This window comes from Panthera tigris, chromosome F2, assembly GCF_018350195.1.
Source record: "Panthera tigris isolate Pti1 chromosome F2, P.tigris_Pti1_mat1.1, whole genome shotgun sequence".
NCBI lineage: Eukaryota > Metazoa > Chordata > Mammalia > Carnivora > Felidae > Panthera > Panthera tigris.
Genome location: NC_056676.1, coordinates 11,626,949 through 11,699,037, shown reverse-complemented (window position 1 = coordinate 11,699,037; position 72,089 = coordinate 11,626,949). Strand labels below are relative to the sequence as shown.

Genomic DNA, 72,089 nt, shown 5'->3' with positions numbered 1-72,089 from the left:
CTTGGTGTGGAGAGTTAACGACATTTGCTAATTATGTACTAGGTTCCAGGTGACTGTAATAAACACTTTCATACATTATTGTATCTGATCTGGTTACGTGTTATTTTTCTCTTGCTAATGCTGGGGATAATATTTCTTTAACCCCTGTTCACTTACAGAAGGAATTATTTTGCTGCTTCTCACAAAGGTATTAATTCTCTCATGGGTGCTTATCAGTCTATTACAAAAATGATCTTAATGTGTGTTGGTTAGGCGTTTGTTGTCATCTCGGTTGGGCAGATTGCCTTCCATCTGAATTGGCTATTGCCCCAGCACCCTGTTAGTAAAGGGCTGAGGCTCAGCATTTCAGCTTCTAGGTCCTTTGCATTCTCTAAAGTTGCTCTCATTTGTTGCTATGGGTTCCTTGCTCTGCAAAACCGATCCTAGAACTCTCGAGAAGTCACCATCTGGGGTGCGGTGGCACTTGCTATGAGCCGTACGACTCATCAGCTGCTCCATGGGTCTCTCTTGCTCTTTTGGTTCCCAGGAGGATATTTCCAGAGGCAGAGAAAAAAAAAAAACAAAAACAAAACGATGGTTCATTTACCTAATGTACTTCGTCCTAGTGGATGTGGATGAGAACAGCAATTGAAAGTTTTCTGAGTTTATTTTTTTTCTTCTGTTTGCTGGCTTTTAGCAACAATAGTCATGCAGACAGCTCTATATTAATATCCTGCTTCTCTCAGGTATCAGAGTGAGTGGCTATTGGTTTTACAGTGCTGACTTTGCTGTTCTTGCTTATAAATATTATACTATTTCTGAACTTGTGAGCTAATGGAGAGAATACCAAAGAATAAATAAAATCACAAAACTTGCAATTAAAAAAGAGAAGTTCCCTTAATCTCAGGGTAAATAAAACACTTAGTGCATATTAGTTCCTAACATTTCTTTAAAAATTTTTTTTTCATGTTTGTTTATTTTTGAGAGAGAGAGAGTGTGTGCAGGGGAGGGGCAGAAAGAGAGGGAGACACAGAACCCGATGCAGGCTCTAGGCTCTGAGCTGTCAGCACAGCCCAATATGGGACTTGAACTCACAAACCATGAGATCATGACGTGAGCTGAAGTCAGAGGCTTAACCGACTGAGCCACCCAGGTGCTCCTAGTTGCTAACATTTCTAAGGAAAAGGTATGTGATAGGATTTGTGGCCTGTCAAATGCATTGAAAACATTGACTCTACTTTCATAACAGGTACATTATGATGTTGTTTGTAATACCAAGCCAGCTCCTAGAGACTTACATTACAGTTTCTCAAATATTGTTATAAAAAATATTGGCTTGAAGGGCTCCTGGGTGGCTCCATTGGTTAAGCGTCTCACTCCGGTTCAAGTCATGGTCTCATGGTCATGGTTTGGGAGTTCGAGCCCTGTGTCGGGCTCTGTGCTGACAGCTCAGAGCCCGGAGACTGCTTCGGATTCTGTGTCTCCCTCTCTCTCTGTCTCTCCCCTGCTCACACTCCGTCTTCTGTTTCTCAAAAATAAATAAACATTAAAAAAATATTGGCTTGAGTATTGTTGGCCAGTGTATATGGATCTACTGTGCATTATAAACAATGTTAAAGACGAGATGTTTGGCATTCTTATCTGCTAGCATTGTTAGTAGGTTTTTTTCTAGAAATTTCTTCTCAATATGGAAGAGAAGAATAGCTTTGCAATAAATTAAAAATAAAGGTGAAAATAAGTAAGGCTAGTTTCATCTTCTGATGCAGAGATTTCCAGTATTTCTATGTGGATAAAGCACAAGTATTTCTATGTGAGGACTGGCAACCTACGCTTTCAAATAGTATCCTTTTTTCCCCCCATTCCCAAGTGTCTGAAATTGGGACTAGTCAATAAATACTAAATATTTTTTAACTGAAAATTAGGTCACCTATGTTTCTCAAAGATCTGGCTTTAGGTGATTCCACGTAGGAGTTTGTTTGCTTCTTGAATTTATTGCTATCAGTTTAGAAGAGAACTTTTTCTTAACAGTAGAATTCGATTTTATAACCATGTAATTTGGTTTACCTAAAGCTATTTTTTTTTTGGTATGGCTTTATTGCGTGTATTTACGTACTGTATTTCTATTCCTGTCCTCATTTATTCCTGATGTTTGTGCATTTAGCTTACTAGGAAATAATCCTATGCCTGTCCCCTGCATTTTTCTATGTGTACAATTTAGAAAGCAATTCACAAGATTTCACTTACACTATCTATATCAGACACAATTTTACTTTCTACAGATATAATTTTCAGAATGAATTCTTTATGTTCAATTGCCAAGAAAATAGTTTCTCTTGGCATAGCTATGATTTCATATATATGTATGTATGTATGAATGTGTGTATATGTATATATATTACATTCTTGCACCTGTGTTTAATTTAAAAAGCTTGCCAGAGAAATGACAATTTTAAGTAATCTTTACTTTGCTCTAATTAAAGATTGGGAGATTTGTCTAATATATGAGACCCTACAATTTGATACTATGGATTTGGTTTACTACAACCAATTCTCAGATGATTCTTATGTTGAAGTAAATGTATTATGATGATATCCTAAGAGGTTGCCAGAGATTTCAAGTGTATTTACAGAGATGTCTGAGATCTCTATTTGGCTGTCATTATGTTCCCTGCTGTTAGGCTGTGATGAGTTGGACCTTCAAACCATTTCTAGGTGGACCCAGTAAAGTGGTACATTTGTAAAAACCACTGTGAAGACTATGCCTTCTAGAAAACAGTTATAGAATTCTTGCAAATTTCCTTCTCCAGGGAAACCGTGAAACATTGCTGTTGTCTGATGACATAAGAGGGGTAGTCAAAATGCCTTCCATAAATTTGCCTGGGTAGAAAAGTCTGGATTCATCTTTTTCATTGCATTAGAGCCTGACCACAGTCAATTAAAACACCTAGACCTGCTCTGAAGCATGTTCTGTGTTAGGGATTTGAGGAGAGGGGAAAGAATGTGACATAGTCATCTAGGCGAAGAGAGATTACTAGAGAATGGGAGGCTAGTAACATGGGAAGGATAGAGAAGGATAGAGTATTTTGTGCAAAGACGTAAAATACTCAGGTGTTTGTGCTCTGTTGACAAGAGCAGTTACACATTGAGATAAATGGCTTTATTTTCAATATTCTTCAGCTTCTACATTCATCTCTTTGACTGGAGTCATGTATGTAAGATGATCTCACATATCCCCCCAAAGCCATAAAGTCAATGAATTCATGCAGTGAACACCAGGGAAATAATTGTAGGCCAAAGAGCATGGGAGAGCAAGGTGACAGCAGACAGTAGGGCTGTTTTGTCAGATGGACTTAGGTATTTTTTTTCTTTTTTTTTTTTTGGATTAGATCACGTGGCTGGACAGCAATCTGCTACTATAGGGGCTAGACCTGGACAAGACTAATTCCATGGGTAGAAAATGATTGTATTATCTTTTGAGCAGCCCAGTGTGTGGGAAGTGAGTTAGTACTCTCAAGTCCCTTGAAACTTTGCTCGACTTACTTTTTCAAACACCTTATTCAGATTGGTATTTCATGTGGTCCCCTCTTACTACTTTTGCCTAATCACCACTTGATTGCCATGAAAAACGTGTTTTGGTTATCCAGGGAATATCTTTTTCCTGTAAATTGATATTTTTAGACTACTAAACAATCTTTAAAACATTTTTCTTCTTCTTCTTGTTTCTTTCTTTCTTTCTTTCTTTTTTTTTTTTAGAATAAAAAAGTCCTTGAACATACTTCCAAACATCAATCTTTTCATTGTTTCATTACGGCAGTGACTTTCAATTCTACTTCCTCCAGGGAAAAGGTTGGCTCCTTAGTTCCTGTAATGTTTTTCTGGCTCTTGGGGTCTGCACTATTTCAATTCCAATTTCAGTTTCCATTTTAATAACCTTATGGTCATGACAAAGTATGTGAGTTTTGCCAAAGTCAATCCAGTGACTCTCTGTCTAACCGTTGGCTTTCTCAATGCTATAGAGCTTTATTTTCTCAAGTTCCTATTTGCAATTGCCTTCTGATTCAGATCTGGTGATAAGCTGCCGCACAGAGCAAAACTGCTTTATTTATTGTTTTTTTCTCCTCTCCCAAAACTGACAGGATTTTTTGGTTCAAATTTTTTTCTGTGTGACAAGTGCTACCATTTCAATGATGAAATAACTAGCTTTCTTAGACTTTTCTTGAGGGTGTTTTTGTCACTCAAAAAATGAAATGTCTTCTCATTTTCGTGTACACTTTTCATTAAGTTGGTCATTTTATATTTCTAAGCCTCTCATGTTTCATTTGGTGATCATGGCATTTATATTTAACCTGCCATGTATTTTCCACATGCGAAGCAATAAGAATATCTGTACTTATGAATAAGGGACTTTTGTTTCAGTTCAATTAACATTTTAAAAGAGAAGGAGTTAGTGCATATTTTTTAATGCTGGAGGCTAGGTGACATTTCAATGGTTTAGAGGGTCAGTACCCTAATAGAAATTAAGTGGTCGTTATTGTTGTTATCATTAGCTTCAACATTTGATTTGAAATATTAATCTTGCTAAGCAGGGTAAAACACTGTTTATCAATCAATTGCGGTGAATTGCCTGCCCCTTTCCTTCATTCCTTTTGGTGTTAGTTAAAGGATTATTTCTCAATCCATTCCATCAAAACATGGTACACAAAGGGAACAGAATTAAAGGCATGGATATCTAGGAATAAACTTGTAGCTTATTGATAAAGATTTTTTTAAATCATGCTTCCTTCACCAAAGTGTGCAATGAAGTCTACTTCTGTATTCCACCTATATCCCCAAATACTCCTGGTTTTCATTATTTTCTTCCTTTTCTAGGCTCTGATGGATTACATTTTCCTACAAAGCATCTTAAATTAGAGGATTACATTGTGTGGTGGCATTCAAAGAGGTTAAGTAACTTGTCTGAGCCCACAGAGTTCCTATGTGGCAAGTGTTTTTCCAAACCTAGGTCTGGATCACCCCAAAGTATTTGTTCATCAAAACAATACTGTTTTGATGCTGAGAACCAAGACCATCTATATTAACATGATTGTACTATTTGATTGTATTCACTAACTTAACTATTATTCACCATTTCCGTTAACATGACTTTACTAGTTTAAGAAACTCTTGCCCAGGGAGATAAAAAAATAATTTTATCGCTCACACCAGGAACTTTGTGAAAAGCTCCGTTTAAATGAACATCACATTGTCAAACTATTGAATAGACAGCATTAAATAACTGCTTACTGCCCGAGACTTCCCTACTTTGCATCAATGTCCTCTTCTTACTTTGTCCACCAATCCTAAACTATGATAGCATGACTTTACCTAATCTCTTTCAAGCCCCCACACTGCAAGATCTGTCTTAAACTAGATTCCCAAACCTCATAAATATCCTGACTTTGCCTGTCCCTTCAAGATGCTACTACAACTTTATCAAGGTAGTGTTCTGCCATACTATGGTAGACAATCATCTTCATTTACCTTATCTTCAGGTTGGTTTCTTGATATTTTCAGGGGTCCAGGATGTGGTTAGGATTACATTTCTTTGATTTGATATTTCTTTCATTTCTTGGTTTCTATGATACAAGTGCTAACTGGATTCCTTGTGTTTAATTCTGAAAGAGACAATGAACCATCCCCCTGTTTCCATCCCTACGTGTTCTTATTGGTGTGTGATCCAAGTAACATTGCTTATCTTCATTGTTCTTCTCTGGAGATAATGGTGTAAATTACAGGGTTGTTGTGAGAATTAAAATAAGATAGTATCTTTGAAAACGTGCTGCAGAGTGCTATGTAAAGATAGAATTATTTTGTCATTCGTATTACTTATTCTACATAGTAGTGCTAATCATTCAATGTCAAGCAGATTTCTGGAGGGCCAGATGAGGGAGGCTTTGTGAGGATGATTCTTAGGTTTCTGTACCATGGGACAGGAGGTTGTGGACCATTTTCTGAGCTAAGAGAAACAGGTCAAAAGCAGAGAGGGAGCTGGAGGCTAGGAGAGGGACACATACGAGAAGACAATGCATGGATCCCTTTCTGTGTAATTAACCACTTCTTAGTACCTAATGGAAAATTTTCTTTAGGCAGGACTCTTTCATTCACTTTTCTTTCCTCCTGGCTGTCCCCATCTATCCTAATCTTAAATTGATGACTGCTAAAATATTAGCTTCATCCCAGATCTTGAATTGGATTTGAATTCTATACATCCAACTGGAAATTTCCATATGATTTTCCCACAATTGTCTCAACCTCAACCTGTCAAATTATTATCTCCCTTATCTTGGCTAACAGAAGCAGGATTCCTGAGGTTAAACAAAGGATCCTAGCCTTTTCTGCTTCTTCCTCCATTCATCCATTCATTCATCAAATATTTACTGAGTACTTTATGTGTCTGGCCATTCCCTTAGGCTCTGGAGATATAATCATTAAGTCAAACAGATATAATCTCTGATCTCTTGGAGCTAAGTCACTTTCTCCCCCCATTTCTTATACTTCCCTTCCCTGACTTTTTAAGGCAGTATTTCCCAAATTGTGTGCCTTAGAACAGAGGAATAGTCTTGGGCTACCAATAAGTGTTAAATGAAACAAAACAAACATGAAACAAAACAAACTTTCTGAGATCATTTGAGGTGAGAAAAATAGGATTAATAAAACTTAAACATTTTTTTTATTGCTGGATTTGTCCAAGCATTTATTTTATTTTTTAATCATTATTGAGGAATAATTGATAAGTATAATTGTATATATTTAAAATGTATAATGTGATGATTTGATATACTATTTGATATTGTGGGCTATTACCAAGGTCATATAATTAACACATCCACCGATCACATAATTAACTTTTTTTTTTTTTTTTTTTTTTGGTGAGAATGCTAAGATCTATTCTCAGCAACTTTCTAGAATACAATGCCATTAAGATAGTTACCAGGCCATACATCAGATCCTCAGAACTTGTTTCCTCTTATAACTAAAAACATGTATCCTGTAATCTACATCACCCATTTCTGCCTCCCCCCCAGCCTCTGACAACCATCATTCTATTCTCTGTTTCTATGAAATGTTCATATACATGTATACATTTTCTTTATCCATTCATCTGCCAAAGGACGTTTAGGTTGTTTCTATATCTTGGTTATAGTGAATAGTGCTGCAATGAACATGGATGGGAGTGCAGGTATCTCTTCAAGATACTGATTCCAATTTCTTTGGATATGTACCCATGAGTGAGACTGCTGGATCATATGATAGTTCAATTTTTAATGTTTTGAGTAATTGCCATACTGATTTCCATAATGGCCATATGGATTTATATTCCCACTGTGTAGAAGAGTTCTTTCCCCCATATCTTCACCAGCATTTGTTATCTCTTATGTTTTTGATAATAGGCATCTTGACAAGTGTGAGATGATATCTCATTGTGGTTTTGATTTGCATATTCTTTTTTTTTAAGTTTATTTATTCATTTAAAGAGAGAGAGAAAGAGAGAGAGAGAGTAGGGGAGGGGCAGATAGAGAGGCGGAAAGAGAGAATCCCAAGCAGGCTCCACACTGTTAGCGAAGAGCCCGATGCAGGACTTGAACTCGTGAGTTGTGACATCATGACATAAGCAGAAACTAAGAGTCGGACGCCTAACTGAGTCACCCAGGTACCCCTTGATTTGCATATTCTTAATGATGTCTGATGTTGAGCACTTTTTCATGTAGCTGTTAGCCATTTTTATGTCTTATTTGGAAAAAAAAATGTCTATTCAAGGTTTTTGCCCCTTTTAAAATTGGGTTATTTGCTTTTTTTGCTATTGATTTGCATGAGTTCTTTATATATTTTGAATATTAACCCCGCATTTGATATATAGTTTGCAAATATTTTCTCACATTCTACAGGTGGCTATCTCAATTTATTGACTATTTCCTTTGCTGTGCAGAAGCTCTTTATTTTGAGATAGCGTCACTTGTTTACTTTAGCATTTATTGCCTGTGCTTTGATGTCTTATCCAAGAAATCATGACCAACGCAAATGTCAAGGATCTATTTCCCTATGTTTTACTCTAGGGTTTTTACCCATGAGCCTTATGCATCTTGTAAGTGATATATTATACAGCACTGGCAAACTTACTTGACCATAAAGCCCTTTGTGTACAGACCTTCCAGCTGGCATAGTGTGCTTTACAAAAATCTTTAAGCCACTCTGCTTTAAAAACTGATTTCATTCATTCATTTGTTTAATATTATTGTGAGCCTACTATGTGTTTTGTTTATTCTTCTGTTAGGGATTGTGGAGAATAAAAAGATGAATAAATCATTGCCTCTGACCTGAAGAGATTCGTAGTGTCTTTTGTTTTATTTTATTTTTCCTTTTCTTTCTGGCCCACTGGAATATTATATTCCCTAAAGCATTTGAGCTATTTTCTAATATTTGATGGTGAATTTAACCCCAAATAGTAATTCAAATTTCAATGACCCTTTCCTCTATGGTTTAGATTTTCTTTCTGAATTCTTCTTCTCCTTGTGCCCTTTACCTTGTTTTTATCTCACTGAATATCTCCTCACGGGTTCTTTTTGACTGAAAGCCCATAGTTTCAGACTTTCTAGCAAATGTGTTATGTCCACAGGTTAATGAACGACGAATCATGAATACTAGTGAATAGTGATGGGTTCACCAATGACTGTGTCTGTCCCCTTCTAATAGAGGGATTTCTGTGCTTGAGATGGAAATGGAATGCATTCTTTGGGTATTGGTTAACGGATGGAATTTTCCTTGCTTTGTTTTATAACCATTATTTGGAAAGTTACTATATTCTGAAGAGTAGTCATTTGTAGCACAGCGAGTGCAATTTTTCAGTTGCTGTGTTACACCATCTTGTATAAATCTGTAGCTATTGTTGGACTTTGATTTTTCTCACAGGTACTGGGATAAGGTGAATCATGCTATTGACTAGAATCAACTCTAGCTTTATCAGAAGCTGAACATGTTCATAGGCTTTTTTTTTTTAATCTGAAAAAATGTTCTCAAAGCTTCTGTTTGAAATAGTGATTTTCTTCCAAGTGAATCTGAAATTTCTTAATGTTATTGTGAAGCACAGAGAGGTAGCTGTGTTTGTGTGTGTGTGTAAGTATATGTGAATGTAGTTTACGTTTCGATTCATTTCTGGTGAAAAATTAATGCAATTTTGCATGTCTTTTCAATTTTTCTGGATCAGATATTGTCCACATGAGTATTAAAGGAAGATGAGGCTAAGGCAGGGGCCAATCTTTACACGTTTTTGATGTTCCAAAGATGAAATGACTATTAAAGTCTCCACTGATGACTCTCGGTTCACAGTAGATACACCAGAGAAATGAGTGCATGACTCCAAGGTGCTGGTGGTCTCTTGCCCTGGGAGGTGTCAGGAGACCTGCTGGGTCTGTTTTTGTGTATACAGGGAAGCACACAGTGTAAATGAGTATACATGTATAAACATCCCAGTGAAATAATGACACAAAAAGATTGTTTTGGTAAGAAGCTTAGACTCAGGTATACCTTATTCTAGTTAACCTGTGCCGAGGCTTGGCAAAAATGGACTTAAAGGGCTCAAGTAAAATGGACATATTTGAATACCAGCTGTTGAAAATCTTTGCAGTAACTCAGTTTATTAGTGGCAATGGGCTGTGTCTTAGGCTCTGATAAAACCTTTTGAGTACTTTAATGGAAATGTAACTTAGTGGACTGTAGGAAATGTAGAAGGAGAGTTTAATGAGAGAGAGTGCATGGTACATGATGGGGCTTGGAAAGGTAGGTCTTTATGGGCAGCGTCAATGGTCACGTCACCCAGCAAGCTTCCCTCCTGCTCTCCCACTTCCTGAGGGCTGTGGTAGCAGCACCACTCCTTCCTCTAGGAAACGCTCCCAGTTGCGGAGTCTGAATGGTGTGGTCATTTCTACTATGGACTCAATCTGGCCACAGATGATTGAGGCCCAGGTGTGGGCTTCCAAACCAGCCCCATCAGAACCCTTCCCTGGAGGTTTCGCAGACACAAACAGGGGAAGAGATAAGCCCCTAGCTGGTGGCAAAGCTGGGAGATATTAGGTCCAGAAGCAGCTGGTGGCTTTATTTTTACAACATGGAAGAGGCTGCTGGGAGAGAACAGCGCGTCCCACAGATCCTGTGTAGAGAGAAGCTCGGACAGGAGACAGAGAGCCTCGGAGGGTATCACTTCTCTTTCCAGGTGCGCCTCAGGCCTGCCTATACTTTAGTCTCTTTATTGCTACGTGTCTGCTAACAAATTCCTCTCTTGCTCAAGCTAGTTTGACTGGGTTTTTGCCACTTTCAAGCGAAAGAGTCTTGCCCCATAGGGTCTGAAAAATACATGCCAGGGAGACGTATTCAGGGACTAGAAGAGTCAGTTCTCTTAAAGAAAATAAGCTTGCTTTACTACAAAAAAAATTGCTCCCCCTGTGTGAGCGGAGTGCTGCTCTGTGAAGTATTAGATGCACAGTAAGAGTGTGATTAAAAACCTGATTAGTGTCTGCATGAACCTGTTGTGTGGGAGCTAGAAAACAATATTACATTTAAAAACCTGCCACATGTGTAAGATTAATATTTTTTTCACGTTGGCTCTCTCTCCCCCCATCCTGCCGCACGAAACTGTTCAGTTGGTGTGAAACACGAACAAGGGTTACGTGCCTACAACCACAAGGCATCTAATGCAACCGGATGTCACTCAAGCAAGGATGTGCTTCAAACCATGGTGGAGTTCGTGCTATACAACACAGATGAGAGGCAAAGCACTTTCTTTCCCACGGGAGCAATCCTAGACTGTATACAGATATTTGCTAATCATTTAGAGAAGGGCATATTTATAATTTTAAAAATATACTTAATTGATGAGGTTATAACCCAAACTATTTTCAGCCACTTGCCGATAAGCATAGGATCTCTGCACAGGAGCCTTACTTGTCCATCTTAGCACGTGATGTGTGCTCGGGGCCTGCGTCCTCCTTAGGACATGGACGCTGCCGGTTGTTCATTTCCAACGTCTGTCTTCACCTCCCCCATCTTGACTTTGGGCTGTACTTTCCAGCGAGCTGTGGAGAGAGGAAACAGTCCTAGACCACACGTCTGGAGATAACAAGGGGCTTTACCATTTATGTGTTCTGGAAACTTAGGTAGATTAATCTCTGAGCCTTTTTTATTCATTGGTATGAAGAAATAATACCAACCCCATAGAGCTGTTAAGCAGCAAAATTTATTAATCAGTTGATTAATTCAAAAATATTTATTGAGTGGCTATTACTGCAAAGCGCCCTTTTGGGAGAAGCATTGAACAAAACAACCCAAAATCTCCAGCTGCCTAAAGTTTGTTGTCTAATGATAGAGATAGACCATAATAGGTAAAATGTATGCTATGTAGGAAAATGACAAGTGCTAAGTAAGAAAAGAAAGTGGAGAAAAGAATTAGGAAGTTCTACAACTTTGGAATGTGGCCAGGAAAGACCTCCCTGAGGTTATATTTGGGAAAAGACCGGAAGGAAGGAAGGAAGGAAGGAAGGAAGGAAGGAAGGAAGGAAGAAAGGGAGGGAGGGGGAGGGAGGAAGGGAGGAATGATGGGAGGGAGGGCCAAGCCAGGCACATATCTGGAGTAAGAGCTTTCCAAGTAGAGGGAACCCTGTGTGCCGGGATTCTAGAAAGGAAGCATGCAAAGTGTGTTGAACAAGTAGAAAGGACACAGTTGTAGCTGGAGGGGAGTGAAGTGCAGAACAAATCCTGGAGGCCCTTCTAGGTCCCCAAAAGGACTTTGGCCTTCACTTTGAATGAGATGGAAGACAGTTGGAGGTTTATGCAACAATTTCCTTGAAAGTGCCTGGACCAGTTCTAGTATGTAGCAGGTATTCAAAAAATGCTTGCTGATCGAACCAAGGATTTGTTTTCATCTCATCCACCACCTTCCACTTTCCACAGAGCAGGAAGGGTTGAGGCCATGGTCACATTGTGTTACCATCTTTACATGGTGTAAACAATGTCTCTGAGCTTCTCAGAAATGTCTGTGGCAGCTTGCCCCTCTTTCATCACTGTCTTCATTTCTTTAAAAGGCTAGAAGGGTGGTCAAAACTGGCTTAGAATCTGCAATGCAGTAGATTGATATTTTTACCAATAACCTGTTAGTATTGGTGTATTTCCTGGGAGCAAATCTGATAGTCATCATATTTCTTCTCTGTCAATATGGATAGGAGCTCATTACATTTATTTACCTAGCAGTTTTATAACCATTAGGGAAGTTAATTATGTAGTGTTCAAGAGAGCATAAAAATAGAAAAAACAAAGGGAGTTGATCAGAGAGGAAGAGTCACACCTGCTGGGTTTCCCATATGACCTTGATCCTTAGATCCAATTGTAATGGGAGGGAAGTTGGCCCATGATGTTGAAAGTGAGGTTCCCACTCCCAGCGCGTTTACAGATGTTCCTAGCCATACTCATCTCTGAGAAAATCAGAAAGCTAAGGTCAGAGATGTGTACAAATGAGTTCTTGCTATTGAAAATAATGATTTAAAAAAAACCCTTGATACAGTAAGCAAACAAAAAACCAGCTCTGGAGCACAATGTGGCTTTCTTGTTTTTCCTTTTGTTTGTTTGAGGAAGGCACTTAACCAACACTTGCTAGTTCTGAGTCTAGCTGGTTGAGGACTGTTCAAATTCTTAAACAGGAGCCAGATTTAGCTACGTGTCCATCGGCACCATATTTCTCTATCATTCTCTCTCTCTCTGGACACTTACTTTTCTCTTCCTCACCTGCCAAACAATAAGACTTATTGACTTTTTGGTCATAACTGTGTTGCAAGAATTTTCAGGGTGTAGAGTATATTTAAAATGAAGAATCTACAATCCATTTGAAGAGGATGGATTTCACAGTTATAAACAATCTTTTTATGATATGACTTTTGGTCATGGTGCCCATTACATTCATCAGATGTGTTTTCAACAAATGGGAGTAAACATCCCTGAAATCATAGACGATTTGCTGTTTCCAAAATAGACACATTTATTAGTAATGTCTATGAAACATCATATAAAGTGGCTAATGCATCTATGATTTTCACATTTTCAAGGTAGCTGTGAGAATGAGATTTGTTGAAATAGATTGATAAAGAAGAAAATTGAAGTCAATAAGATTAAGGAGCAGGGAAGATATGAGATTTATATTTTTCTAGACCAGATAATTATGATCTGACTCCGTTTAAATTGGACTCTATGAGAACTAGTCCTATAAGAGTTGCCTAGGCAAGACTAATTTGTGTTCCATGAATTTTAGATATTTTTCAATTTCCTTACTTTTTTCAAAGCCTGACTAATTGGAAGGAAATATAATTCAGCATATTGTATGAACATTTATTTTGATGAGCTGAAGTTGGCAGGAATGTATTTATCTATTGGAATATATTACAAGGTTTGTCAGTACCCCTCCTAGCCTCTGGTAAAAGCACTCACCCTCTTGTTAGGAAAATGTCTTCCCTCCCCCAACCCCCCTGCCTTTGCCATGAGATGTAGTGGATGCCGCCATTTTCTTTTTTTTTAACAAAATCTTTTCTTCTGGCGATGGGGACTGGGTGAAGTGTAGGTAGTTGTTGCAAACTGGCACAGTCTTGGTACCTAATCCCAGACTGCAGACACTGGTTTAGGAATAGGCACATATGACCCAAAGTAACCCAAATCAGAGTCTCCTCCCATTTTTGTTTTAAATTTGAGTTAACAAAAAGTAGCAGTCCCTGTTGGAAGCCAGGAGTTGTAGGAGGCCATGTATTCTGTATGGAAGGTAGGACTGCAGAGGAGATAACGAATTGCAGGGGAGAAGAAAAGCAGAGTGAGAATCTTGACCTTGTTCTTGGTTTCAGCTGTCCTTGAGTCCGATTCAATACACATGGTTTCAGGTAGCTGGAGCTGGCATTATCTTTTTGGCTGAGATTAAGAATGACCAAGACCTACGATCTAGATCTTTGAGATAATGAGACGATGCTCATTTAGTGTTTTCATACTCATTTTTCCTCATTTTTCATGCTGATTTAGAGATCTTGAAAAAGTCAAAAGTAAGATTATCTTCTCAGGTCAACTTCCATACTTAAATTGTTCCATACTTAAATTGCTGACTTGTGTATATTAATGATAATTTAAAGTTAATATGATGTGTATGTAAGTAGGCATTTTAGACAGAAGCTGAAATTACAAATGAACAGGCTGTATGGAAGGCAGCTTAAAATATGACCTTTACATTTTTTATTGTGCATTTTTGGACTGCTTATTCTCATTCTATATAGTTTTATCTTTATACAGAGAATTCCTGCTATGATAACCAAGAAGGATTTAGACTTGTATCTGGGCATTTTTATTGTGCTACATATATCTGTTGTGATGTGGAAACATAAAATATATATTACATCAGACACACACACACACACACACACACACACACACACACGCCTGTAATGAAACCCATAATGATGCAATTTGCTATTACTGAAATAAGGTCATCTCCACTTATCACTGGCTCTTTGCACAATATTGTAATGATAAATGCAAGCTCACTGGTAAATTTTTCAAAGTCAGTTTAGGTGATTTTTGTTGCAAAAGTCCATATTGTACTGGCTTTTATGCTGGCCATTTATGAAAACAATTACTATTTGTGGCTTGCCAGGAGTCTGTTAAAGCATACCACGATCATCAGCGTTCATATGTAGATAGACATATTGCTATCTTTGACATCAACAGATGTAGCATTTTCATACCATACAGAAAGTAATGGTGCCTGACATTTCTAGGTTGAAAGCCCTTCTTTGTTTCTTGCACTAATGGAAATAGACTTTGTGGCCGTTTGTTCACTTCAAGATTGTATGTAAATGTTTCTATAAAAATAGGGAGGTTTCTTTTTATTATCTCACAGAAGCTGGGAAATAAAGGTGAAGAGATAGCATTGGCAGACAAACCGAAGAGGATTTTAAAAATAGTTTAAATTCTATGTATCAAAAATAGAAGTGAGATACAAGTAGTACTATTTGTTTTTTCTTTTTTTCTTTTTCTTTTTTGGTAGATGGTAAGTTTGTATGACATTTCCATAAAAAACTAAAAGAATACTTTACAACAGAGAGATTGAAACGGCTGAAATGTACCTCCTCCCTGGTATCATTTCGTACTTCGGTGTTATTCTGTTGTTGAGAACAGAATGAAAACCCCATGACTTTGATTCTGAAGAAGAAAGAGCCCTTATAAGGTCAAACGAAAGAGCATCAGCACCCAGGATTTTCACACAGTCCGCTTGATTCTGCTACAGTTTCGCCAGTTTCTATTGTCTAATGAAGGGCCGAAGTGCTAAACGAAGTGACATAATTCGTTCTACCTGAATTTTTTGGCCCCGGTGAGGAATCACTGGTGACAAAAAGAAAAAACAGCTGAGTGAAGAACAGCTATAGTTGAAGTAGTGGTTGACACACCGTAGTACAATTGTAGCTGGTGTTTCTATCCTGGAAGGGAAAACTGCATTTTTATTCTTAGATCATTCACACGGTACAGTAAGTAGGGCGCCCTAAGGTGCTGGAAGCAAGTGGGTGAAACTTGTCCAAAGGAACATTCACTGCAACTTACCTGATTATAAGCCTGAGTTTGTACTTTTTTTGTTGTTTTTAAGATTTTGATATTCATTGTGAAATTCTTTTAATAACCATACTAATAGTCTACATAAAGGAATGTATGTTTGTGCAGAAAATGTAGAATATATAGAAAGGTAAAAATAAGGAAAAAAATGCTACTCGATATCTCATCATTCAGAAGTAATGACTGTTAAAATGTTGACAGTATTTACATTCAATCATTTTTCTATGCAAAGCTGCATTAAAAAATTAACCTTTTAATAATACAAATGATTTCCTCTTCTGCTTTTTAGATACTGAGTTATATAATAAACATCCTGATTAGCTGTTTTAAGAAAACTTGGTAATCCTAATGGTTACATGATATTGTATCCTGTGACTATATAAAACATCATTTAATTGTGTTGTTTTGGGAAAGTTTACACAGTTGATAACTTTTTGCTGTATATAATGACTCTCCAGGTCATCTTTTTGTAGCAGTTTGGCAATATTTAATAGCATTGGAGCTGTGCATATCGTATATATAGCTTTGTAATGTGATTTTAATCCTCTCCTTGAAAGAAATCCTTGCCTACGTGTTGTAGAAGGAAACCTGTACGTTGCTGCATTGTTTACAGTAGCTAATTGTCCCTTCAATAGGGTGTAGATAATACGTTAAAATTTATCTACACCACGGAATAATGCACAGACTTAGGTACTGAGTATATAGTAACAGCAGTACAGTGCAGCAAGTATGAAATGAACAAGCCAGGCAAGTGAGTCAAGGAGGGTGAACCCCTAAAACTTAAGGTTAGGATCAAGAAGAAAGTGACAAAAAATTCATGGTATGAAAAGGTTTAAGCCTAACTATACTGTATCTTGTTTATGGATAATCTACTGACTGATGCCAGAGATGAAATAACCATGATTTGCCTAAAGCCAGCCCTCTCATTTGTACATGAGGCTCAAGCCCTTTTCCCTACGCAGGGACTCTGCTCCAGTAATTCTCCCCAATCTCCTCTGCATCGTCATGGTTTCCTGCTCTCCAGGACCACTGCCATGGTTTAAAAAAAAAATCTATTTACTCCCCGCCCCCCATCCCTTGGGGCTAACATGTCATTTATCTCTTCCCCCCTTGAAGCAAAATCCACAGAAATCGCCAATTGTCTCCTCCCATTGTCTCCAGTCAGGTTGCCACTCTCCTTATTGTACTGAAACAGCTCTTTTCAAGGCTCTCAGTGACCTCCCTGTCCCTAGATCTAATGTCTGGCTTCATTAGCTTCACATGATCATTTCTTCTCCCTGATGCACTTTCTTCACTTGGCTTCCAAGCCACCCCATTGTCTTGTCTTTCCTCCTACTGTCCTCCTCCTACTGTCTTACCTCCTCGACTCCCAGCCCTCTCGAGGTTGGAGTGCTGCCATCACCAATCCCAGGTTCTCTTTCTTGCTTTGTGTCCCTGGCTTTAAATACCATCTGTAGGCTGATGATGGCACTCAAATGGCTATTTGCATCTCAGTCATCTTTCCTGAACTCAAGACTCGTATGTTTCCCATCCTACCAGACATTTCAGATGGCTGAGGGACATCTCAAACCTAACATGTCCTGATATTCTCCCCAAGGTATATCCTATGACCTATGAATGACCTATGGTCATTTCCATCCCAGTTAATGACAAGTCCATTCTTTCAGTTGTTTATTAACAGCCCATGTTCAATTTTTGTAGAAAATCTCATCGGCTCTATCTTCAAAATACATCCAGTGTCTGACCACACGCATCAACTTTACTGCTACCATCTTGTTCCAACTCATCCCATCTCTCCCTTCGTTGACTTTGTCTGCCTCCCACCCGGTACCTTTGTTTCCACCCTGTCTTTCCACAGTAAGTACAGACACCAGATTTATTCTTTTAAAGTGCAGGCCAAGCATGCCTTGGTGGCTTAGTCACTTAAGCAGCCAACTTCAGCTCAGGTCATGATCTCACTGTTTGTGAATTCAAGCCCTGCATTGGGCTTTGTGCTGACAGCTCAGAGCCTGCTTTGGATTCTGTGTCTCCGTCTCTCTCTGCCCCATAGCCCCTGCTTACACTCTCTCTCTTTATCTCTCTCTCTCAAAAAAAATGAATAAACATTAAAAACAAATAAAAGGTAGGCCAGATCACATCATATCAGCTCAAAATCTTTGAATGGCCTTTTGTTTCTCTAAGAATAGAAGACAAGTGTCTTACAAAGGCTTAAAAGCCTTCCATCCACTGCCTCCTCTTGCATTCGGACTCTGTCTCCCTTGCTTATGTACTTACTACTGGCTCCCTCACTCCCTACACCGCAGCTGCACTGAGCCCCTTGTCTCTTGAACACACAGGTATGGGCTTTTGCTCTGGCTATTCCCTCTGTGTGGAACACTCTTTCCCTTTATAGCTACATAGCTTACCTCCTTCAAGTCTTCACTCAAATGGCATCTTCCCAATTAAGCCCACTCTAAACATACTCTTTTCTCTAACCAGCTCTGCAAACCTCCAGATCCCGTTTCTCCTATAGATTCTGTCCCTTACCTTCGAAAGTACTATAGAATATCTCTGTTAAAGTGTGTTATTTTCTGTCTCCTCCCCTGACCCTGCCCCCCACCTAGAAAGTAAGCTCCATTACAGCAGGGATTGTTGTCTTTTTGTTCACTGATGTATCTCAGACATCTAGAACAAGTCCCAGCAGCAACAGGAGACTCCCAACCAATACTGTTGAATACATTATGTGTTAAGAAAGTGAATATACCTAGAAGCATGACGGTCAGCAACCTTAGAATAGTGGTACCTTTGGGGAGGTAGGAAAAGGAAAACATGGAGAGCTAATATTTTATTTGTTGAAATAAAAAATCAGAAATAAAATAAAGGTCATCAGATAATGTAACAAAATTTAATACCTGTTAAAAAGGTATTTTACTTCTTTTATGCATTTTTAAACACACTTTAAAATTAAAAAGAGAGAGATTATGATGAATATGTTTGTATATAGATCTTTCATTTTCCATTATTTCTTTGGATTAGATTAAAAAAATTTTTTTAAATTTATTTTTGAGAGAGTGCATGAGAGGGGTAGGGGTAGAGGGAGTGGGAGAGAGAGAATCCTAAACAGGCTCCAAGCTGTCAGCACAGAGCCCACTACGGGGCTTGAACCCATGAACCCTGGGATCGTGACTTGAGCCCAAGTCATGTACTTAACCAACTGAGCCATCCAGGTGCCCCTGGGTTAGATTTTTTTAAAGGAACTGCAAGTTTTAAGAATTCAAAGACTTTGAGGTTCACGATATTTACTGATAGTTTGTCATTGACCAATAGTGTGTAAGGGCCCTGTGATACTGTGATTTATGATGAGAAGTTGATATTTGGTCTTTGTCCTGTTTCTGGCACAGAGTTCCCAAAAGCCTTGGAATTTCCTAAGCCAAGAGAACAATAAATTTGTCTTTTTTTGTGTTAATGAGGTAGTTTTGGAAAACCCATTAGGTAGTCTCAGGATCTGGTCTGGTTGCCAGGAGAGCCAATTTGTGATTAAAGGATTGGAATATTCAGTCCCACCGTGAGACCTCCTGTGAGAACAGAGGGGCAGCGGTGGAGGGGATGTTGAATGATGGATCACCAATGGCCAATGATGTGATCAGTCGTGCCTATGTAATGAAGCCTCCATAAAATCCCAAAGAGAATAGTTTTGGAGGATTCTAGGTTGGTGAATGCATGGGGGTGTGGGGAGAGGGGCAAGTCTGGAGAGGGCATGGGAGCACGTGTTCATTCCTACTATTTTGCCCTGTGCATCTCCTACCTCTGGCTGTTCCTGAGTTATGTCCCTTTAAACCAGTAATCTAGTAAGTGAAATGTTTCTCCGACTTTTGTGAGCCACTCTAGCAAATTAATGGAACCCAGGGAGGGGATGGTGGGAAGCTCTGATTTATAGCCATTCAGTCAGAATCACAGGTGACAATTTGAATTTTCGATTGGCATCTGAAAGGGAGGTAGTTTTGTGTGACTGAGCCTTTAACTCACAGGATCAGATGTTATCTTGCGGTACACAGTGTCAGAATTGAGTTGAGTGGTGGGATACCCAACTGGTGTCTGAGAACTGCACACTCCCCAAACCCACATATCAGAATCGGGTGACAGAATGGTTAGGCCTGTTTTACCACAGTCTCACCAAGAATAAGTAGAATGTTCATACTCATTAACCTTTTATGGTGTACTTCCTGTAGATTGGCACCATCACTTGATGAAAGTATCTCTAATCTTTCCAACAACCCTATGAAATCAGCTCTATTGTTATCCCCATTTTTCAGACGAGGGAACCAAGGCATGGATACATCAAATATTTTGCCCAAGTCACTTAGCTTAACAATGAGAGGGCCAGTACTTGAATTCATACCTACGTCCCACCAAATTTTGTGCCCTTAACGAGGGCATCATAAAATTTTTGCTAACTTGAAATGTAAAAAGTTATCTTATGGTTTTAGGAATTTTTTTTTTTTACCCTGAAACAATGCTTGTAAGCATTATTCTTATTCTTGAAATTCAATTTTTTCCTGTGTTGTGTCATGGTATGTGTTTCATTCCATTTATTTTCTCTGGAACACAGTGGGCACTTTTGATCTCTCTTATTTCATCTTGTCCCTATTTATTCTTTTTCAGTTGTCCTAGTTATTTTCTCCATTGTCTGTTCTTTCATTTCATCATGCTTCTTTTGGTTTTTTGTTCTCTATATTTTGAAAACACTTCTAAGGTTTGTCATCTATAGGATTAATGTGTTTCTTTTGTTTTCTTTTAAACAGCTTCCAATGTGGGTTAAAGCCCGATAATTTAATACTCTCTAAATGCATCTTTGTCTCATCCTACTCTGTTTCCTTGCTAGATCTTAATGTTTTAATTTCATCCTGCCTTCCAGTCACATCACCCTATTGGTCCCCTATGGCTCTTTGTACCACTTTATGGTGGCGATTTTTGCTTATGTTTTATTGAAGATGTTGTATGTTAAGGAAAGTATTTACTTCTGTCTCTTGTGATAAAGTTTTTTAAAGACATTTTCTCCCCTGGACCTTCATAATGATATTTCTTTTTCCTTGTTAGGGTTTATTTTTCCATAAGTCTTCTTTATTTCTTCTATATTTATCAACAAAAAATGGGAAGTAATTTATCCAATTTACTGTGACTTCTGTCCATCTTCTTGACTGCGGGATGAACTCCTTTTCGGGATTTGGAGGTGGGCAGCAAGCTGAAAGGCCTAGATCCCAGGATATTAGGTTGTATCAGTTTTCTTTGAATCAGCTTTATTGTACAAAGGTGAGATATTTATCTACCACCACAATCTCTCTGCATTTGCTCCTTATATCTGGGTTCCCTGGCTTGCAGATGCAATAAGTTCATTAAAAATTATATTTTTGGGGCGCCTGGGTGGCTCAGTCGGTTGAGTGTCCAGCTTCGGCTCAGGTCATGATCTCACGGTTTGTGAGTTCGAGCCCCGTGTCGGGCTTTGTGCTGACAGCTCAGAGTCTGGAGCCTGTTTCGGATTCTGTGTCTCCCTCTCTCTCTGCTCCTACCCCCTCGTGCTCTGTCTCTGTCTCTGTCTCTCTCAAAAATAAATTTAAAAAACATTAAAAATTATATTTTTCATCATATACTACTGGTGATAAGGCTTCAAGGTTTTCTTGTTGATACAGACCTGGACCTCTATCAGGGGACAGGCAATAACCTACATACAAAATGTTTTTCTGTATTGTTCATGGCAAGTGAGGTGGTGTTGTTTCATGAGGAAAAACCTACTTAAATCTCCATATGTTTTTTTCTAACCAGAGCTAATAAAATTATAATCAGAAAAAAAATTCTAAAATATTTTTGTGAAAAATTTCAGATTATTGCCAGAAACAGTAGCACAGCCTTGTCATTTTTTCCCCCAAGTTTTTACTTTGAAAATTTTCAAGCCAAGAAAATGAACTGCATAATATTAAACCTAATACTTGTGTAGCCTTAACCTAGGTTTACTAGTTAACATTTTGCCACATTTGCTTTCTCTCTCTTTTACTCTCTGTCTGCTAAATTTTTGACATTAAGTTATAGGCATCATGAGACATCATTCCTAAATATCTTAGCATAGATCTCCACTTCCAGCCACGATGGATAACAAGGGCTAGACTTATCCTCTCTCTCTCTCTCTCTCTCTTTTTAAATGTTTTATTTATTTCAGAGAGGGCAAAAGTGGGGGGGGGGGAGGGACGGGATCTGAAGTGGGCTCTGTACTGACAGTAGTGAGCCCATTGTGGGGCTTGAACTCGTGAACTGCAAGAGTGTGACCTGAGCTGAAGTCAGACGCTCAACTAACTGAGCCACCCACGTGCCCTAGACTTATCCTCTTAAAGAAACTTTAAAAATGGGCCAAATATACAAAACAACTGCTTTCGGACACTGAACAGCAGATAACACAGAACTATGATTACAGAGATAAGAACCAAACCAAAGCAAAAAAAAAAAAACAACAAAAAACCCTACAGCCTCTCCAGGTTTCTGCCCACAAGCAAACTCCTGGACGGAAGACACAGGAACCATACAAACTTGCTGAGTTGAAGAGATGGAGATTAGAGTTTAGGGGGACTGTTCTTGTTAGAAGTTGCAGAAAGGCAGGAGCTGCTCAGAAAAAAGGCTCCAGGAGAAGGTATAATGATTTTTCTTAACATTTTTCAGAGCATATGCTTCACATGGCTGAGCAAAAGTGAGCAGATAACTGTAAGCTGAACAATTACCAATATTTACACAATGTGGGGGAATCCCGTGCTCCAATCAGTCAGAGTGGAGTTGATCCACTAGGACGTTCAACAGAGACCCCAGGCAGATAATGACTTAGGGATGCTGAACTATTCCCGAGTGAAGTCTAACTAGAAAAGTTTATAAACAAGTCTTGAAGGGAGAAAATTGAGGTATATGTAACACTGTCTGCTAAAATAAAGCCCCAAATTCTTTAAGGGATACCACAAAATCCAGAGACTCTACCACTTGGCATTCACAATGTCCAGGATTCAATAAAATTGCTGTATATGCCAAGAAGCAGGGTAACATGACCTGAAGCTGGGAGAAAATTAATCAGTAGCAACAGATCCAGAAGTGGGGATGATGATGGAACATATATGGTAACAACATATAACTATTTAAAAGAAAATATGCACATAATGGGAAGAGAAATGAGAAATAAGAGAAATTAAAATACCACATAGAACTTACAGATACAAAAAAAAATACAACCACTAAAATAAACAAAGACATATGGTCATTAAATCAAGATGGGGAAAGAATGGAACATGAAAAAAAAGTCTCAATCAAAAAAATAGAAGGGAAAACAGAATGAGATAACAAAGAATAGAGGGGACAAATGAAAACACCTAGCAAGATGATGGATTTAAACCCAAATACAGAAAAACCTTGGATTGCGAGGAGCTTGTTCTGTGATTGTTCTGCAAGACGAGCAAACGTTTCTAATAAATTTTAACTTGATAAATGAGTGATGTTCTTGCAATACGACTAGTACATGACACTGAATGTCACATGATCACAACTGAGCCAGTGGTTCTTGAAGCTCACTTTGATATATAAGTGCTTTGGATTACAATCATGTTTCTGGAACAAATTATGCTTGCCAACCAAGGTTTTACTGTATACTGATTATTATATTAAATATAAATGGTCCAAATATAATGGTCCAATTTAAATATAGAGATTTTTTGACTGGATAAAAAAGCAAGACCCAATTATATGCTGTCTAAATTTGTCAGCATTTATTTCTCTCTCTTTTTTTAATGTTTATTTATTTTTGAAAGAGGCGGGGAGGGCCAGAGAGAGATGGAGACACAGAATCTGAAGCAGGCTCCAGGTTCTGAGCTGTCAGCACAGAGCCTGATGTGGGGCTCAAACCCACAAACCATGAGATCATGACCTGAGCCAAAGTCGGACGCTTCACCGACTGAGCCACCCAGGTGCCCCAGCACTTATCTGTTAAGAAACAAGAATATTCTACTCACCCATGATATAATTAGCACACAAAGATTTTTTTCTTTGATAACATGGACATTTTGTGCATCCAAAGCACTTGTCTTGGAAAATGTTCCATATTTTTCATTTGTCTGATTGTTTCCTCCTGATTAAATAAAGGTTTAAAAATTTTGGCAAGAACACTACATAAGGGATTTTATGTAATCTTTATTATATAATATTAACAGGCATATTATCAGAAGAGTGACAGTACAGTTTACAGACAAGAGGTATTGTTAACAAGTGCTCTAAGATAGGAGGTGAAAACTGGGCATGTCCCAGGTAAACTGGGAAACGGTCACCTAATTATTGGTGATATAGTAGTCGCCCCAATTTGCAGTTTTGCTTTCCAGTTTGGACAACAGCATGGTCAACTATGACCACGGTCCTAGTTAAGACTATGGTCAACAGTAGTCCAGAAGTAGATGATCCTCTCTGACATATCATCAAAAGGTCAATAGTAGCCTAACACTTTGTCACACTGCCTATGTCACTTACCTCATCTCATGCAGGCATCTTACCATCTCACATTATCACGAGAAAAAGAGGGGTGGGTACAATATGATACTTTGAGAGAGAGTACATTCAGGTAATTGTATCATAGTATTTTGCTATATTCTATTTTATTATTGTTGTTAATCTCTTACTGTAACTAATTTATAAATTAAACTTTATCAGAGGTATACATATATAGGAAAACACAGAGTGTATATAGTGCAGATAGTTTGAACTATCTGTTGTTTAAAGTATTAAATAGGGGTCTTAGATAAAACTATAAAGGGAATACTTTATAAAAAGTTAAGTAAAAACTTTATAATGAATAAAGTAAAAAGTTAAAACTTTATAATGAAGAGCGGGGGTGGAGACTAAGTTTGATCACTTGGTTAAAGTGGCATTTATCAGTGGAATCAGTCTATTTTTTTTCCTTTGTAATGACTAAAATGTGGGATAATACACTGAGAACATGTAAATATGTTCCTCAATCATATTTTACGTAACGGTTTTAGGACCCATGAGCCTTAATGAGCCTTGCCTAAATAAATTATTACATTTGAGTTGGAAAATGGCACATTTCTTATTCTATCATTTCTTCTGAGCTTGTTAGTTGGCATTCTTTTTTAAACATTTTTTTAAAATTGTTTATTTATTTTTGAGAGAGAGAGACACAGAGCACAATTGGGGGAAGGACAGAGAGAGGGAGACACAGAATTTGAAGCAGCCTCCAGGCTCTGAGCTGTCAGCACAGAGCCCAACACAGGGCTCGGATTCAGGAACCGCAAGATCATGACCTGAGCTGGAGTCAGATGCTTAGCCGACTGAACCACCCAGGTGCCCTGTTAGTTGGCATTCTTATGTAAAGAAGATCTTCCCTTAACCTCCCTCTTGCCCTTTTAAAAAATTTTTATTAATTTATTTATCATTAAAATAATTTTTTAATGTTTATTTATTTTTCAGAAAGAGAGAGAGACAGAGCGTGAACAGGGGAGAGGGAGACACAGCTTCCAAAGTAGGCTCCAGGCTCTGAGCTGTCAGCACAGAGCCTGACACAGGGCTCTTGAACTGGGGAACCTCTATAAATTTTTTTTTTTAATGTGTATTTATTTGTGTGTGAGAGAGAGAGAGACAGAGAGACAGAGAGACAGAATACAAATAGGGGAGGAACAGAGAGAGAGAGGAAGACACAGAATCTGAAGCAGGCTCCAGGCTCTGAGCTGTCAGCATGGAGCCTGATGTGGGGCTTGAACTCACGAACTGTGAGACCATGACCTGAGCCGAAGTCAGACGCTTAACTGACTGAGCCGCCAGGCACCTCCAAAGTTTTCTTTTTAAAGTTTATTTCTAAGTATATTTTATTTTTGTTACTTTAAGTGGGTTTTTCTCTTTCAGTATATCTTCCAACTGGTATCATTTTGTGTTTTTCAAGGCTATTTACCTTTTGTATGCTAATTTTATATCTTAATAGATTACTTAATTTCTTTGATGTTTGTGTTAGTTTTATCATTGGTTCTCTAGGTTTTAAAGGTCCACTATCATGTCATCTACAAAATAGAGATAATTTTACTTCCTTTCCCCCCAATTCTTATGCTTTTAATTGTTTTCCATTTTTTAGATGGCTATGGCTCATGAGTCCAGGGCAGTTAAAAATAGTAGTGGGGGGCCTGGGTGGCTCAGTCAGTCAAGCGTCTGACTTCGGTTCAGGTCACGATCTCACAGTTTGTGGGTTTGAGCCCTGCACCTGGCTCTGTGCTGACAGCTCGGAGCCTGGAACCTGCTTCAGATTCTGTCTCCCCCTCTCTACCCCTCCCCCACTTGTGCTCTGTCTCTCTCTCTCTCAAAAATAAATAAACATTAAAAAAATAGTAGTTATTGTAGAGGGGATGTTAGCCTTAGTCCTGACTTAGTGAAAGGGGTCTAGTTTGTTCTCTTTATATAAATTGTTCTCTCTCTCTATATATATATATAATGTATTTTTAAATGAGCATTGAAAGTTTTAGAAGATATTTTAGCATGTATGGAGATAATGATATGATTTTCTTACTTAGATTTATAATACAGTGAATTACATTAATGTGACTTCTTATATTCCTGGATTGAATTTTACCTGGTCGTGATGAATTATGATTTTCAAAATGTGCTCTTTCGTTCTGTTTGCTAATATTTTATTTAGTAACTTTTCACTGATATTTGTGAGATTGTTCTTCTGTAGGTTCATATGTGTATGTGATATTTTTCAGGATCTATATATGTTATACTTATTTCATAGACAGCAACCCTGAAAATTTCCTTCATTTCCTGTATCACAAACAATTTCAGAAACATTGAGGTCATCTGGTCTTTGAAGGATTGGTAGAATTTTATTCAACCATCTTGGCCTGGCACTTTTTGTAGGCGTCAAGGGGAGTACTTTGATGACTTTATTTTTTCCAGAATTTTTTCCGATCACATTTTCTCTCTGCTGGTGTCATTTTTTGGAATTTCTTTTAAAAGGAAAAGAAGCTTTCATTTCATTAGTTGAGATTTAAAGTTTGGATGAGCTTATGTATTGAAAATCATTTACACTGGAAACTGATTATTAAATCAATGGAGAATTATAATTAACTGTCATCCAAAACTTTCTAATTTGATTGAGAGAGAGGCATTTTTTTGGAGCAAGGAGGTTAGACAGTGAGTAAGAGAACAAACACTGGACAGCAAAATTTGACTTTGCGAGGCAGAGGTGAGGGGATCACCAATGAGTAAAAGAGTGAAGAAAGGGGCTAAAAATATTGCCATTTTTTTCTTCAGTTGACCCATTTCTATATAACCATGGAAAGCTTCCATGCAGAAGCTATAACCCAAACAGAAGCTAAAGAGGGAGTTCTTGCCCTTCAGGAAATGCCAGTAGCTTGGTCAAACATGACTTCTGAAGATATGTATTATCTCAGGTTGAATCTAATCTAGAAGCTATGAAATTAAGTACAATAGTTTTGTGTATTAATCCTCACTGAACTGTTGGTGAATGATTTTGCATGTCTGTCATTGTCATCAAAAAACACTTTAATTACCTAATTTCATACACAAACACATACATATGTGATGCATGAAAATGTAGGCAATTTGAGTAATAATTGGGAATGGAATAGAGTTGGAGATAAATAATCTTTATTATGTCAGATTAGTCTATGTTCTGAGCACTTTGCATGCACTAACTCATCTAATCCTCACATTAACTCTGTTAGATAGATGCTGTTATATAATATTAAGACTAATATATAATAATAATATTAATTTCACAGATAAGGAAACCTCTGCAGCATAAAGAGCTTCGTCGGCCATCTAACGTTACATAGTAAGAGGTGGAGAAGACACTGATTCAGATCTAGGGGGTTTGCTTTAGATTCACTCTGCTAAGTGATAGTGCCTTCAAGGAACTTGAACACCACTGTGAACCCACGCTATGAACCCAGCCCGGTCCGCACACAGCAGGCACCACAAAGAGGTACTATCGTGCAATGGGAAGAAGGATAAAACTCTGCTCAAAGTCTGCTACCATTGGCAAGAAGACATTGGGCCAAGCTCTCAGCCCTTCTGAGCTTCAATTATCCATTTAGATAATGAGATAATGATGAAAGTAACTTCATGGATTTATGATGAAGATCAAGCAAGATACACCATCAAAAAAAGCACTGAGCAGAAGGCCCATCACATTGGAACCATTTCATACACATCAGCGACCATTTTTGTTCCAGAGCTTTGCAAGATGTGCAACCTGTCCTCTGGAAACACAAATTCAAAGATCAACCAAATAAGTCAAACAGATAGACACAGGCTAACTGGGGGCCATGACTCAGGAAAACACAGGCTGTGATAGGGATTTTCGGGAGAGGGAGATCATGCTTGGTTTTGGGGACTAAGACAGGCTTTGTGGAGAAGTGGTATTTGAGAGATCTTCAGCTTATAATACACCTCCTGGTGATGGGGATGAAAAGCCCACTATACTGAGATTCTTCTTGAGAAGTAGAGAAAACAAAGAAGGGGAACTGCTCACATGATTGTGGCCAGAAGGCCTGGGTTTGATTTCCACAACTTCCTAGTTGTGTATTCAGTAGTGAAAATTTATAGACCTGTTTTCTTCCTCTGTAAAGTGAGAATAATACTAAAACTTACATGTGATATTGTTGTATTTAATAAGTTTATATATATATGTATATATATGTGTATATATATATATATGTGTGTATATATATATATATATATATATATATATATTAGTCTATAATAATGAAATTTAGCAACTAAGGGTTTAACTTTCCTCTTGATCAAGAAAGACAAAAAACTAGAAGGTGCTCATGGGACCAACCCCTGAGTGTAGGGGTGGAGGGTGAGGTCCCGAAGGGGTAGGCAAGAAAGAACCTGGTGGCTGGGATGTTTTTCCAGGATCCCATGTCCCACCACCTATAATCTGGGACATCTTAGCAGAGGACAGGGCCCAGTGTGAGTGAAGAGTGGTGGAGACCATGAGAAGAAATGCGTAGGTAGATGTGAAAAGTGACTCAGTTTTCAGGGCACCTGCATGGTTCAGTCAGTTAAACATCTGACTCCTGATTTTGGCTCAGGTCATGATCTTATGATTTGTGAGACTGAGCCCCGTGTCAGGCTCTGCGTTGGCAAGGAGTCTGCTTGGGGTTCTCTCTCCCCACCACTCTCTCTACCCCTCCCCTTCTCTCTCTCTCTCTCTCTCTCTCTCTCTCTCTCTCTCTCTCTCTGTCTCAAAATAAATAAACATTTTTAAAAAATCTAAAAAGAAAAGAAAAGCAGCTCAGCTTTCAAAACGAAGAGGGATCTCTTCAGCCTTAGTGACACTAACTCTCCTTGGGAGTGAAGGGCCCTGGAACATTCCTGTTTTGACTGGTTCTGCAGGAGGGACTCCTAGAAGCGGAGACACAGCTTTTACTTCTTGGGTCATTATCTCCTGAGAGAGAGTTATCTAAGATGTTAATTACCCAGCAAGTGGGAAGGAGCAGCAGGTAGTAGGTGTTTAGAAAAGCTAAGTGATTGAATGGCTTCTCTTTGGGATGGCGGTGGTGGGGGGACTCCTCTTTTTCAGCACCTGTCTACCTGTAAACACTCTTGATATTAGGCTCAAGTCATGGTCATGGGAGCTGACCCTGTTTTGGGACCAAAGCTAATACTTGAGCCGTGACTACTATCAATTCTGGGCTAACCATTTCCATGGTGATAGTACAGAGATTTGGAAATAACTGTTTTTTAAGACAGCTAGTTAGGACAAGAGGGGACGGATTTGTACTGCACTACATACTTATAAGATAAAAGGAGATAATAGAGAAAATGTCCCTTTCAATGTGAAACCCAAGTGAGGTGTTACAATATCTTTGTTAAGTCTTAGCCGAATATATTTTTCACTTTGGTTTGCATTTGGCTCCTGACATACTTGCCCATTGTCCAAGGAAGTCCAAAGCCTTCTTCGTTGGCTCCTGACATCTTGATTTTCTTTAGCTGCCCCAAGATTCTAAAGGATTCACACATCTTGCAGTTTAAATCACTATCTCATGTCCAGTGAAATTCTTTTTATTTTAATTAAAAAATTTTTTTAACATTTATTTACTTTTGAGAGGCAGAGAAAGACAGAGCATGAGTGGGGGCGGGGGGAGTAGAGAGAGGGGGAGACACAGAATCCGATGCAGGCTGCAGGCTCCGAGCTGTCAGCACAGAGCCCCTTGTGGGGCTCAAACCCACAAACGGGGAGCTCATGACCTGAGCCGAAGTTGGATGCTTTACTGACTGAACCACCCAGGCGCCCCTCATGTCCAATGAAATTCTGGCATTAAAAGTATGTTGCCTGTGAAAGGGAAAGTTGAAAAAAAATTTAAGACATTATGAATGGGGGTTATCATCATGAGGTGGCTCATGTAGTTTTGAGGAAATGCAAGTCCAAGAGTCTGTGTTATTTCAACAGGAGGCAGGATCTGTAGTGGCCCAGGATTTCTGTGGGCCCAGAACATTCACCCAAGACTTCATAACTTGTTTTTGGACATGTCACTTCGGCTCCCTGAGCCGTGAGTCTTCTCATTTGCAAAATGGTATAAATAATGAATGTTTTCCTCAGAGGCGGATCTAATAGACAAATATTCACTACTTAATATTACTGTTAGCTTTGTGATGTGATGTTTCATTAAATTAGAATGTTAAACTGTCTTTGATCTCATCTTCTTATCTAAGTCACAAAAGGATTCTAAGGTGCCTTTTGTCTCACCAAAACAAGGTTAGATTATGCTCATTAAATATGAATGTTTAGAGCAGGGATTCTCAGCTGACGGTGATTCTTTCCCCTGGGGGACATTTGGCAATGTGTGGAGATAGTTTTGTTTGTTAAGCCTGGGGAACACTACTGACATCTAGTAGGTGGAGGCCAAGGAGGCTGCTTAACATCCTACAATGCACAAGACAGCCCCTAAAACAGAATAATTTAGCTTAAAATGTTAATAGTGGTCAAGTTGAGAAAGCCTGTTCTAGAGGATTTTAATATAACTGCTTTAGTAATTACAACTCATTTTCTTCATGCCCAGAAACTGTTTACTAAACACAATGCTTTATTAACCAGAAATCCCTTTCTTTAAGCTTGCTTGGATAATATGTTTAATATATATTATTGAGGCTTACACATTAGGAATACCACCTTGGTCACAAAGTTTGAGAAGTCCTGAACTAAATGATGAAAAGAGCATGTAGGGTACTTTTCCCAGAACTCTAAAGAATCACATGGCTTCCTGGGGCACCTGGGTTGGTTAAACTTCCAGCTTCAGCTTGGGTCATGATCTCGCCGTTCGTGGGTTTAAGTCCCGCGTCAGGCTCTGTGCTGACAGCTCAGAGCCTGGAGCCTGCTTTGGATTCTGTGTCTCCTTCTCTCTCTGCCCCTTCCCTGCTCGCTCTCTCTCTCTCTCTTAAAAATAAACATTAAAAAAAAAAATTAAAGAATCAGATGGCTTCTTTCTGTCTAGGATGCCTGTGGCACAGTCCAAGATAGAGGGGCTGGTGGTCATCAGGGTTATTTTTTTTTAAGCTTGATTTTATAGAACTTTAATTAAAAAAACATTTCTGAGAGTTCTGTATCACAGGAACTTATATCCTGTGATATAGGATATAGACAGAGAATTAGATACCGATATAGATACAGAATTTATATCTATCTATATATATGGATATATATAGAAATATCCATAGCTTTGTAGATTCAAGTTACCATAAATTAAAATCAAGTAATTGAAAATGTTTTCAGTATGGAAACTAGACAAATGAAACAAATGGCTAGGACCTAATAGAAGCAGCAGTTCATTACTTATGGGTTCTCATTAGATAACTTCAGGATCTAAACAAAGACTCTGAATATTCAGACTTCTTTTGTTGTATTTTATATTTAAATATCTCCCCACCTATATTCTGAGTCAAGATACTTGACCAAAAGGGCTGATTTAAGAAGGTATTTAGCTTTATAGCGACAGCTTTCCATCTACAGTTACCACCTTAAAGGAATTGACGTAACAATGCTGGGTTAATCTGTTAGTTCCCTTTTGAACAGTGTGCAATAATTTATGTCAACCCTGTATAAAGTCATACAGGTACCCAAAAATGGAACAATTACGTACAGTTCAACGGAAGTCTAGTGTTACGTTGCCCCACACCCACCCCCAATCTAAAAATTAACCAATGAAACAAAATGTATCAACTCTGGTTGACTTGGTTTCAGGAAAATCACATGTGAGAATTACCAGTACATCATTGTCCTTATCTTATCCTCAGTCATTGACACGAATTTTGTAGGCCACCATGCTGTTTTCTTTGTGGATCGTGGTGGCAGATGAATGAAGACAGACCTCCTCAGAATTCGTAATGAACTGTGGTCCCAACCCTTTCCATTTTTCAGGTACAACCATATCCTTGTACAAATCAGTGGAACAGGAAACTTCCAACAGTGGCAGGAATGTCACTGTAGCTGTGATCCGTCTGATCACGGAACGGATTTCGTCTTGGATAAGTTTTGGAGACTTTTCTCTGGGTGCACTGTCATCTTTTGCTGTCTTGTCGCAGTCAATATCAATTGCCACCTTTCAAGGACCTCACCACTTTCAATATTCGAGATGGCTGTCTCCAGCTTCTGAACTGAACACTTATGTAGCCAATCTTTTGGTTGTCCCACCCCATTATTTAGGTCTTTTTTTTTTTTTTTTTTTTTAAGGTTTATTTACTCTGAGAGAGAAAGAAAATGAGCAGGAGGGGACAGAGAGAGAGGGAGACACAGAATCCGAAGCAGGCTCCAGGCTCTGAGCTGTCAGCATAGAGCCCGACATGGGGCTCGAACTCAAGAGTTGTGAGATCATGACCTGAGCGGAAGTCAGATGCTCAACCACCTGAGCCACTGTGGCGCCTCTAGGTATTTATGATCAGTGGTTACAAGCAAGGCGAGTCCATATTTCTGCACTCTAGTAAAGTTTTCCGATGGTTATATGGCATGCTGATGTAAAATGGTGTTGAAGCCAAATGAGAACTTGGCCATGACTTCGGCACTTCTGGGGGCAGCTGCAGTGCCAAGGGCAGGCCTATAGACAGTGGAGCGAAGGAGCAGGCTCCACCTGGCAGACAGAGACAGGGAGAACTCCCACAGCACTTCCCCGCCACTCGTTTCAAAAGTATCAGTGGTTTTTTAATATTTATTTCTTTTTGCTATTATTTCCAGTCTCAGGACCCTAGTTTCCATACAGAGCACCTGATGTGGCCTTGAGCACCTTAGGAGATACATGACTGTTCTGGAAGCAACAAGGAAATAGCACTTCCCTAAAACCAAGCTTGTCCCTAATTAGCCAACGCAGTCACCTGCTATTTTAGCCTTCTTCATAAAAAACCATGGGTGTAATAATGAACTCTTCCTTAGTTTTTACCTCCTTCCTCAGAATTCTCTTTTTCTACATATAGGCCTGAGAAGGTCTGTAGAAATCCATGGAAGTGTTGTGAAAAGGCCCTACATTAAAAGGGTTTACAAATGTTCAGGCTACTCTGTCCTGGCATTTGTTTAAAAAAAAAAAAATGATGATGAAGAGCCTGGGCCTTGCACTTAGATAGTCATGGACCTGATTGAGTTCAAGTACGTACATACGTCCATGACTTTGGATGAGTCATTTACTCTGGAAGCCCCACTCAAAAATGAGGTTTATTATGAAAGTAAATGCCTATGTGCTTAGAATAATAAATGCTAAAGGAATAGTAGCTGTCTTATGATTAAGGCCATTTATCAGAATCTGTTCTAGAGTAGCTTTTTCTGTCTCATTTCATGGTGTGCAGTGTTTAGGACACTGGACCACTTGCTGATTCTTGAACACTCAGTGCTTTATCATGCTCTGTTAGTTTGTTTGTCCTACCCTTCTTCATGGAGCACTCACTTGTCTGCCTGTCAAGTGCTGAGCCACCCTCCAGGGCCTAGTTCATAAGACATGTGTCCTAAGAAAACTTCCCTGAACTCCCCACTCACAATCAAACTCCTTTGTGCCCCTGTGGCACTTAGAACTTTGTTTACACATCCAAAAAGGCTGCTTACAAAATTGTCTAATGGTCTAAATGTGTGTCTGTGAGCTCCATGAGGGTCCGCATACTAATCGGGCTCATGGATGCTCTGTGAGTATCTCCAGAAGGAATGGATTGAGTTCTGTTTTGGTTTGAACAAGTAGAACATTCAAGAAGGGATGAACTATAATTTCTTTTTTTTAATTTTTAAAAATTTTTTAAATTAAAAAAAAATTTTTAATGTTTATTTTATTTAGTTTTGAGAGGCAGAGAGAGACAGCATGAGCGGGAGAGGGCAGAGAGAGAGAGGGAGACCCAGCATATGAAGCAGGCTCCAGGCTCTGAGCCGTCAGCCCAGAGCCCGACGTGGGGCTCAAACTCACGAGCCATGAGATCATGACCTGGGCCGAAGTCGGACGCTCAACCGACTGAGCCACCCAGGCGCCCCGAAGTATGATTTCATAAAGGCCCTTCTTGCAAGACCCCAAAGACAGAGAAGAGAAAGCACTTGACAGTGGAGGCCTTCCTGCTTTTACTAGAGAAAATGACAGAATGGAATGGAAGAGAAGAAGGTGTTTCCAGGGAAGTTTTCAAAAATCTTTCTCTTCCTTTCTCTTCCTCTCACTTACATAACTAAGTAAATGTTCACAAAGTACCCTCCCTGAGCCAGGGACTATGGAAGGTGCTGGAAATGCACTGAGAAACAAGGTAGTCTAGATTCCTGGTCATGCATAGTAATAGTCCTTTGTCTTTTCCTACACACAGATATATTGTGTCCTCCTGGAATCTAGTCTCCTTTAAGGCACAATTCTCCAGATTTATGTAAACCAACTGCAACGTGACTGAATCTTTCATTTGGCCTTTGGAGCCTACAACCGTCTCTGGGTGGCGCTGGCCCAAAGGACCAACTCTTTCGCATTTGTCGTGTTACCAGGTATTGGGACCATTATTGTTTGACAGGTGTTAACTTGTCCACGTTATTCTCCTCCGCACTGCAAGCAGAATAAGAAATAATTGCTTCATCTTTGGAAACCATCAAAGCTTTAGGACTAATGCAAACATTGAAATAATTGTAGAAGCCTTGCTTTTATTACCTGGCGGCTACTCGGTTGCAGCTTGGCTTCCCTGGTTTGTGTTCCTTAGTGATTAGGACTCATTGTGTTTATGATACAGATTCACTCACGTTTTTCAAAATGGTTGTGTGCATGAATCGGACTGGGTTTAGTTTCCTTTTTCTTTCCAGGTGAGCTTAAAAATCCAGAGGGGGGAAACCCCACAGCAGAACAGGAGCATGAGACGCATGCCCCCCCCCCCCCCGCCTCCTTTATCCATTTCTAACTAACGCTTTTCATCTCTGAGAGTACATGAATATGTAAGTGTAAGCACGGCTTATTGTGAACTCAGAACAAAGGGTAGTGCTGTAGATTTCAATGCGTTTGGACCATAATGTGCTGCTTTCTTGATAATGGGCTCTTGGCATTGAAATGAAAAGCAAACATATCATTAAGGAGGCGCTCCATAAAAACTGTCTGTCATATATCTTAAGCTTCATTAGTTTAGATTAATGACTTACTGGATATACATGACAATAGGTGAAGCAAATCTTTGTTTATTTATTGACAATTAAACCTGGCAGTGACATGCACACACAGGCTTCCCTCTGATTAGTTCCATGTTTTAAAGTAACTTTGTGTTATAAAACTTGTTAACTACAGTATCATTTTATTGAGCTCTGCAGGGTGAATGATGTGATCTACATTGAAAGACATCAATATTGCTGCCATTTCTTGCAGCCACTGGAGCATTGTGCTCACAGATTGGAGTTGATATCTCATTGTACAAATTCAGGGACCCAGAAAATGTCCAGTTATTGAGCCTCTGCCCTGTGAGGACAATGTTCTATTCATGGGATCTGGGTGCAAGGTCACAGACTGAAACCTGAATGAAGGAAAAGATTCAAATTCGCTTCACAGTTTTGCCGAGGACCTCCCTGAAATCCAGCGTTTGGAAAGCACAGAGCTTTTCTCAGAGTATCCTACTGCAGAATAATGCCTCCTAATGCCGTGCAAAGGAGGGTATAAGTAAATATAGCACTTTCTAATTAGAAGGCTGCTCTGGACTGAGCAAGCTTACCTTTTAAAAAGATGCTGATGTGTCTGTATTATGTTGATTGTGTTGACACAAGAAGGCTTCCCAGAACACCTCACCCAGATGTACCATTTGAGAAGAAATTGGGAAGGCAGGGGAGAGGGAAGAGGAGAAGGGAGAAGGGCAATGTGGCATAAAATTTATCTGCTTGCTAGTCTCTCTGAAATATTTGTGGTTTGCCTTTCCATGAATTCCAAAGTTGGAGGCTGTCAGTGATAATCAGCCCTTCCCATCACGGACACCCTGTGGTTCTCCTTAATAGCTCCCTTTTATGTGCCGTCAGCCCTCTAAAATATATTTAGAAAAGACTTATTTAGAAGGAGGCATAAAATAAAATCCATGTTGTGGTTGAGTATTACAAATGATTTCTGGACTCCATTCTGTGCTATTAGGTTCTCTGTAGAATTTTCATACAGAGTAAAAAATAAACTCTCAGCCAGCTTGAAAGAGAACTCGTCTGACAAAAGAAACCAGCTTATTGTACAAAGCCACTCACAACATCTAGTAAAGGCAGATCTCCCTGAACACTGGAGTCCAGTGAAGCATCTTTGCTCTACTTGGGAAATATTGGCCCCAAGCTACGCACCTCGTGATCTTTCCTATAGAACATCCTGAGCAGAATCTGAATGCAAAGGAAAGGATGAAGTTAATCCAAGTATTGTCTGATTTTATCCACAGCCCCTAATTTAGTTCATGCATAGACCTTGTCTTAAGATGACTTTGCAATCATTTTGTTCTGTTAATGTTTCATGTGTTTGTTATGGAAGATCGATCCCTACAATAGCAGAGTAATCAAACGCTGCTCCTTGAATTACACTTTTCTTTTTCTCCTCATTAAATAAGCCATTCCCCCATTCCTCCCCCAGTGCCCCAACCTTTCGTACAGGTCAGCAACTGTCACCTCTTTGCCTGGGAACAGTGGGCTGGTGTGTCTAACCCTGAGGACAGGGTCTTCAGAAGGCAGCATGGTGGGAGTAATACAAATTTGCCCTCATTTCTTGTCTGTCTTCTACAGAGTTTGTCCTTTGGGATAGTGCTAACCCCTCCCAGAGGGGCAAGGCCAGTATGCTGAGGCCAGGTCTGAGAATCTCCTCTAGGGGCCACGAATGAACATGGGCACTGGGGATTAAAAACTAACCTTTACCTGTGTCCTGGCTGCTGACCCTTCTTTCTTCTTCCTACATTTGAAGATTTGAAAGTCCTGCTGAAACACTGATAGGGTGAGTTTTGGATTTCTCCAGCGCTTCCATGCGAACGGTTCCCATTGGGTCCTTCTGGAAGCTTCTCACAACATCATCACTGTCATCAGTTAGCAATGAAGAGTTCCCGGGTGACCAGCCACTTGTTCCTTTTCGCGGCGGGTCACATCCTTATTTTTAAAAAGACACTTTCTGGCAGAGAAAAGTCTGTTTGTACTTGGAAAGAGAAAAATGGACAGAATTTTCCTAAGAAAGGTGTGCATGATCACTGTGAAAATCTCACGGGTTCATTTATTTATCTGTACATGGAAACTTTTTCTTCTTTGTGATTTTGGAGAAATGTTTTGAATTTCTGTCTTGATATTGTTTCATTATCTTTTATGAAGAAATAACGGTCTGCAAAGATTTATCTGTGGTTTGTATCTATGGTTCATGTTTATGAACTAGGTTCTTTTTTTAATAACTGGGAGCTGTTAGATTGTAATATACATCTGAAATAATGTAAGAAAACTGGTCGAAAGATAAATGGACTAAAGCGTGTTTTATTATTGGACAATGGTGCTGAAGCTGACACAGAATTATGTAAAAGAAATCAGTGATAAGGTTTTGTATTAGATCAGAAACAGCTGAGCTCTCACAAACTAAGATCCTTACCAAACCACAAAATTCAAGGTAAAACATCTGCACTTTTGAGATAATGAACAATTTTTTCTTCCAAAACAAGCAAACGAACATGCTAAACTTTCCTAATGCCAAATTAAACCAAAGCTGTAAATATTTTTTTCCTATGAGGAGAAAACAGTTGTATTTGTCCAGTACCACAAACACTGCCTCATTAGGCTTGGTTTACCTATTAGAAGGAGAGAGTCACACGCTAGCCAGGAGCTCCTAAAGCACTAATTCTTTCCCTAAAATGCCTTGCTTATTTTATGTTGTTCTCCTTTGTTCACAAGACTCGGCCTTTCTTTGAAAATTGCACCCTCTTTTCTCTGTTGCAGTGTTCTGAGGCTTCGAATACAAATGATCATTTACAAATTGAAGGTTAACACAGAAATGCATTGTACTTGTGATTTGATGAGTAAAAACAAATCACAAAATAAGAACAAATAGCAGTATTACCCCACGGGAAAGAGCCTTGTGTATTGATCTATTATTTCCCAGCTTGAAATGTGCCACTATTGTAGTTCCACTCGATTATGAGGCTTTTTTATCACTTCCCCTGGTTGATTCAACTTGAGTGCTTCTGACATTTGCAAAGTTCCTCACATATTCTGCTGAGCAGCAGGGGAAACCTTGTTAATGAAGAAATAACAAGCTGAAGATTTGAATAAATATTTAGCTGATTGAAAGGAGGTATACAGTTAATTTTTTTTTTTTTTTTAATGCTGACAACTTAGGAAACTCACCAGCGTGCTTTGCTTGTGTTAGCTAAAAAATGGGTTCTAGTAGAGTTTTTTACTGCACCACAGGGCACTTTCATTTCCTGATTCTATTATAAACTAAGTGGCCACCTGAACCTGCCAATGAACTTGTTCTATTGTGTTTTTCTATTTTTAATCCTGAAAGAGTAAACACATTTCTCATCAGATGTGTTACAGGGTACCATACATTGGAGAGATTTATGAAGGTGCCATTGGGTGATTACAGAACCATTCATTTATAAATAAGTGTCCGTTCTGAGAGGAAACTATAAATGAGAGCAGCATTTTCATCCTTCCACAAATCTATATTATAAAAGTGTGTAGGTATATATTTTTTAATACTTGCTATAGTGGCATGGAAACAGTCTAGATTTTATGCCTTTTTACCTTGTGTTTTCAGTCCTAACATATGATTAGCGTTCTGGTCTTATAAGCAAGGTGGTGTCTTATGAGACTCACGGTAGCAGCTGTGCGAAGGAACATAATGGTTCCATCAGGCTTCAAGGATTAATTTCAAGAGCCCCGTGAGCGTGGTTGAACTGTTTAAGGAATGGTTGCTGGTGGACACGGGCACCAAGTGGAAACTCTTGCTTTGTCCCATACAGTGTGGTTCTGTCCCCTGAGAGAGGGCTTCCTGTGTATTTTTCTAAGACATGTACCTATGCTTTCAGGATACATGGTGTAGTATCCTGATCTGAGAATATCTGAAGCTATCTTCCAAAGAGCCCTCCACATACCAAAATCTTTGAAAAAGACTCTTCTTTGAACAAATGTATTGGGTGAAGGTGAGGAAGAACTAAAAGCACCTGGGGATGAATGTTATTTAGAAAACGTCTGCTTCCATGTGTGACATAATGCCCAGAATCATGACACTTAAGGTTGGAAGGTAGTCTAAGCATCCCAAAAGATGCTCAAGTAACCTCTACAAACATCCTGGAGAAGTCTACAATTAAATGAACAATCAATCTCAGGCACAAGGGGGCAGACAACTATTTCTCAAAGAAGCCTACACGGTCTTTGCACAGACGTCGTTGGAAAGTTTTTTGTATTGAGCCAAAATTCGCTTCTCGCTTTTACCAAGATCCTCGTTCTGCTTTTTGGACCACACAAAACTGGTATCCTCTCACTTGTCCGCTTCCACTTCTAATTCTTGAAAGTAGCAGTGATGTTCCTCTTGTATATACTAAATACCCATCAGTCCCTCTGGATCCGTGTTTCTAACTTCACCTGCATGCGATTCATTGGGGAAAATTAAAATGCAGATGGTTTTTCCAGAGCACTTGATTCGGTGGGTCTGTGTTACAGTGGAGAAATCTGCCCACGCAGGAAATAGAGGTATTGTTGTTATGATAATGTTTACCAGAGCACTTACTCTGTGCTCAATATTTGCTCCCCTTTATCAAAAGAGCTTAAGGGGAAATAATTCTATAAAACAAATAAAAGAAGAATTTCTCTACTCGAAGGGAGGTGGCAATCTTGAGTTCGACATGATTCCCTCTCCACTCTGTGGCCTCTTGGTTAGCTCTGAGAACCCCTGGCATTTCTCAGAGTACCTCGTGAACGTTATTGATCAATGCTAACTGAACAGGTTGAATTCGAGGTGATAGCAAACTATTCAAATGTGAGATGTTTCATTGTGGGTTGTAAATCCAAGAACTGGGTGCTTAAAATGGTCAATGTGGTTCCATATTGCAGAGTCCCTTACTGGCTCTTCATGCATGGAACATCCGTTCCACAAATGCTCAAATAAATACATTTCTTGAGGAAGACTTGTGTAGCCATGTTTTGGGAACTGGAAATTTAATATTGACACATGAGCTATTTGATATTTAAAGAGACCAAACTTTTTTACATATGACACAGTTGATGGGTTGACGATTTCTCCATCCTCATCTAATGAATCACTTAATCAAGTCTGTAATATAATGAAGAATATTTTGCCATGGGAGGAAGAACAATCATCATAGAAAAATTGCACTCCCTTCATGAAAGCTGAATTTTGAGAGTTTGGCCTACAGATTTCATAGAAGGAAAAGCTGTATGTAAAATTCACATATTCCACTTCTCAGACTGTGGGCTTGTTATCTTAATGCACCAACAAAAACACAAACTCTTACTGAAGAGTTTCAGTAAATCCCCCTTTGCCCATTTTGTTTTGAATTCACTGAAAGGTCAGGAATAACAGTGGCATGTATCAGTTACATTTGTAGAGGGTATAAATCTCATATGTAAATGAATTTAATAGACTGCCTTAGAGGATGCAAAGCCTTGCTGTTTAGTTGTAATCTTGATTCTGGGAAGCAAATTTGCAATTGTTGATGGATACTGTCCTTAGGTTCAATCATCGGCAGATGTTAACTGAACTACAAAAGCATCATTTGGCTGTGGCAACCTGTTAGCCATGGGGATTATCAGATTAAAAATGGAAGTGCGCTCATTACTGAATCAACATTATGTGTCAACAGTACTTTCTGGGTCATGCATAATAAATATGAATATTATCTTGGACAAAAAAAATTACTGGCTTTCTGCAACATGTAATATTGAGAAAAAAATTTGACTCTCATTGTTAATCCTGTTCATAATCATTGCTAGCGAAAATAGTGTTATATCAGTGTGTTTTTAGTCCTATGAAGAGGCAATGTTGCTGTAATTTAACAGAACTGAGTCAGTTCTTAAAATAGAGATGTTTGTAGAACAGAGAAGGACAATTCATCAACTTTAATGGAAGTATCCAGTGAGAATATCCAGCTCCCCTTGTTCCAAATTTGTGTTCATAAAACAACCTCTGCCTTTATAATTTGTTTTCCTGGGGAGATTTATCTATCAAGATTGGGCTTGCAGATAGTCTCCATTTGTAAATCAGGTACGTCTGTCTTTGAAACCTATTGAATTTATATCTGGTTGATGAGGCTGTCGTTTGTAAGTTTACTTAGCTCTACTGTTCCCTTTTAGCTTGACCAATAATGGGTGTCCTTAAAAAGTTGAATTTGGAGTTTTGTGATTCTAAGGCCAGAGGCTGGAATTTTGCCCTTCTACTGAAGTGCAAAGACCGGAAGGCCTATCTTTCTGACATTTTAAAAGCTTGTCAGCACCATGTGTCTTATCTATGATTATTGAAACAAGAAGGAATCTATTTATGACATTTCTTTTTTTAATTTTAATTTTTATTTGAGAGAGAGAGAGCATGTGAACTGGGGAGAGGGGCAGAGGGAGAGAGAGAGACAGAGAGGCTCTGCGTTGATGCAAGGCTTGGTCCCATGACCCTGGGATCATGACCTAGACCGAAATCAAGAGCTGAATGCTCAACTGACTGAGCTACTCAAGGGCTCCTGTTTATGACATTTCTAATGCAAATCAGAATTGGAGAATTTTCTGATTCTTTGTTCCTTCTGAGTTGTAAATCCTTTTGTGGATCTATGGTAGACCGTCCCATTGCTGGCCCTGCCTCCTGATGTTTACGTCCACATGTGATCCCTCTCAAGTTGACCACGGGCTTGGCCACTTGACTTGCTTTGGCCAATAGAACGCTAGCAAGTGAGATATAAGCAGAACCTTTATAATCATTTGCACAACGGGCCTTGTTCACTTGGAAGGCTATCTTTTGGAAGCCAGTTGTCATGCTGTAGGGAAACTTGTGCTAGACTGAAATGGCGACGGCCAAGTGGAAGTAGGCAGGGGCCTTAGAGGATGAAAAAGACATCTTAGAAGTTCCAGCCCCAGCCATGGTCCCAGCTGCAAGTGCTCAGTGAAAGACCTTCGCTCCATCCTGTGAAGCAGAAGAGAAACCCAGAAGAACAGCCAGCTGAATGTACAGAATTTTGATAAATAATCAATCATTACCCCTTTAAGCCAGTCAGTTTTGTTGAGTGGTTTGTTGCACAGCAGTAGCTAAACGAAACAGGGTTCTTTTACCATAGCTGTAGATCCCTTTATCTTAAATAGATCAGTATTAAATATTCAAAGGAAATGATATCTAGTTTCAGGGGATAGCTTACTGAGTAGTACTTATCCAAAGTCCCTTAAGCCCATTTTTTAAAACCCTCTTTCCATACTTGAATGGTATTATACTGCCATCTGGCGGCAAAGACTAACTGTTCTGGCTGTTTTATGGAATCTGGGGCATTTAGCCAGTTCAAATATGAAAATGCACACAGAAGCGCAGAGAACTCAGGGAACCAAAGCGAACAAGGAGGAACATTTTGTGCGGTAAACGTGCCGGGAACGACCTGAGTGCATGCCCAGGGCAGGAACGCTGTGGCCAGCTCACGGCTCTTAGTTCCTAATCTCTCCAGAACTGCTGTGGACTGCGGGCAAATGTGGTGCCACGGCAAGCAGGCTGCTGCCTTTCACCACTTTTCTCCTAGGCTAGGAGAGAGAAGGGGGTGGTACTCGGAGGTGAAAATGTACTTCCTGCTTCCTTCTTCGTCATGTGAGCATGAAGTGAAATGGCCCTCAGCACTCTCGGGGATTTGCTAAACCTTTTTGATGTGGGCAGAGACTGCCCTGAGTGGGGTGGAAAGTGGGTAGGCGGTGGAAAACGAGAGAGTGTTCAGGTGCTGCCTTCCTTTGATATTACCATGCCTGCTTTGCAGTCATCAGCAGGAACCCGGACTATCAGGAAGCAAAGCAAAGAAAGGCTGCCTGCTGAATGACTCAGCAAGCATGACCACCTGGCTCAGCCTTCCTCGCTCCGCCATGGGCTCTCTCCCCTTGGAACTGAGCTGCTTTAGGTTTGGGTCTAGGGTTCTGTCATTAGGAATGCCCTTTCTTTTCAAGGTAGACAGAAGGGGCAACTCACATACTTCCGGGGCTTGAAAAACATATACTGTGTAAGAACCACAAATGTCTTTCTGGAGTTCATTATTTTTTTGTCAAAGAGCAACAATAATTATGTTTTTGTTGTGAATTTCCCACCAAGAGACGTCAGCACAACGCCTATTCTCATAAGTAGTGGGTGTTCATTTGTGTGCATGCTAATTCTAGAAAAGAAAAAAAAAACCCACCTTCTTCCAAGTAAAATGGTTTTATCTGAACTTACAATGTTGAAGGAAACAGTACTTACATTATCTTTTCAAGTTGAAGTAAATTCCTCTTAACATAATATATATTACAATAATAGCATCTAGTTAAGATTTCATTATGACATTGCAGTTCACTATAATACACAATCCCTGCCATGTTTTTATAAAACATTACTCGGTATGAAATATTCACATTAACTACAATTGCTGAAATGACTGATGTTTAAATCTAGCGACAGTTTCCATCATTATTAAACTTCATTATAAAATAAAGTATGTGGGTGGAATTGTGGCTTGATGCTTTTGTAATTTGCTCTCTACCTTTTCAACGTACTTTTCAGTTACATCAACTGAATCATTTCATCTTATAGACGTAAAGATGAAGGAAAAGAACAAAAACATGGCCATTAACGGAAGCAGTGCAAATGTGCATAGTTAATGGAAACCATTTTGACATTTTGTATTTGATTCCATGGTGTACCTACTCAAACAATTTCAATGGCATATTAGAACAAAATGCTACATTGTGCTCTTCGCTAAGAATGCAAGTAATAGACTTCAAAAATTACCTTTTCACTGAAAGTATTATCTGCTGGAAATGAAGAAATGTTTTACATTATGAGAGGCTGATAGCAGCCAGAGGAAGCAGTGGGCTTGCATGGTAGCTCAGGCAGGGGAGGGATTTGACTCTTTACTCTCCAAAATGCACTCTTTCATTTGAGAAAGCACAACAAAAATAATCTTCAAATTCGTGGGTTCTGATTTTTTACATCTGTCGACTGCACTGTTACTAATCCAAGTAAAGGCTTGTGCCGGTTAAGATAGAACCCGGATCTCTACTTGCTAAGGCACGATCACTGCTTTTGAATATGTTGATTTTGATTCTGAGACACACACTTGCTTTGTAAAAATAAATAGGAAGTTTAAAAATATCTGGCCGTAGGAAAAGTAGCTACTTGGCCTCCCGTTGTGCATACCAATAGGCAGCTTTTATTTATTGGGAACAAATATAAGTCCTATGGATTTTATTAAAGATGTGACTTATTAGGAGTATCTTGATGCAGGACAAGAGCGAAGGTTCTGACATGTTGAGGGAGCAGCCCCAATTGTGGAAAGTGTTTACGCACTCTGTATCTTTCATCAAAGAACTTTCACGTAGGAATATCTTATCTGATTTTCTAAACAACTTTGTGAAACAAGCATTATTTCCTCCCATTTTTCTCATCTGAAAACGAACTTGGAGAAAAGAGGTGGTTTGCTCAAGTTCACACGACTAATAAGAGACCTACCCGGGAAATGAACTTGCCTCTTGAATCAGAGGAAAACGTGGAGGTAGGGAGAAAAAAAGAGGAAACAAATCAGTGCTACCAGACCAAGCATAAGAAGGCTTTTAATTGGGGCTGGGCAGGTTTTAACTCTGCATGTTGACACTGATTCGAGAGTAGAAGGAAGACTGGTTGAAGAGATGTCAGTGATAAAACCTGAAGATGGTTTTGTTTTCAGCAATATTAATAGTATCGATAGTGACTTGATATCTGACAGTAGGTTCCAGCAGAAAGAAATAGCAAAGTCTGACTTCCTGTGTCCCTCCCCCTCCCGTGCGGCTCACTGCACTGATATGATAACACACACTGTCCATCGTTGGCAAAAGCCCGACGCTGACCTCAGTGAATCTCTGCCCTGGTGCCTTGGCAATTTGATGGGAAAGGGGGAGGCAGAATCTGGGTCTGAGCTACATGGAAACCCAAAGACCTACTTCCATAACAGATATGCTTTGAGGAGAGAAGGCAAAAGAGAGGAAGCCTGTTGCAACAACCTTTTCACTACCTTCTATTCTCTTTGTATATTTTTGCAAGGCAGCTTGTAACCCAAGTTTCTAGCTCTTGGTCCACTGCAGGCACCAAATGAACACCAACAATTTGGAATGTCTCACGTTCCCGCTGTTCAAGATCGGGCCTTCGATGAAAATTTACCCTCCTCATTGCTTGTCCAGTAGTTAGAGATTGGATGGAAACCTTTCCTTATGGAGAGGCTAAGAGTCCTGAACACCCAAAATATCGGCTTCTGTGTTATCTCAGAGAAGAAAAATGATAAATGTCTACAAATCCCCACGTTGCCAAAAAAACATTTTAATGTGAAAACAGAAATTGGTCAATTCACCGGTTTTGCTGGTCTTAGACATCAACTGATGAACTAAGAGCATTGGCTTACTTGAAATTCTAAATCTTATTGTCCTGGCCAATTCCTAAGACAATCGAAACAATTGTGTGTGTATGTTTTGTGGGAAGAGATGTATAACGTGAAAACTCTTTCTTTGAAACTAGCTTCTTCCTTGGGGCGCCTGGGTGGCTCAGTCGGGTAAGTGTCCGACTTCGGCTCAGGTCATGATCTCACGATCCGTGAGTTGGAGCCCCGCGTCGGGCTCTGTGCTTACAGCTCAGAGCCTGGAGCCTGTTTCAGATTCTGTGTCTCCCTCTCTCTCTGCCCCTCCCCTGTTCATGCTCTGTCTCTCTCTGTCTCAAAAATAAATAAACGTTAAAAAAAAAATTAAAAAAAACCTAGCTTCTTCCTTAGCATGGACAACTTACTTTTCTAGAGAAGTCAGAGGGCCACTTCATGTTGGAAGAAGGCGTATGATAATAAGCATGACTGTGCTGAGTATACAGCCCCCAGTGATAGTCCTTTCTTAAGTATCTCCATTTGAGATTAAATATGTCAACAACTAGTGCATTTCTCATGGTTTAGAAGGCACAGTGTTGTTTCCTCAGCTGTAATTCATCTTTGCAGCTTCCATTTTTAAGGTGGGCATTTTTTTCAGTTCCAAAGTAAAGTTCACATCTCCAGGGAGGGCAGGCTCTAGTTTCCCTATGAAGAAGCAATTGTGACATTTTCTGGTTGAGGAATTTCTAAAGACCAACTTCCATATAAGAGCGTCTGCTATAAGCTGAATTGCTAGTTCTCGTGGGCAAGCAGGGGACTCATCATTAGCCATTTGGCTATGTGGTTTGTCACAGAAGAATTGTGGGATGTGGCGACTAAGCCAGGGCAGTGCAGTGGTTCTGTCCAGGGAGCAAGAACACAGCAAGTTACAAAGGATCGGGAGAATTGTGAGAGATGTCACATGGGTATGTTGGGGTGGGGGATGGAAAGTCTGTGCTCACGGTGGTGTTCAGAAGCTCAGTCCCAAGCACATTCGATAGCAGACAAGGAGGCACATACTTAGTAAGGGTGGGGGTTGGGGCTTTGGGAATGCTCAGGAGCTCGGCTCTTACTGGCTCACAGCCCGAAAAATACTAGGTCTCAGGCCCTGGTGGGGTTGGACTGATGGACTTTCTCAGACTAATAGATTATGGGGAGTCAACACAGTTCATCTTTTGGCAAAATGTGAACCATGGAAACACACAAGGCTGATATGCTCCTATACTTACACATTAAAGGTTAGGGAGTTGGTTGGGACAGATTTCTGGCAGCATTTTGACTTGATGGGCACTGCTTACAAGGACAACTGCAAGGTTTTTAGAGAGTTCTCTTTTGGAACAATTCAGGTGCTGGACTGATTCAGATGCCTGGACCTCAGGTGCCCCAAGTGCAGGGAACAAGTTTTGCTGATTATTGGGAGGAGGGGGACACATACGGCCTGCCTGATGCCAGGTAGACAGGTGCGTAGGCAGAGACAAGTGACCTATTTAAGCATATGCTTCTTTGTGGAAGCTGACGGTAATAATTCTCACGATAGTTGCTATTCAATAAACATGTACACAGGTTTTGGTTGTTCACATTAAGGTATTTATGCGAAGAATGTGTACCGTGGTGCATTTGCAACTTACATTTGGACCATGACCTATTCAGAAATGGAAGTGTTTTCTAAAATGAGAAAAGGCATTTTTCTTGAGAGAAAGGAGAAAAGAAAATACACTCTAGAAAAATCTGCCAGTGAATTTCAGAGATATCTGTCGAAAACTGTATAGTTTTCATCAAACAGGACTTTAAAGTATAAACTGTTGTCACTTAAACCAATAAGCCGGGTCTTAAACTCTAGGCATGTGCACTGGAAACTACATACAATTAAGAAACAACTGCAAAAAGGATGATCACGTGACGTGTGAGGAAAGACAGACAATGATGCCAGGTGGTGCCTCGGAGCATAATAACGAGAACAGTATGTCAAAGCACAGCAATCAATACCAAAGAAAAATCAACACATATTCAGTATCTTCCTTACAGTGCTAAGCTGATTATCCACTTCACGTAATTGAGGCAGTGAGATGAATGTGTTCAGCAGCCTTTATTTTTCTGGTTTAGAATGCAGAGCTAGGTATAAAGGTTAACTGGTATCTTATATTGCTCACGATTCCTTACCTCAGTCATAGATTTCCAAGGAGAGACATGCCTTTTCCAAAGAAAGACTGAGTAATGCTACCTACGTGGTTTCTATCATTTTAAACCGTGCTATCAATGTAAAAAGTCCTGTAAAAAGAGTAATTTATGATGTTTTCAATTGCATGCACATATACATAAATGCATGTATACAAGCATGAAAGCATATAGACAAGCTTATGTGCGTACGCTAACACACACCACTTGTATCACTTGAAGGCTTCAGGTGCACAAACGTCAAATGCATGAACTGCAAACAGACCCTTTTAGAACAGACTCTCCCGTTTTACGTCTCCACCTCTAAAGAGGAAGTTCAGTCTGTCTGAATGGGAGACTTGCACTCTTGGGCTTGGATAACCCCACACTGAGGAACTTTTCCAGGTCTCCATGGGGAATTAGAGAATGCCTGTTCCCCTTAAGCCCTTCAAGACGATATGTCCGTCTTTACTGGCAAAACGTTCTGTTACCTTATCACTCTGTTTCATCATTTTTAAAGGTTAAAATCTCTAATGTGTTAGCTTACAAGCTTTGCTGTTTTCTGCCTTCTGGGGAAGTACCCTTCATGAAAGAATATCATGGTAACATGATTGTCTCAACTTCCTGTTCACAAACCTAAAGTTCTTAGTTCCTTTAACATCTCCTAGATAATCCCTTAGAATCCTTCTTTTTCAGGATTTTAATCTGAATCTTCTCTAAGCCTACATACGTCTCCAAGTCTCCATATTTTAGCACTCTACTCCTCCTTCAAGGGCCAAGTTCAGTTATACTTCCTCAATAGACCACTACCCTGAGAATGACCAATATCTCATTCTTTTGAACTCCTCATAATATTCTTCTTTAGCGCATGTCAAGAGCAGTGTGGAGGTTAATAGCATAGCCTCCGGAGTCAACAGATCTCAGTTTGAATCCTAGTTTTGTCATTCCCTTTGGACAAGTTGACTAACACGTCTAAGCTGCATGTCTTCCCTTTGTGCAGATGAAGCATTCAAGCATTCCATACAAATTAGCTTTCAGTATCGCATTTCTGGATTGCACAGATTTCCTTATGTATAAATGCTTTATGCAGTGGGTGTCTACAAGCAGACCCCCAACTGTGCATGTTATGGGATCAGACACACTACCAGGCTTATTTAGAGGGATGTGGGATCAGCAACTCAAGCACTGATTTTTATGAGGATTCTAGGGGATTCAAGGCAAGGAATATACCGATGGGTGGTGAAAGTCAAGGAGGCGATTTTTAAGTATGCTTTCTCTCAAATGATCCTTCAGTCCAGACCCCCAAGGTTTCTACCTAAGACGTGGGATAAATGAGTTCCATTTAATAGCTTATAAAAATAGTAGGAGTGTGTCAAGGAAATCTCTAAAATATACTGAAGGCAAATGTCAACATGATTTTGTGCCTCAGGCTGCAGACTGTGATGTTATTGGGCCGAGAATATTTTTCCGTCTATTTTAGTAAAGTGACTCTTGAAGCATTCACGGCACAAGTAGCACAAAGAGGACTCTCTATGGCAGATAGTTGGCCACAAGAAGAGGGGAAAGCCGCAGTCATCTCTGGGATCCAAGGACCTTGGGTGCTGGACCTCACTGTGTATGCTGTGGTGTCAGAAAACAGCAGAGGATTGCATGAAACTCACAGGGTGTGCATGAAAAGCAAACCACAGGAGTATCCAGAAAAGTATCCAGGAGAACTAGATGTTCCGGCACACTTTTGATACCATAGCAGAACCTGAGGATTTTCTTAATTACTCAGATGAGCTTAAGATAGAGTGGGATTGCCCTGTTCTGCAGAAGGATGTTCATGTGGAAAAGGACAACATCATTTTTATTATTTATTAAGCACGCCTTCACTGCAGGGGATACATCTTTATTAAGAAGTCTGGATTGTTACAGCAGACCATCAGAGGAACTAGATCAGGGGCTGAACATTGAAAGCGTGAAGATTAAATTAATCTAAAATAATACCGGATCCAGCATATTCGAACTCTATCAGTTGTCCGGAGGAAAATCGCCCTTGTTCAATCAAACTTGAAGGAACATTCACAAGATGTTAATGAAGTCCCTAGAAGATGAAAAACATTGGGAGCATTTCACTCTTTTAGTGAACTGATTGAGAAAGGTGGTAGGGAGGAATAAAATTAAGGTAGATGTGACTTGAGACAAAGAGTACAAAAAAATGCAGACTCTAGAAGACCCCGGAAGGATTTACCTGGGCGTGTGGTTCTAATACTCAGTAAATCATACGTCAGCCACAGGACAAGAAAAACAGAATGCCAAAAAGTATTATAAAAAGCTGGTATGAAATGTAAATTGGTACCCACTGATTTTGATACAATTTCTTTGTCCTGGAAATCTTAATTCCACTTGGTGAATATATTTTAAGAAAAGAATTCAAAAGTGGAAAAGCTAGTGGATACCATTTTTTTTTAAGGTTTAGCATCTGGTTTAGAGGATATTAATTAGGGTATAACCACGTTATAGACAGTCACACAATTTTTAAAAATGATGTTTATACATCTGTGCCAATGTAGAAAGTATTGTGTCATCATATAAAGGGAGACAATCCGGAATTTTATTTTATATACATATATATATATGTATATAAAACATGTTTTTGGCTATATATATATACACACACATACATATAATATTTATAAATATATATGAATATGTATCAATTTATATGTACACATAAATATATATAAGCTTTTACATAGATGCTATATCTAAATAGACGTTATATATATATATATATATATTAAATATATATATATATTAAATATATATATAAAACAGCTATGTTATTATATAGCTGAGAAAATCTAGAAAAGTGCATGCCAAAATTAAGAGTGATTGTCTTCAGGGGGTGAGACTATGAATATTTTTTAAATATATTTTCTTTCTTTTTCAACATTGTGAATCATGAGTATGTATTGCAAGTATAATAAAAATGAAATAAAAGTATTTACATTTCAAAAAATATATACTGCCAAATTACCCTATCAGATAGTTGTATCTATTTCATCCCTGCCTGTGAAAGAGTCCACTTCCCACACCCTCAGTCGTCAGGATAGTATTGTACCCATTTTTGTGTTCCTTCCATAGCCAACGACAGTGCCCGCCATCTTGTTGCATGAATGCTTACCCTAAGGTATTTTCTGCAATCAGTGGCTTTCTCTTCACTCCTACAGCCCCCCTACTTGTATTCCTTGACCACATTTCTGCGATGGCCTGTAATATCCTTACAACTTGTTTCCTTTCCTCCTCCTACTTGGGCGACTTTCAGTTTCTTAATTTTTTTAAGAAATAAGAAAAAAAAATGATTAAAAAATGCTTGAAAGACATTAGAAAGAAGAGCAAGGAGATTCAACTTATTTCCCTATGAAACAGTATCACGCGGTGCCATGCAGACACCCCTTCTGGGAAAGCTGTTAAAGATTGCAAATGAAAGGGAAAGAAAATGAATCATTTCCATGCCTATGGGACAGGAAAGAAGTTAAAGATAAGTAAAAGATGGTCTCTGAAAAAAAGAAATAAAGTAAATCAAGATTAAAAACTGTGCTCCCCCCCTTCCCCCTTCTTCACAGAATCCACTCGCGGTTCCTTTATCCTGCTATAATGTGGCACAGGCACTCTGGATGCTATGAGATGGGAGACAAGAATATGAACAATGAGCTGAATTTTTTCTTGCCTCCTCTAAAATTGGTCTTCAGCAAAGTGAAAAGGAAGGTTTGATTGCTACATGTATCTCTCCAGAATTCAAACCAAGACTTAACTTGTCTCTAACAAAACTGACCTGAAATGAAATAAATCACAGCTTACAGAAGACAGTTTTGCTCCTCCTTAAAAAAAAAAAATGTTATAATCTAGTTCATTGAGGTTTGAGGTGCACTAGGTTGAGCATTAATTGTGAACAGGCAACAAATGCTAGGAACTTAAATTTTCCGAAATTTTAGCCCCCACCCCCTCCCTATGTTGCGTGGAATCTGAGAGTAGGAAAGACTACAGAGTTTGTTTTGGATACTTTGGTGTGGTTGCTATGACAACAAAACTTTAGGGCATTGTTGTCTACATGGAGTAGCAAAATGACAGATGGCCCATTATGAAACTGTACATATTTGGAGATGAAAAGAAAATACATCACTCTCAAGTCCATTCATTGTGCTGTTGCAAAAATGTTGGGGTATGATCACTGAGGGGAGTGAGAATAGGTGACCAGAAAGGAAAGGTTAAAATAACGCTTTATTCATCTAGAAACCATGTCAGCTGACTTGAAGATTGCTTGTAGGGCGTTGCCTCTCCCTGTCCATACAGAGAAGTCTACCTTTCAGGTATTTATTTGGCACCACTCAGTGCAACTTTGAAACTTCCTATAGTATGACTACAGTTAGGAGGCCAAAATAAAACAGGGTAAAGACAACGGGGGAGGGGGGAAAACTCTCATGTAATTACCACTGGGTAAGTGTGGGTTCCTTCCCCATCCTTGGGTGCTCTTGACAGGGTGTTGGGTGATGTCGAGGATCGAATGGCCGGAACGGTTGGGTATTTTTTCTTGCAGTTCTGTATAAGATACAACCTCCTGGGATTACCGGTCCAACTGAATAATATCAAACTTCAAACACATGATGTGAAGTTCTGAGCTAGGTCCTGAAAATCGTCATCGCAGATTCAGGAGATAAGTTTAGGAACTTATTGTAAAAGGCTTGGTGGTTTTGGCTGGTCGACTCAGTAGGGGTAAACGCTGTGACGTATCTGCCAATTGGTACTGAATATTACCAAGAGGTTGATGCCCTAGTCAAGGAAAGTGATAGTCTTCTGGCTCAGTGATCATTTTTCAGGATGTCTATACCTGCAGGTCCACTTACCATCTATTTATCTCTTAGTCCACACTCATCTATGTGTAACTGGCTGAAAATCTCTGCTAATGAGTGGATCTTAAGTGAGGCCATAGGCCACATGTTAATGGAACCAGACAAATTTGACCTGTTTTCAAATACAAAGGATGATGATGATGAAGCAGGGGATTGTCTGTTGTCCCAAGGGAGATCTTCCAGAAGAAATGTCTCAGCTTAATGTTTTGAAAACTTTCTGACAGCTTTCTCAAGATAGCATGCCGCCTTAAAAGGTAGTGAATTCCCTTGTATTAGAAGTTATCAAGCATCCGTGTGTGTGGCCTCAGGGCATGCATGTATGTGGTCAGAAGGACTTAATTATCAGGCTGGAGCCTTGGCTACATGGTTTCAAGTCCTCTCCCAGCGTTGACATCCACTATTCTATGGTCCCTGAGCTGGGCCTACTGTGCTCATCAAACTCCTGAACCATGAAAGCCCTACATTCTTGACGCCCAGACACTTCTAGGCAGGGTCCACAAATCATTCACAAGATTGGATAGTGTAGTTGAGAATGAGTATATAAGGACAAGGCCAGCATGACTAGATTTATTCTTTTTGATGGCTCTTTGGCATATTTTTAACCTTGGCCTCTAAGGATATAAAGTCAATACATTAACCCTGATGACACTACCTCTTTACAAAGATTCTTATTTAAGTAATAGAAACATAAGGCTTGTCAAACCGAGGAAATGAGTCCATTTCGCCCTTCTAAGAGCTCCTGCAGTAAATCAAAACATATTATGTTGAATAACGCTTTCTCATATTTTAATAGCATAACGTTTATCGAGAAATAGGTTTGCTGCTTAGAATTTTTGTTGAGTGTCATAAAATGTTATTAAAAAATCTTTAATCTTGGGAGATAGGAGTATGTGTATTGCTAATACACACACACACAAATGTGTAAGTACTATTCATTTTTCGCATGTTGGCATGTTGTAAAATTCTGTTTTCTTTTCATTCCTAGATGTTGTAAATAAACTGGATTCGTACAGTAGGTTTTTGTCAGACTCCCAGAAAGACAATTTTATTTTATAGCATATCCTAGAGTGACAGCCAGAAACTGTTCTGCACCACCTCAGTACAAACAAAATTAGCTTTTCACAATATTTTTGCAGATGTTAAAGGTCATTAATAGAATGAAACCAGATGACTAAAGCAATACATTTGGAATGATTGGGTTTTATTTTTCTGCCTCGCTTAAAGACACAGAGTCCCATTCTCTCTCTTACTTGGCTGCATTTCATCTTTTCTTTTTTTTTTCTTCAGTTATTTAATGGTTTCCAAAATCATAAAAGTGAAAGTGGTAGGATATGTATTTCTTGGCTTATATCACCTTCCTTGTTTGACAGAGTTGGAATTTTATAAGGATGAAAATAGTATTAACTGTTCAAAAAACCACACTGTTGAACAATTGCCCTAGCTTTCTGTTTTTACTGAGGTCAAATTTTTGTTATGAGTCACTTGAAAGCCTCTTTCCAATTAAAAAGAGGAGAACAGATAATTAACTGTAAGAAATGCTACTAGATTCCTCTTTGGGAAAAGAAGGGAGAAAGCTCTTTTTTAAAGTGCCCGTGACTCAGATTAAGCCGTGCTGTGTGCTTCGCCAGGACAGCCCTGGAGGGCCCGCTGGCTCCCTAGACTTTTGTTTGTAACGTCTGGGCGGCGAGGAAGCAGCTACAGTTACTTAATACCTACAAGTGGACATGATTATGATAGCAATATTTACAGATCAGTTTGAAATTCATGTACTTCTGGCATGATCCTGCTTTTAGTATTCAATAAAGGATAAGTTGGAAAAAATTTCTTTATGTAGGTTAAAACAAAACAAAACACAATTCACTTTTTTTTTTTTTTTTTTTTTTTTTAGTGAAAATGAGGTAGCAACAAGAACCTCGCCCCGTCTTCCCTGATTTCCTTGTGGATGTGTGGTGCATGTTGAAGCAGCTAACGTGTTGCCATCTCATCAGGAACAGAGTAGCCTCACCCCCACCTCTGGCCCTCCCCACCCTGGCCCGATACAGCAAGCTACAGAAAAGCTAAATTTTCTGAAGTTCCTTAAGAAAGTGGGAGGAGATAGGACTTAAACACAACCGGATGGGTTGGACTGCGCTGTGCCAGGACCCCTTTTCCCACTGAACCAGAGGGAAAGCAGAAGTGTCAGTAGGCAGCTTAGTAGGTGGGAATATGAGGGCGTCTGAGATCGGAGCCTGATGGCTCAGCTCGATCACAGCACCGGCTTCATTTTCTCCCTACTGTCTCCCTGGACAGTTTCCTCCACTATTTAACCCGTTAGTCATGACGCAGATAGTCATGAAGATAATATTGTGTATTTTTTTGAGCCAGTGTAAAGGAGAAGCATCATCCTTTCCACCTCCCCCACTGAGGCTAGCAGAGTAGTGGTGAAAGAAAAATAAATTTCTGGGGAACGGAGCTGAGCTGCGTGGTCTGTCCATCCCTTCCTGTCTGAGGTATGTCTGGTAGACTGTAACCACTGGAGATGCTGTTGTTGAATTTTGTGAACATTTAGAAATGTAAAAATAATTTATTCTTATTTTGAAATGTGTATGATATGAAATAAAGATCTATTTTTGTAATGTTTCGTAGGAAAACCAGTTGTCCCATTTATTGAAAAAATACTCCCCACTTATTTCAATGTTATCACATTCCAAGTTCATGTATGCACAAGAAATTGTTTTTGATCTTCACGGACATTTCCCTTAACTAGTACTGTCTATTATTACTATAACTCTGTAATATATTTTGATTCCTGGTATTCTTGTTATATTTCAAAATTATGTTGGTTTTTCTTATGCCTTTATTCTTCCTTACAATAATAGATTTAGTATTTCAAATTCTGTAAAATCTTATTGGCATTTTGATTATAAATGAATTGAATTGATAGAAGAAAGTGGAGAAATTAAACATCTTCAAGATAATGGACTTGTCTACCCAAATTTTTCCAATTCTATTTCAATTCTTTTGTGTCTGTGAATAAATCTATACAACTTTTTCCATACAGGGTTTGCCTATATGTCTATTACAAATGCTTGGGGCGCCTCGGTGGCGCAGTCGGTTGAGGGTCCGGCTTCGGCTCAGGTCATAATCTCGCGGTCTGTGAGTTGGAGCTGTGCGTGGGGCTCTGTGCTGATGGCTCAGAGCCTGGAGCCTGCTTCGGATTCTGTGTCTCCCTCTCTCTCTGCCCCTAACCCACTCGCATTGTCTCTGTCTCTCTCAAAAATAAATAAACACTAAAAAAAGTGTTGCTACCACTACTACACAAATTGAGCCAGATATCATTTTGAGTAGTTTGCATGTATTATTTCATTTAATCTTCATATGAACCCTCTGAGAAAAGTGCCAATTATTGTTCCCATTTTCCAAATGAGAAAAATCAGTCTGGAGAGATTGAGTAATTTGACCAAAGTCATGAGGCTACTTATTGAAGGAGATGAATTGAAACCAAACTGATCTGACTCCATGGGTTCTACTCATTATGTAAAGGTAATTTTTGGCTTTCTTGGTGCTCTATAGATTATATTGCTATTTATTTTATTTTTAAAAAAATAAATTCTTTTTTAAAAGTTTATTTTTATTTTGAGAGAGAGAGAGAGAGAGTGTGTGTGTGTGTGTGTGAGCAAGCATGGGAAGGGCAGAGAGAGAGAGAAAGGGAGAGAGAGAATCCCAAGCAGGCTCTGCCCTGTCGGCGCAGAGCCCAATGCGGGGCTCAATCTAATGAACCATGAGATCACAACCTGAGCCGGAATCAAGAGTCAGATGCTTAACCAACTGAACCACCCAGGAGCCCCTATATTGCTATTTTGAATGAAATATTGTTATTATATTTTTATTTGGATATAGCTGGCATATAGAAATGTTATTAATTTGTGTACATTTGTTTGCCTCTAGCAATCTTTCTGGACTCCTAGACTAATTTTAAAAATTGCCTGCAGATTCTTCTGGGCTTTTGCACAAACACATTGTATGTGAGTAAAGATAGTGTTGGCTTTTCCTTCACAATTTTTCTACTTCTTTATTTTTTATTCTATTTTATTACAATGGCTGGTACCTCTGGTGCAATGTTGAATATTAGGAGTACCAGTGGATATCCTGGTCCTATGCCTGACTTTAATATATCTGCTTCAAAACTTTTCCCATTAAGCATGATGCCAGATATAAGATGAATCCTCTTTTTTGGCTATTGAAGTTCCCTTCTAAAATATGTTTCCTAAGATTTTTTTATCATGAATTAAATTTATTGAATGACTTTAAATTGAATGACTTTCCCCACTTTCCATATGGTAATATGACAATTAACACAAATAAATCACCAAATGTTAAACCGTTCTTGAATTCCTGGGATACTTGCTACTTTGTTGCAACATCTTAGGTTTTGAAACACTGTTGGATGGGATTCATAAAATTCTTTTTTTCTTCTTCTATTCCTTTCCTCTATTTCCATTCTCTGGAACATTTTGTGTAAGTTAAGAATTTTGGATTACTCTCAGATTTAGTAAAAAAAAAAATACTTAGCATCGTGACTGTCTTGGAGAGAGAGTTTTCTTTAATGCTTATTCAGCTATTTGCAGGTTTTATTTATTTATTTATTTATTTATTTATTTATTTATTTTGACTATGTCTAGATTTTCAAAACTTTAATTTCTAAGAAAATTGTCCATTTTAGCTGGGTTTCTATTTACTGACATGTTATCCACTATTAGTCCACACTATTCCCCTTTGAGTAAAAGTATTAAGTCTGTTAATAGTCTTAACAATTCCTATTGTTATTATTTTCATGAATGAGTCTTCCCAGAAGTTTGTCTGTTTTATTTTATCAAATATTGACCTATCTGTTACGCTGCTGATATCCACTGTTTTGTGTACATATGTGTGCATGTTTGTGTGTTTTCTATTTCATCAAAATTTTCTTTAATCTATGCTTACTTCTTTCTTTTTCTTTGAGTTTGTTTCACTGTTATTTTCTACTTCCTTGAGTTGACTGTTTAACTCATATATTTTTAATTATTATTATATTCTAATACAGGAGTTTAAAATAGAAATTTACTTCTAAATATTTCTATATTCATATTACATAATGTTTACTATGTATTTTTGTGTTCTAATAATTACATACTTTTTGTTACTAATGAATTATTTCGAAGTTTTTAAAAATTTTTTCATACAGTTTTTTTTGGAAGAGTGGGAAGGGTGCAATTCAGGATCTCATTCCCAGTTTTACTGCATTATGGTTAGAGACAGTGTATATGATATCAACTTTACGATGGCTGAGTGCATATGGTATTAATTTTTTGGAACTGATCTATTTCTGGATCTATTTTCTTGTTAAAGTTGTTATTCAAATCTCTGTCAATGTTGTCTTCTTGATGTATTGGTTTGAAAATTACGCTTAAACTTTCCGAGTATTACTATGGTATAAATTTCTTCTTGTGATTCTTTTATTTTTTGTTCTACTTATCATGAGGTATGTTGTAAATTATAGTCAAATTCATAATCGTTATATATTTTTGGTGAACTTTCTTTTTCTCAACATGAAGTGCTCCTTCTTCCCCTTTTTCTTGCTTTTTTGCTTAAATTTTGTTTTGTCAACCTAGACTTTCTTTAGGTGATTATCTGCCTTTATTTTAACTTTTTCTGTGTCATTTTATTTTTGTGGAACTCTAATAAACATTATATTTTGATAGGTGAATTTAACCCTTTTATATTTATTTCTATTGATATATTTGGACTTATTTTTGCCATTTTATTTTGTGTTTTCCACTCACTATGCTTTTTTAAGGGTTATTTTTTTACCCTTTTCTCGTTCTAAAGAATTGATTGAACAAATTTTCAGCTATAAAGTGAATAAGGTTTGAGGATCTAATGTAAAACACGATGACTATAGTTGAAAAATAATGTATAATTAAAATTTGCTAAGAGAGTAGAGCTTAAATGTTCTCACTAAAAAGAAATGATAAATATGTGAAGTGCTGGATGTGTTAATTAACTAGTGAGAATCTGGTCATTAAACAAAAAAAAAAGCCCTGGGGCACTTGGGTGGTTCAGCAGTCAGTTAAGCATCCAACTTCGGCTCAGGTCATGATCTCACATTTCGTGAGTTTGAGCTCCGTGTGGGCTCTGTGCTCACAGCTCAGAGCCTGGAGCCTGCTTCCAATTCTGTGTCTCCCTCTCTCTCTGCCCCCTCCCCTGCTCAAGCTCTGTCTCTTTCTATCAAAAATAAATAAACATTAAAAAAAAAAAGTCCTGATCGAATTTTTTCCTTTTTTTCCCTTAGCTTATTGGAAATTACACGTTATATAGCTATTATATCAGTGTAGCAGTTCTCAAATACTTTGGTTTTGGAAACCCTTTACATTCTTAATATATATTTAGGACTCCAAAGACCTCTTGGTTATGTGGGTTATATCTTTCAATATTTACTATATGCAAAAATGTGAACTACTTATTGGTTAAAAACAAAATTTAACCTACTATATGTTAGCATAAGTAATGGCGTTTTTTATTTTTTTTTTATTTATTTTTTTTTTTTTTAATTTTTTTTTTCAACGTTTTTTATTTTTTTTTTATTTTTGGGACAGAGAGAGACAGAGCATGAACGGGGGAGGGGCAGAGAGAGAGGGAGACACAGAATCGGAAACAGGCTCCAGGCTCCGAGCCATCAGCCCAGAGCCTGACGCGGGGCTCGAACTCACGGACCGCGAGATCGTGACCTGGCTGAAGTCGGACGCTTAACCGACTGCGCCACCCAGGCGCCCCATGGCGTTTTTTAAAAAAATGTATTTTCCTGAGCGAAAACAGTTAGTGAGAAGAGGAGCATTGTTCTACATTTGACACGTCTTTAATATCTGTGTCCAAAGAAGAGAGGTGGATTCTTGGATCTGCTTCCGCACTTACTCTGTTCCGATATGTCGTTTCAGTTGGTGAATATGAATGCCATCAAGCCTCATGCAGATGCATGCTTGGAAAAAGTTGGACAGTGCAGACGCCCTGAAATGATCCCAGGGACCCTCACAAGTCCTCAGACCACATCTTGAGAGGCACATACGATAGTGTTACTTATACATTTTTAGGATACACACAAAAAATGTATTTCTCCTCTAAGGTTAAAGTCTACCAGAAGTCCTTTTCAAACAAAAACTTAACATTAGCAACCTCTTCTTTTCCTTCATCCTGTCATTTCTACATTGGAATTGTCTAAATTTCTTCATATGTTTTCATAGGATATGTTTGCATTTAGAAATAATCAGCAATTTTGCTCATTGCTGCTTCTGAGTTAGTTTTTGAATGCCGAAGACTATCTGCAAGTAGTTTCTTCTGACAAGCTGCCAAGTGGCAAAGCTATTGAGTGAATAATTATGTCTGAAAATATTTTTGTGTTCTGTTGTCTTCTAAGTTTCTTTCTTTTTCGCTTATAAAACTAGGTATAGTTACTATTTCATCTGAATGTAAAGCGAACCCATGACAATTTTTAAGATTTCAGACAATGCCAGAAAGAGAGAAAATGAAAAATAAAAACTGCCTCCTTGTCCCCTCTGAGATGCCGTATGTCTTTCTGAAGTTTCTAATCTCACGCACCCCTACATGGAGCTCTAAAAGATAATGGGTTCATGCCATATCTAGATATCTAGATGCCATATTTATGCCATATTTATGGTTCATGGCATATTTAGATATATATACCTAAAATGCTTTTATTTTCATATAAAACTATGTTGTAGATATTTTCTATCAATGTATATTGACATGATATAGTAGCATGACAGAGACATGCTTTTCTTGTTTGGCCTTTCTAAATCTTAATAAATATTTGTCAATTTAGTTATTTACTTAGCAAATAGCAATCTTATACTGAGTGTTGGGCACTGGGATGTAATAGTGAGGAAAAACAGAGACGGTGTCTTCTATTTGAATCAAACCTTTGAATTCCTATTATATGTCAGGCAACTTTCTAGCTACCTGGGGTATAGCTCCGTTCAAACACCCTAAAGCCTGTAAGGGCAATGGATATTAGTAACCACACATACATGTGTAAAATTGAAACTATGACAAATGAGTGTTATGAGATTTGACTTTGTCTAGGATATCAGGGGAGACTCGCTAAGCAAGTAATGATTGGGCTACTATCTAGGAAAGGAAAGACGAGTTTACAAGGTGAAGGAGAGAATGGAAGAATTGCTTCTCACAGAGATTAAAGCACGTGTACGATGTGTACAACCTCTGATGGAAGAGAACGTGGTGTGCTGAGAAAATGCTAGAAAGCCAGTGTGGCTGGAGTGTGACCTGAGGGAGGAAACAAGATGTGAGACAAACTGGGAGCTGTAGAATACCCTGTAGAACATATGACAAAGTTTGGTCTCTATCGTCTGAGCAAACTGTAGGCATTGCAGTGGTTCGGTCATGGGAATGAGAAACGGGTGTGTGACATAATCAGAATATGCTGTCTGGAAAGGTCACTCGGGTTCTATATAGAGAAATGTATCTGTGGGTGTGGGTGGAATAGATGTCAAACACTCAGTGAAGACGCTCTCGTAGTGGGGTAGACACATATGGCGAGAAGGACTGGGTGATGGTGGTACAAATGTGAAGAGCATGGGTAGAAGGACTTGGAGGTGGGATGCGGTGGACCAGGTGACAGATTGCAGAGGCCGGGGGTTGACTGGTGTGCAGCTGGTTTTCATGTCAGACGGCCATGATATGTTTGATAGAATGTTCAACTGTAGGTGACGTGGGTTCTGATCTTGAGTTTACCGCTGTCTTATAAGGAAAGCCTTTGGTGCTACTTAAGTTGTCTGAACTTGGAAACTCTCACAAGTGGTATTGTATGTAAGTGCTCTGAGGGCAGAACTCGTACCTTTCTTTCTCAGTGATGTATTCCTGTGCCCAGTGCAGCACTCTATTTAGAATAAGGACTTCACAAACCCTGATATTAATTGAGAGGTTGAATATGTTGGAATCACATACAATTTTACATCTAAAAGCTACTGCATGCATCATTTAGAGACGGATTTTATAAAACACAGAGAAGTTTTATTACTGCAGTGTTGATAGTAAATACATCAAATATTTTTCCTATTTTGTCTCTCTTATATAGAAAGCAATTCCCAATGCAGAGTTCAATTTTTGGTGTCATTATACACTGCTTTTATGTGAGTCCCTTTTGCACTGAAATCTATGCTTGATTGTGTGTGGATAAATCACAGTTCTAGAAAAATCTGTGGTCGTGTTTTACTCTGAACATCAAATCCCCCAAATGCAATGCATTCAGGTGTCCCTTTCTGTACCTAGGGAATACCAGTTAAATAGACACCCCTACCCTCACTACCACCCTGCAGTGCAAATTAGTTCCTCTTTATTTAGGCATAATTTGGTGCCTGATGAAGTTTGTCCTAAGATTATGTTACCCTTTGTTTTCAAAAGCTGAAAGGCCTTAGGAATTTATCTGGAATGGGTCAAGTGCCGAGTTTTTGACATGATGTAGCTGAGGCCATATGCAAAATCAATAAAATATTAAATGCCAACTTACAAGTAAACTTGTAAAAAATTAACTCGTTCATCATTTTCTAGCTGGAACTACCATTATTCTCTCATTTTAGGATTATATGAGTGGCTTCTATTCTCCCAAATATCTCTGTTTGCAAAACGTGATAAAATGACCCATGATCCAATGACTTAGCCAACTAAGGTGACCGGTAGTGTGACCATGCACTCTTTCCATCAGGCAAAATTCCCTTCCCAATTGATCCAGATTTTCGCTAAGGTTCAGTAATTATTTTAAGTTTCCCTACTACTAGCATGAGATTTACATTTTCCATTTCTTCCTCTTGCATTCAGCTTGATATTGTCCCCTGCAAAGCACCTCTCAGATGCGACCTCCGCTCAGCCACACTGCCACCTTACCTTGTTCATGCCTGTATCACATACTTTATGCCTTTAAAACCACAACAGGAGCGGACAGTTACTTCCACGGCCTTCCCTCCACCTCGTCACTACCCTCCGTTTCACAGAGAAGAAATTGAGGCTGAGAGGGCATACGTGGCGTCAGGTGGCTGACCTGGGATTCAAGCCTGCACAGGCCGCTAACCTCTTACCAAGTGTCCTGTCCGTTTTCTTCCCTTCTCGGCCATCTTACAGCCTGCTATCCAGTCACCCCTTCTCATAGTGATTCCTCACAATACACTGTAATGTTGCTTGGCTGCCAATCACATTAAGGCCAAGCTCGTCTGCAGTTTTCAAGGCCTTTCCCAGCCTGGCCCCACATAACTGATATTTATTTCCTAAATCCTCCCAACATGCCGCCTCTATTCTATACAGTCTAAGCTACCTGACGCTTTCTTGCACGCATCTTGTAGATTTCTGCCTCTCTTTTCTCCATTCTATTGCTCTTCTAAGTTTAAATCATGTAATACTTTTCAACTGATAGAGATTTGAGTACTTGTATTTTATTTTTCTTCTATTTTTTCCTCAAAAGCCATTATTTTTTTTTTAATTTAATGTTTATTTATTTTTTAGAGACACACACACACACACACACACAGAGCACAGCAGGGGAGGGGCAGAGTAAGAGGGAGACAGAATCTGAAGCAGGCTCCAGGGTCCAAGCTGTCAGCACAAAGCCGGACATGGGGCTTGAACCCATGAACTGGGAGATCATGACCCGAACCGAAGTCAGACGCTTAACTGACTGAGCCACCCAGCACCCTGAGTGTTTCTTTTAGATATCTTCTATTTCATTCGTCAGCCTGTTGATGTGCCGCGTTTCCCATGGATGCTTTATCTTCTCATTCTTGTCTCAAAGATTCACAGGTTTACAGGATACTAAATTCAGATTTTTAATTGTTAAAACGAGGAAACTGAGGACAAAGAAATTTAGCGTCATTAACAAGATGGGCCATATAATACCAGCATGTAACCTTGAGGGAAAGACACCGAGGTGGTTTCAGACATGTGGAACTTGGCTCGCCTGGGGGCTGCATTTATTGAGATGTCTAGTAGGGCATGGGTTGTACAGAGCTGACGCTCATGACAGATGCATGGACAAGAGATGCTGTTTTGGAGTTCGTTACCGCAGAAGTGGTGGTGGAAGCCAGGCCAGCGTTTGAGGGGGCCTAGAGAATATTTAGAATGAAAGAAGGGGCAAGGACTAAACTTGGGGGCTCACTGGCAGGCTTCTGGAAAAGCTGAAGGAAGAGAGGCCAGTAAAGGTGACTGAGAAGGCAGGGAGGCAGGGAGGTGGAAGCAAGAGGGTGGTACCGTGCAGGAGTGGGGAGTTGACTGAATACGTTCTCCCAGAGATCTCTGAAAGGTCACATAGAAGGAAGATCTGTATGCCATCCTACATCACTGGGACTTGATTTCCATGCGTGCGCCCTTGAACGTGTATATTTAAGACCATTCTTCTGTATTGCTTTTCAGCTTCAATAGCCAAGCATGCATGCTTTTAATAAGACTTGGCCATACTTTTTCAATTGTGGAGGTAGAGATGGAACCCATGTAAATATCTTATTCCATCTCCAAGTGATAAAATGTGTAACGCTATGAAATTCACTTTAAACATCACGAGTGAAAGGAGTATGTGATTTAAAATGTCATGCTTTGGAGGTATTGTATGGGCAAAATTCCTATAGTCAATCATCCAAAGCAAACTATTATTTAGGAACTATTTGAAAATAGATAAGCTGAAAATACCTTATTTTAAGAACAAGAGAAAAGTGATGGTATATCAAAAATTACTTTTTCATATCAACATATTGGATTTTGGGTTAAATTTAGTGTTATTTACTTTAAAGAACCATAAAAAAGTTAGAATTTCAAAATATCTCAGGAAGGCAATAACTATTGGTGAGAGCACATCTTATTTAAATTTTCTCTGAAAGTGATTTCTTTCAAACAATGGACTATCAGATTAAAACCAAACAAAAATATTTTTAGTATTCCAAAGGTTTGGATTGTTGCTTTAGAATGTTGTAAAAAATAAGTTTTAGTGGGGTCAAACTATTCTATTCCACACCACACACTCATCCATAGAAATATACACATAAAATTGTCATATAAATATACAATCTGTGGTGGAAGAAAATATTAGGAGCCTGAGATTCTTATTTAATTCTGGGATAATTTGAAATATATAAATATTGAGAGACTTTAAATCTTAGAAGTTAATATCTGGAAGGAATATGAAAGGTTGTGCACAAATTACACACAGGTGAGAAACTGAGGCTCAGAGATACGCTCAAGGTAGTTAAAATTTAAAAGATACCAATACTAACAATACTGACAATGATAAAACTACTTCTTTTGAGTGATTACTATGTGCCAGATATGTCCTCAGTATGTTAGTAGGGAAGATCTTACTCAGTCCTTATAGGCAAGATTATTTTTCCTGCTCTGCAGATGAAAAAATTGCAGCACAGAGAAGTAAAATGATTTCCATTCCCCAGTTTGATAAAGCAAGTATAAATTTCATGGCCTTCTTTTGTGAGATTCAGAATAAATAATTATTACCATTAAAAATAGTTTGAGAGAGTAAGAAGATGAGTTTTTGTTTTCTGACTGCCCTGCCTCCTCTCCCAACACTTCCTCACTGATGCCACTTTGACCATGACTGAGTTATCTAATGTGAACCATAGTTTATGTAATGTGTCCTTAGGATATCCGTCTTGAGAAGATTGTTCTTTCAATCAAAAATTTGCTGAGCATGTAAGCATCATGCTAGATGCCATTGTGGGAGAACACAGTGTGATAGACCAGAGAAGTAGAAATCAAAGCCCAGGGTATGGGGAGGATGTAAGGGCAAGGAGACCTCAGGAGCAAAGGCTTTGAGTTGGGGAGCCGAGGGTGGGTGGGGCATGAGGTTTCTTACTCAGTTGGGGTTCAGAGAACATCTCTGTGAGGTAGAAATTCAAATTGAGGGCCCATTTTCTGTTTGTTTTCTCCACCGTCTGCTGAAAAAAAGGCAAATATTTCCTTTTTGCTCTCCCCTTCCCACCCTCTGCATTGTGTTTTGGTAGAATGGTAAGTCCATGAGGTCAAGAATCCATTAATGTGGCTTTACCCTCAATCAAGATACTCTTGACCAAAAAACATCAATTCAACAAATTTATTTAATTATATGAAATCATTTGACAAAAAAAGGAACTCCTTTGTAATTTTTATTTTCCTTGAAATGCAGTAGGACATCACAGAAGGAGAAGATAATGACTTTGGGGTCTCACGGGTCTGGGTCTGAATATGGACTGTGCCACTTGCCAGCAGTCATTTTATGTGAGCAAGTTTCTCAAGGTCTTTGAACTTCCTTTTTTTTTCCCATTTATTAAATGAAATAGTTATGTGTCCTGGGACCTTGGTCAGAATTAAGTGAAACAGTGTGTGTAAATCTCTTTGGCAAATGGTGTCTAACAGTTGTCGAACTAGCAACTAAAAGGAGTTGAACGGAAACAAGACTGGAGGTGGTGGAAGGTAAGAGGGAGAATTAAATAAAGGGATGGTGGTAAGGTAGCCCAGAACCAAGGATGATTAGGTGCACAGAAGAGGAGACCCAGCTTCTGTGAGTGCTGAGTGCTTGCTGACTGTTTTGCAGTTGCGAAAGGCACAGCTGTCCCATCCTGCTTAATTGAGTCACAGATCAAGTGCCATCATGCCTTTGCATCTTCCCAGCTGTTTTTGCTCCGGACTGGGAAAAGTGATGGCTTGCTGTACGGCAGATCTCCTGCTGACAAATTGGGAAACGTGGTTGGGGGGGGGGTGCTTTGAGAGGTACTGTATCTGAGCTTAAAGCTAATGAGGGCGCTTAACAGAGTCCCTAGCAATTTGTCAACACCTTGGCATTCTAGAACCATTTCCCAGGGCACTGAGTAAACATTTACATGTTAGAGACAGAACAAGCTTCTCGTTAAGAATAATGTTACATGTTCTCTCTGTACTTTATCCTACTGTTTCAGAAACGAAGGAACCTTTCTTTTCAGCTGGTGATTTAGTAGACAGTCACAGGATATTTTTATAAGAGTTCTAAAGGCTTTCCTACCTGAGATTTTCAGGGGTCTTCTAGATTTCCCTCGTGGGAAAGTCTTTTGCAAATCTACCAACCTAAGCCCTTAGATATACATGTTATTCACATAGAAAGGATTTCCAAGATGACCAAATGTGAAAGAAAAAAGAGAGGAAGTGAAATCATTTCAGGACACTCTGTTCTTGTCACTATCTATTTTGGGTTAATGGCATGAACATATGACCATAAGCTTCATTGATGTGTTGGTGCTTTTTATCAATTAATTTGTTTAAAAAGTACTGCCAGAATGTTAACTTCTTAGTTTTGACAAATGTACCATGGTTATGTAAGATGTTATCATTAGGGGAAGCTGGGTGAAGGATATACGGGAACTCTCTGTACTATCTTGGTAACTTCTCTGTAAATCTAAAATTATTACAGAAACTTTATAAAGTTTAAGCAAACATGAAAGATGTTCACAGATATAGCAAAGTGAGCTGTCTAATTTTAGCCTTGTCTTCCATAGCTTTATATCACGTTATTAAGTGCAAAATGGGGTAAGGGTATTTACTGAAAAACTATAATGTGGTGTTCTAGGAAATTGTGATACATCAACAAGCAAAACAGAAATATCCCTGCCCTTGTGGCACTTTTGTTAGTGTAGCAGGTGAGATCAACAATAACTAAAGAGCAAGAAGGAAGAGAGAAGGGAAAGAAGGAAGAAAGGTAGGAAGGTAGGAAAGAAGAAAGGAAGGAAGGTTATAATTTTACACAGGGTGGATCTCGTCGAGGTTGTGTAAGAGGTGCTGTGTCTGGGGATGTCTGGAGGAAACACATTCCTGGAAGAGGAAGAGTCCATCTAAAGCTGTGGGGAAGAACAATAAGGCGACTGGAATAGGGAGAGTAGGAGGGAGATTGGTAGGAGAGGAAGTTTTCAGTCCCTTGTGGTTATGGGTGTTCGCTTCACTTTACCTCACGGTAAATACATTTTGCTTACGTGGAAGGAAAGAGAAAGAACATTTACCAGTCCCTCACAATAAACCCATAAGTGGGAATAACTACTCCCAGTTCATAGGTGAAGCAGTTGAGGCTCAGAGAGAATAAGTAGTTTACCCAAGGCCACACAGCAAATAAGTCGCAGAGCCAAGGTTCTGTCCTTATGTCTCAGTGTCCTACATGACCCGTCCAAACTGCCTACTCTGCCATGCTGTCACCTCTGTGTCACTGCCCAAGTCGATAGAACCCAAGAGTAATCTGGATATGGGAGAAATCTTTTATGTTAGATTTTATAGCAGAACACTTTCTTCGCGTGAGAGATTCAGTCTTACTTGGAGGGCATCTACAGTTCCTGATATCACATTTACTTCATTCAAATTGAACATTTTAGTTGCTGAATAGAAAGGAAAAAATTAAATTTGCAGCAGCTATGTGGGGAAAAGTAAAGTCTGACAATTTAAAGGGAAGATAACAATACGATAAATACATAAAAACCAAATTATTTAATGATTAAAAATTGGGGGAACATAAGACAATGCTATTGTCCTTGGCATAAGATCAGAAAGACAGTCTCTCAGAAAACATTAGACGTGACCCGAATGAAATTAATCATGTGTAGATCTCAGGATGGCCAGGGATTGATTTGGACAGGATTAAAAACATATTTTAGAAAAATCTAGTATTTGCAGATGCTTTAAACTTTTTCTGTAAGCCGTTTTTCTTGTAACGTTGTGCCCACATTCACAAGAGATTACTGTTGGAAATACCCAGAATAAATATTAGTAGCTCAGCACTTTTTGTGACAGTTTCAGATTTGTGGTTTGATAAGGTAGACGATTCTGTGCTTCCTTCTTGCAGGTATCGTTATTAGTAGCAGCAAGAGGGGGCGTTCTACAACCTGTTAGCATAGAGCATGAATCCAGCTTGTCAGCTGGAGAAAACGACTAAGGGCTGGAGATGCCCGCTCTTTCTTTCCCTTTCCCTGATGTCGCCGCACTTCGCCCTACTCGGACGCGAGTCCTATTGTTTCGCCTAGTCAGGTGGCACAGCCATGAATCCGGTCTAATGCCTTCCAGTGCTTATTTTGCTGTCTGTCTGGGATCAGCACTATCATCCCATCTCTCGGTACCTAGGGGGCAACGATAAAAGAATCTTCTCTGAGAGCACGATTACGTGGAGTGATGGAATGGGCACCTCACAAGGATAACGCTTCTTACAACCAAAATTTTCGGAAGACACGCACCTGATTCTGTGACTGTTTTCCCTCCTCTTTTTTTAGTTCCCATGAAAAGATGTGAGAGTGATTTAGCTAAGAACGAGATAAAAACATGAAGATTCTAAGCTGAGAAGCTATTGCTTATACAGAGATGGCCATTCTACCCTGTCCTTCCCTCCTCAGCGCCCGGAAGACAGGCAAGGGCCTGAGCTCTGTCGACATTGTGCCCTTGAGTTTCTCTGGTGCTAAGAGTCGTGTTTCTGTCCTCTTATTTGGGACAAGAGCTTTAGTTCTGATGAAGCAGCATTACAAGACAGTTGATCCAAAGGTTAGACTATTTTAGCATTTCTCGGCAGCATTTGCCAAACTTGATGAGTCAGCTGGGCTGTTGCTGGTTTAGCATTATTTAGAAATATTTTTAGCCATTTGTCATCTGTTTCTGATAACTTGAGCTAAGGTGGCTTGCTGAAAATCACACGGGAACATGGACCCTGCTCAGGACTGCGATTCTGAACATATGCAGAGAAATGTACAACTGCAAATTCTGAGCATGGTCAGTTGCTTTCTTTCCGTAGCTCACTTCAGACTGGATATTATTAAGCAAATTGTGTGTATATTTAAACATTTTATTTTGGTGAAAGCAATGTCACCAAGGGACTTAGATTTATAGTGTAGGCTCAAATTCTACTTCTTGAGCAAACTTTCTTATTGGTTAAGGGCCTCTGAAAGTCCATGTATAATTACAATGCTTTCTGAATCCAGTTCAGCATTTTATAAAATTATTGTTGTTGATTGTTTTTATACAAAGTTTACATTGGCAAAATAACCTGTACTTGCTTGCTTGCTTGCTTGCTTATTTATTTATTTATTTATTTATCTATTTATTTATTTATTTTGAGAGAGAGAGAGAGAATGAACCAGCTGGGTAGGGGCAGAGAGAGAGAGGGGGGACAGAGGATCCGAAGCAGGCTCTGTGCTGACAGGAGACAGCCTGATGTTGGGCTCGAACTCACGAACCGTGGGATTATGACCTGAGCCGAAGATCGATGCTTAACTGCTTGAGCCACCCAACCACCCCTGTACTCGAATATTTAAAAATAGATAATCATCGTGTTCACTAAAGATAATGGCTTTATCCTACTTTTCTTTTCATAGTTATAGTTAAAGACATTGAGTTTAAAGTCCTCTATTTTGGAAAGAAATCTTTACTTAATTATGTTCATCATTGGAGAGTATCTTCTGTTGCATTAGAATAATTCTTCAGAAAAATATTATCATACCTATCTACTTTTTAATACATAGCAACAGATGTTTGTAGTCTAGGTTAGGAAACTTTCCCAATAACGGTCTATTATTTTCCCTTCTTTTTATTTTATTTTAAAATATTTTTCCTTCTTTATAAGGCTATAAATCATGTAGTCACAAACTTGCATTCCCAAAATTCATCTGTAGCTTATGGGATGAAGAAGCTGAAAATTGAAAGATAAGCACTCGTGTCCATTTTAAGAACAGGCTCGCTTTCCACCTGAAAACAAATTCCTAATTTCTTCAGGTTGAGGGGACTATAAGCCAAATGGGAGACAACACGCTTATACACATTTTTCTGCTTTGTAGCTAGATACACAAAGTTTTGCATCCTCATTCTGCCTTTCCCAGTGGTTTCACAAACGTTATTTCTCCTGTCCCAGCATCTGTGTCTCTCTGTGAAACACTGGTGATCGTATCTACCGTTGTGAGTGGCAAGGGGGTTGCCTAGTACCGTGTTTGGTAGATGATGAACATTCACAAGTGGTAACTAATTTGAAAGAAGGGATGATGTGAGTTGAATCTCAGATAAGCCATCTTCTAGCCAAGTGATCATGGGCAATCTGGCTAATTTTTCTGAGCCTTAGTTTGCATATCTATTAATTTTCTAATAATTCTTATTCGTTTGGATTGCTGTCTAGGTAGTGCCTAGAAATATGATTAACAGATGCTGATATATGGTCATTATTACCATATATGACTATTGTCATTTGCCCTTCTGGATGCTCTTCTCATCTCTGTCTCCTTGACAGAGGTGTACCTCTGAAAGGCATGGACTTCTCGACTTTGTGTCTGTGCCACAGGGGTGGTCTAGCTCCCAGGCTGATCATTAGGGGCAGAGCACCTATCCTGCCCCTCACGTGTTCAGGGAGGCTCTCTGTTTCCTCAAGTGTGGATGCCAGTTGCAACCTACAAGATTTTGGCAGTAGCCTTCTGCAATTTTCTGTTGTATTGCTTAAACAGGGATTGCTTTGTTGACACACTGGCCAATTTGGGAATGATTGCGGACGGTACTGTTGACAATCATGTTTACATTGCTGTTTGTGTCTTTTTTTTCCTAGTTCTACAATGATTCAGGCCTAGGAGGTTCTATCCACACTACAAAAAGCATCTTTTTCTTTCTCTCTTTTTTCCCCTTTCCTCTTTACACAACGTGCTCCTTATTTGTATGAGTAACCAGATCGCTGAGGTGTGTATCAAAATTGATGATGATGAGTGTATTTCAGAATCTTCTATCTTAGGAAACACATTACTAAGTTTCCACTGGCATAACCGAAGAAAAAAATGAAACAAAAAACACACGAAACCAACTGAGAAAAATAGGCTAACAAGATGAGTCAAAGGGGGAAAAGTTTCAAAGTTTAAATAAGAGGTTATTATAAACAAGAAGACAGGGGAACGGTATGAGTGTTTTTATGGGTTTTGGGGTAAGCCAGACTAAAAATAAACCTATTAAAAGTATAATTTAAAAAACAGCACCATTACATATTTAGACAGATTGCAAATGCTTACGGCAAATATCTCTTCTGGTGGAGAAGTGGAAATTTTGATCAAATTTTGGAAAGGAAGGAAGAAAAAGTCTTTAGATAATTTACAACCTATAAATAACTTTTGGCAGGATGCTAAATTTGGTGGGCGATATTTTCCCATTAAGGCATTTGCAGCAAATGGACTGGATTCTTAGGAAGCAAATCCTAAAGAAAAGACCATCAAATGTCTATATTCAACAGCTTCCATGTCATTAAAAATCCATATTCTAACCACAGAGGTGGTATGTGAAATAAGATAAATTTATAGGATG

At 39.0% G+C, this 72,089-nt stretch overlaps 2 long non-coding RNA genes and 1 pseudogene across 5 annotated transcripts; 1 reads left to right on the top strand and 2 right to left on the bottom strand.

Moving 5' to 3' along the window:
* Positions 1-31,952: 31,952 nt before the first annotated feature.
* On the bottom strand, positions 31,953-42,101 carry LOC102968577 (annotated as a pseudogene).
* A 7,625-nt stretch (positions 42,102-49,726) lies between these two features.
* Positions 49,727-51,874, bottom strand: LOC122235098. The gene is made up of 3 exons (XR_006213219.1): positions 51,677-51,874; positions 51,026-51,169; positions 49,727-49,942 (listed from the first exon to the last, which is right to left on the bottom strand). It is a non-coding gene; the product is annotated as an uncharacterized LOC122235098 (long non-coding RNA).
* Positions 51,875-51,982: 108 nt separating this feature from the next.
* On the top strand, positions 51,983-60,323 carry LOC122235010. Of its 4 annotated transcripts, XR_006213077.1 has the most exons (5): positions 51,983-52,211; positions 54,640-54,649; positions 55,116-55,240; positions 56,679-56,755; positions 59,705-60,323. It is a non-coding gene; the product is annotated as an uncharacterized LOC122235010 (long non-coding RNA). The 4 variants fall into 4 exon arrangements; XR_006213075.1 differs by lacking the exon at positions 54,640-54,649; XR_006213076.1 differs by lacking the exon at positions 54,640-54,649 and having other exon boundaries at positions 55,112-55,240.
* Positions 60,324-72,089: the final 11,766 nt, after the last annotated feature.